The 72089-nt window shown below is 35.6% G+C and overlaps 1 protein-coding gene across 1 annotated transcript; it reads left to right on the top strand.

Moving 5' to 3' along the window:
• The first annotated feature begins 24888 nt into the window (after positions 1–24888).
• On the top strand, positions 24889–48635 carry RGS21 (regulator of G protein signaling 21). The gene is made up of 4 exons (XM_032872876.1): positions 24889–24899; positions 29925–30001; positions 34813–34979; positions 48432–48635. Exons 1-4 carry the CDS (start codon positions 24889–24891, stop codon positions 48633–48635), a joined length of 459 nt encoding a protein of 152 aa, XP_032728767.1.
• Positions 48636–72089: the final 23454 nt, after the last annotated feature.

Below are 72089 nucleotides of genomic sequence, written 5' to 3'. Positions count from 1 at the left end.
TCTTCTACTTAAATGTTGAAAGGTAAGTTATATTGAATCTCACCAAAAGTAACCCTACAAAGTTTATCCTATACCAACAAATGTCTTAGTCACAATATAATTTCAATTCGGAAGCTGAATTTAAATAATAAAAAATTGATATTTCTAAAAGTAGACAGGAAAAGTGAGACTCCTTAAGCTATGAAAAACCATTTCCCAAGAGAATAAAGAAACAAGCTGCAAAGTCGGGGAAAACATTTGCAAAAGACACACCTGAAAAAGGATTGTTGCCTAAAATACACAAAGAACTCTTAAAAGTCAATAATAAGACTGACTAATAAATAGGCCAAAGGTCTTAATAGATACCTTACCAAAGAAGATATAAAGATGGCAAATACGCATATAAAAAGATGTTCCACATCATACATCACCAGGGAAATGCAAAGTCAAACAACAATGAGATGCCACTACACACTTCTTAGAAGGGCCAAAATCCAGATCACTGACAATATCAAAGCTGAGAAGGACATGGAGCAACAGGAATTCTCATTCATTGGTGGTAGGAATGCAAAATGGTACAGCTACTTTGGAAGACATTTTGGTGGTTTCTTACAAAACTAAACATGTTCTTACCATATAACCCAAAAATGGGACTCTTTGATATTTACCCAAAGGAGGTGAAAACTTACATGCACACAAAAATCTGCATGGCTGTTTATATCAGCTTTCTTTATAATTGCCAAAATTTTGACACAACCAAGATATCCTTCTGCAAGTAAATGGATAAAATGTGGTACATTCACATCATGGAATACTTTTCAGCACCGTAAAAGAAACAAGCTATCAAGTCATACAAAGACATGTAGGAAACTTAAATACATTACTAAATGGAAGCAGCCAATTTGAAAATTCTACCTACTATATGATTCCCAATGCATGACATTCTGGAAAGACAAAATTATGAAGATACTGAAAAGATTAGTGGTTGGTGGGGGCAGGGCAGTGGTGAGGAATGAACAGAACACAGATTTTCGGGGCAGTGAAAATACTCTGTATGATACTATCATGGTGGATACTTTTCATTACACATTTGTGCAAACCCATGGAATGCATAACACCAGACTGAACCCTAAGATAAATTATGAACTTTGAGTGATTATGATGTGTCACTATAGATTCATCAGTTATCATGTGTAACATATATAGCACTATAGTGGGCATTGTTAATGAAGGGGGAGGCTATGCATGAGTGGGGACAGGAAATACACCAGAAATCTCTTCCTTCTTTTCAGTTTTGCTACAAACCTAAAATGCTCTAAAAAACTAAAGTTAAAAACAGTTTATGATGACAGGGATGAATTTTGACTCTTCTCTCTGTCTTTAACTTGCTCTGTCCCTGAGACTGTAGGTATTCTGGCTTGACTCTCTTCCTATTTTAGTTTCAAATTACCTTATAATACCAAGAAGAATTTTGCTCTAATTAACTGAAGACAGATCCTGCAGGAAGAATATTGATCTTTTTAGGTTATTTTGTGAAAAAAATGTAATATGCTATGAGGAAGATTGTAATAAAATTATTGTATCATAGAGATAAAATATGACTATTATATAGCTAATAATTAATACTCAAGGGTATGTGCACTGTAATTAGTACAATTTAAGTACAATGAATACGGAATGGCTGTTGTCTATATGGACTGACAAATCTGGATAGGCTTTAAAGGACAGGATTTTGAAAAATGCTAAGCATGACTTTAAAATAATGATATTCTGGGACTCCTGGGTGGTTCAGTCAGTAAACATCTACCCTTGGCTCAGGTCATGTCTCAGAGTCCTGGGATCGAATCCCATATCAGGCTGCTTGCTCAGTGGGGAACCTGCTTCTTCCTCTGTTTGCCATTCCCCTTGCTTGTGTGCGCTTTCTCTCATGAGACAAATAAATAAATAAAATCTTTAAAAGAAAGGATAAAATAATGATAGTCCTCCTTATTTTATATCACCTTATGGTATAAAAGTGACTTTAAAATCCATTAACAAGGGGCGCCTGGGTGGCTCAGTGGGTTAAAGCCTCTGCCTTTGGCTCCGGTCATGATCTCAGGGTCTTGGGATTGAGCCCCGCATTGGGCTCTCTGCTTAGCAGGGAACCTTCTTCCCTTCCTCTCTCTCTGCCTGCCTCTCTGCCTACTTGTGATCTCTGTCAAATAAATAACATCTTTAAAAAAAAATCCATTAACAAGGTTATGAGATAAGCAATGGCATTGTAACTGGAGTTACTAAACTGGATATGGAAAGGAAGAGACCACATTAGACTCCCCAAAAATGTTTAAGGGAAACTGGTTTTCAATTTTAACTCTATACCTTACTAGTTTTATGAACTAAGTGAATCATTTTCCAGACCTAAAAAATTATGAATAATAATATTTACCTCAAAGTTGTTGAGGTAACTTTTGAAATTATATAAGAGAAATAATTCTTTAAATACTAAATATGTGTGAATGCTTATTATTTTTAGTTGTATTTCCTAATCAAACGGAATCAACCAAAAATGTCATCTCTACTTTGATGAGTAAAATTCAATAATTGGCAATGTGAACTATATCCCACATGCAAAATGAAATACAAACTTCCAAATTTTAGAAAATGAAGGCAAACACAGTGATGTAGTCCTGTTGAAATTAACACTAACACCATAGACAGTTTATATGTATAATATACATAACAACTACTTTTTCAAATACAGTATTTCTCCTAAGGCTCAGAAATGACACCTGGACATGTCTATATATCATTCAACATTTAAGTCAAGAAGAACATCAAGTGTGCCAGCCACTGGCTCAGAACAAGTGAATGAGGCCAATATATAGAAACACTTCCTTGCATAATGACAGACAGTAATAGGAAAGACAGGAAAGTCAAAAGAGCTCTCCACAGAGTTCATTTTTTTTTAAGATTTTATTCATTTATTTGACAGACAGAGATCACAAGTAGGCAGAGAAGCAGGCAGAGAGGGAGGGGAAAGCAGGCTCCCTGCCGAGCAGAGAGCCCAATGCAGGGCTCAATCCCAGGACCCTGAGATCATGACAGGAGCCAAAGGCAGAGGTCTAACCCACTGAGCCACCCAGGCACCCCATCTCCACAGAGTTCTTGCAGACACAAGGCTCTAGTAACCCTTGGTTCTGTTTCAGAGTATTTTCAAGGATGGTAGGAGAATCAAAACTTGTTTTGTCTTCTGAGGAAATGGTTTTTACAATAACTCTTTCCAGAAAAGTTTTCCAATGACTCTTTTTAACAATGATTCTTTCAAGCATTTCCTTCAAAAAATAGTAAGAGAAACTCTGGCAATGCATAAACTCCCTTTTCAATTCGCATCAAATCATAGAGATGTTGTTAAACATTGTAAAAGAACTGGCTTAAGAAGTTGTTAAGAGTCAGCCAAAAAGCCTGCAGCCTCAATAAGGAGGCGGATGGGCATTACTAACTGGTAAAGGGCAAGGTGTACAAAGAAACTAAATGCAATATAAAATAAGCAGAGCCCGGGAAAATGATGCAACCTTACAGAGAAGGTTAGAAGACTGACTCTCTCAGCAACAAGCAGATCATATAAATTCTAGGACGCAGGAAACTGAAAAATAAATAAATATCCTGAGTTTTATTTAATTTAAATAATTAACTGTTCATTTGGGGAATATAGAAAATCAGTTATATCCTTAAATGATGAAATGAAAAATAAATATCTTGACAGAAAATTGAGATTGACCTCAGCATCTGTAGCAATAGAGTATTTATAATTTCTTATGAAATACTTATTATTTTTAAGTTGTATTGCCTAATCAAATGAAAACCATGAATATCGTCTTTAATTAGCAAAGTTTAAGTAGTTGGCAATGTGACTATATCTTATATGCAAAGTAAAAATGTAATATTCTCAATTTTTAAAATAAAGGCATACACAATGATGCAGATCTATTAAAATTAACACTGATTCCATATGATGTATACATATTATGTAATATACTATTTATTAATTTATTAGATTGGAGGTATAGAAATTAAAGATAAATGTTAAACAGGATTGTTATCACTTACCTGAAATTAGTTGGTTTTATTATTGGTAATGTGCTTAATAAATTCCACTAATAATTTGTCTCTATAGTTTTTTTTTTTAATCAAATATATTTACAAGTTCCAGATAAGAATTTCAACAAAACAGAACAGTTTCACTACTTATGCTATGGCGTTTTATCACTTGATTCAATCAGAAATGGCAAATGCTTCAACTCACTTCAACAGTGAGTTGAAAAATGTGTGTAAATGCAAATTAGTAAAAAGTTTCTAACAGGTACTTTGACAATAAGAATAAAAATATACATTGTGCACAAAATTTGACCTAACAATCTTATTTCTAAGATTTTACACTGACATAACTACATAATAAAACATGTGACCACAGAAATGTCCATCATAGTATTATTTACAATAGTGAAAAAAGGGAAACAACCCAAACTTTAGTAGAGGATTGACGAAATACATCATGACGTCATTTGAAGACACGAGTCACTGTGGTCAAGAAATATATTAACTGACACAGAAAAATTAAAGGTTAGTATTGACAGGATCTCATACTTACACATTATAAGTGTGATTAAATTTAATTAATTTAAAAATTACTATATAGTTTAAAATAATTTCAAATAGATCAATTCCTGAAACAATTCTAAGTCATTGTTTTTCCTTTTGAATGACAAAAAGAGGTTTAGAGACATTAATCTCAGAGTAACACATAAGTGTTACTTAGTTACTTACAGAGTAACACATAAATAACACATAATAAGCTACTTGATCCAATAAATCACAAATTTAACATTTTTCAAGTTTTGTTTGCACATCTAGTGGCTTGGTACTGTCAGGTTTAACTGGAAACAAATTGACAACACTGCACTAAATTCAGTGAAAAAAGTAGATAGTGGTTGTCTAAATACATTCAGAACTGATCTCACTAGTGTGTGTACAAAATCCAATTTTCTATTTTTTTCCTTTGAATATATGTTAGCATCATGATGAGCATAAATCATGTATCCCATCATTAATTTTGTTTCTTAAAGCCATTACCCTAAGACTAACCAGGTCTCCTGCTTATCAAAGTAATGTTTTGAATATTTCTGACTCTGTGCACCTATTTTTGAAAAAAGTGAAATGTGGAAAGGTGTTTTAATTTATCTGCTTGTTCTTATTAAAGAAAAAAGGTACCTATGCAAAACTGCAGCTGACATAAGAAAAATAAAATTTATGACCACCCATTACTCTGACTTAAATATTTGTAACTGAGGAATTAAAGTATTAGGATAATTTCATAGACTATAAAGGAGAGAAATGTTTCTAAAATGAGGTGTGTCATGCAATTAATGTAAAACTATAGTTAAATCTTTGCACCATAGTCTTGCTGCCTGAGACAATAATACAAATGAGCATTGGAGGTCAGCAAAGACAAGAAAGAGTAAAAAAATGGTATCATGCTCCAACCCCCCCAAAAAATCTACATATACAGATTTCAACATTTGAATGGGATTAGGTGCTGGAACTTATTTATTTAAACAGCAGTATTCTAACCCAAAGACAAATTCCATCTTGCAGGTATGTTCATGGCAAAGTAAAGCAACGTTGCCTTGAAAAGCTATTAAAGGATGACATAGAGTATTAAAGTTATTTTTAATTCCATCTTAATTATATTTATACCTAATGTTATTAACATTCTATGTCCATCAATTTTGTTGTTATATATAAAGTAATGTGCTAAGTATTGAGAAGGAAGTCAAAGCTGAGTAAAAACGTATCTTCACAGATAAGAAATCTGTAAGGGAGAGAAGACATGTTCCTACACTAACAGTATGCAAGTTAAAAAGTGATTAAGCATCCTATAGATGTGATGGAAGTTCAGAGCAGCAAGAGACTGCTAGCTCTGTGGTTGAGAAATGGGAAAGCATGTGAGCCAAATTTTAATTTATGGGAGGAATTTAGAAAATTAAACATGATGAGGTTAAAGCAAATCTGGAGGGAGTTTAGAGTATGGACAAAGATACAGGATAGATTAATGAGAGTTACGTGGGAACAAAAATAGTTTTCCTAAAGTACAACCCACTTTGAGACAATAAACTTTGGAAGAAAAAAATCTAGAAAATGGGGTCAGAAGCAGATTATGGAAGATGAAAGTTGTCTTAAGAGGTTCACACATAATTTAGTAAGTAACAGAGGGATAGAAACTAGGACAGAAAACAGTGAGATCATATATGTTTTCAGTAAGCTCTTCTATGATATATGGGATGATTTGGAGAGAGAACAATCTGGAGAGAGAACAATCAGTTGAGACAGAGTGTTAGTCTTACTAAAAAGTGAGGGCGTGGGATTGGCAGACCTGGGGAGCTATATATAAATGTGACAGATATCTACATGACATCTGACAACATATTATCTTTGTGTGAGATAATATTAACGATAACTGTGAAGCTTACTTCAGAGTGACTGAGAGTATAGTTTAGTAATGAGCAACATACACGGAATGAATGCTAGAGGATGGAAAATGAGGAAATCAGTTTTGACACACTGAATTTGATGACCTGAGAGATAACCAGGTTGAGGTGTTTAATAACTGGTAATGTGGCACTGAGGCTTATTTTGATAATTAAAAGGGTAATTGCAATATAGCAGATTATTGTATTGATCCCTATGTATATGTTGTAATAGCCTGTACTTAGGGTTGATGAATACTGTTTGGTCGTGACAATCTCTTTAATAAAGATTGAGTGGTAGAGTACGTGTAGCCTGGGTATACAGGAGCTCTGCATTCTTGTTTCAATCTAGCTGCACATGGCTGTACAAATCACGCACAACTCACTTTCTTCCCCTTTACTGGATCAAGAAGCTATAGGTGACCTGATTTAAAAAAAAAAAATGTATTGTTTTAAATAATCTGATTTTTCAAGTTTACTGAGTTGCACATGATGAATAGGAATTATAAACATTTAAGGTATATACTTGGTGTTTTGATATATGTATATATTGTGAAATAATTACCACAATCAAGCTCATTAACATAACCATGGCCTGACATAATTACCATTTTCTTTCTTAGTGATTGTGTGTAGTAGGAATCTGTAAGTTCTACCCTTTTAGCAAATTTCAAGTACAAAATACAGACCATAGTAACCATGCTGTATATTAGATCTCCAGAACTAATTCATCTTGCATACCTGAAACTTTATACCTTTTACCTAACATGTCTCCATTTTCACCTAAAGTCCATCCCTGGTAACTGCCATTCTATTCTGCTTCCATACATTTGACTATTTTAGATTCCATGTATAAAATAGATCATGCAGTATGTGTCTTCCCATGTCTGCCTTATTTCACTTAGCATAATGTCTGAAGGTTCACCCGTGTTGTCATAAATGGTAGAATTTCCTTCCTTTTTAAGACTGAATCAAAATCCTGGTGTATATGTGTGGATATAGATATAGATAGAGATAGATATCACATTTTTTTTTCATTCATCCACCAATGGGCACTAAGTGGTTTCCACATCTTAACTAATGTGAATAATGCTACAATGACCTGAGAGTGCAGATATCTCTTCAAGACCAAAATTTTATGCCCTCTGGATATATATCCAGTTATATCAGAGTTTATTTTTGAAAAACCTTCATACTGTTTTCCATAATGGCTTTACCAGTGTACATTCCTGTCAACAGTGTACAAGGGCTCCCTTTTCTCCGCATTTTCATCAACACATGTTATCTTTCTTTCTTTTTTATTTTCCTAACAGCCATCCTAACAGGTATGAGTTGATAGCTCACTGTGGTTTTAATTTGCACTTTTGGATGAGTTAGTAATGCTGAGCACCTTTCCATGTACCTGTTGGCCCAAATATATAAAATAGTAAAGAACATAAAGGAATTTATTGATATTAATACAATCATAGTAGGGGACGTTAATATGCCACTTATATCAATGGGCAGATCTTCTCAACAGAAAATAAACAAGGAAATACTGGCTTTGAATGACACACTGGACCAGATGGACTTAACAGATGTATTCAGAATGCTCCATCCTGAAAGAGCAGAATACACATTCTTTTCAAGTGCACATGGAATATTCTCCAGAATAGATCACATATTAGGTTACAAAACAGGCCTCGACAAGTACAAAAAAGATTGAAATCATACTATGCACCATTTCTGACCACAATGCTATGAAACTAGAAGTCAACAATAGGAAGAAATTGGGAAAGACCTGGAGGTAAAACAACATGCTACTAAACAATGAATGGGTCAACAAGGAAATCAAAAAGGAAATGAAAAAATACATGGCCATTTTAGTGTCTTCTTTGGAGAAATCAGGTCCTTTGACTATTTTTTTTTTTAATTATTTATTTTTTTTTTATTTATAATTTTATTTTTTATAAACATATATATATATATTTTTTTCCCCCAGGGGTACAGGTCTGTGAATCTCCACGTTTACAAACTTCACAGCACTCACCATAGCACATACCCTACCCAATGTCCATAACCCCCCCCCAACCCCCCTCTGCCCAGCAACCCTCAGTTTGTTTTGTGAGATTAAGAGTCACTTATGGTTTGTCTCCCTCCCAATCCCAACTTGTTTCATTTACTCTTCTCCTACCACATTAACCCCCCATGTTGCATCTCCTCTCCCTCATATCAGGGAGATCATATGATAGTTGTCTTTCTCCGATTGACTTATTTCGCTAAGCATGATACCCTCTAGTTCCATCCATGTTGTCGCAAATGGCAAGATTTCATTTCTTTTGATGGCTGCATAGTATTCCATTGTATATATATACCACATCTTCTTTATCCATTCGTCTGTTGATGGACATCTAGGTTCTTTCCATAGTTTGGCTATTGTAGACATTGCTGCTATAAACATTCGGGTGCACGTGCCCCTTCGGATCACTACGTTTGTATCTTTAGGGTAAATACCCAGCAGTGCAATTGCTGGGTCATAGGGTAGTTCTATTTTCAACATTTTGAGGAACCTCCATGCTGTTTTCCAGAGTGGTTGCACCAGCTTGCATTCCCACCAACAATGTAGGAGGGTTCCCCTCTCTCCGCATCCTCGCCAGCATCTGTCATTTCTGGACTTGTTAATTTTAGCCATTCTGACTGGTGTGAGGTGATATCTCATTGTGGTTTTGATTTGTATTTCCCTGATGCCGAGTGATATGGAGCACTTTTTCATGTGTCTGTTGGCCATCTGGATGTCTTCTTTGCAGAAATGTCTGTTCATGTCTTCTGCCCATTTCTTGATGGGATTATTTGTTCTTTGGGTGTTGAGTTTGCTAAGTTCTTTATAGATTCTGGACACTAGCCCTTTATCTGATATGTCGTTTGCAAATATCTTCTCCCATTCTGTCGTTGTCTTTTGGTTTTGTTAACTGTTTCCTTTGCTGTGCAAAAGCTTTTGATCTTGATAAAATCCCAATAGTTCATTTTTGCCCTTGCTTCCCTTGCCTTTGGCGATGTTCCTAGGAAGATGTTGCTGCGGCTGAGGTCGAAGAGGTTGCTGCCTGTGTTCTCCTCAAGGATGTTGATGGATTCCTTTCTCACATTGAGGTCCTTCATCCATTTTGAGTCTATTTTCGTGTGTGGTGTAAGGAAATGATCCAATTTCATTTTTCTGCATGTGGCTGTCCAATTTTCCCAACACCATTTATTGAAGAGGCTGTCTTTTTTCCATTGGACATTCTTTCCTGCTTTGTCGAAGATTAGTTGACCATAGAGTTGAGGGTCTATTTCTGGGCTCTCTATTCTGTTCCATTGATCTATGTGTCTGTTTTTGTGCCAGTACCATGCTGTCTTGATGATGACAGCTTTGTAATAGAGCTTGAAGTCCGGAATTGTGATGCCACCAACTCTGGCTTTCTTTTTCAATATTCCTTTGGCTATTCGCGGTCTTTTCTGGTTCCATATAAATTTTAGGATTATTTGTTCCATTTCTTTGAAAAAAATGGATGGTACTTTGATAGGAATTGCATTAAATGTGTAGATTGCTTTAGGTAGCATAGACATTTTCACAATATTTATTCTTCCAATCCAGGAGCATGGAACATTTTTCCATTTCTTTGTGTCTTCCTCAATTTCTTTCATGAGTACTTTATAGTTTTCTGTGTATAGATTCTTAGTCTCTTTGGTTAGGTTTATTCCTAGGTATCTTATAGTTTTGGGTGCAATTGTAAATGGGATGGACTCCTTAATTTCTCTTTCTTCTGTCTTATTGTTGGTGTAGAGAAATGCGACTGATTTCTATGCATTGATTTTATATCCTGACACATTACTGAATTCCTGTACAAGTTCTAGCAGTTTTGGAGTGGAGTCTTTTGGGTTTTCCACATATAGTATCATATCATCTGCGAAGAGTGATAGTTTGACTTCTTCTTTGCCGATTTGGATGCCTTTAATTTCTTTTTGTTGTCTGATTGCTGAGGCTAGGACTTCTAGTACTATGTTGAATAGCAGTGGTGATAACGGACATCCCTGCCGTGTTCCTGACCTTAGCGGAAAAGCTTTCAGTTTTTCTCCATTGAGAATGATATTTGCGATGGGTTTTTCATAGATGGCTTTGATAATATTGAGGTATGTGCCCTCTATCCCTACACTTTGAAGAGTTTTGATCAGGAAGGGATGCTGTACTTTGTCAAATGCTTTTTCAGCATCTATGGAGAGTATCATATGGTTCCTGTTTTTTCTTTTATTAATGTGTTGTATCACATTGATTGATTTGCGGATGTTGAACCAACCTTGCAGCCCTGGAATAAATCCCACTTGGTCGTGGTGAATAATCCTTTTAATGTACTGTTGAATCCTATTGGCTAGTATTTTGGTGAGAATTTTTGCATCTGTGTTCATCAAGGATATTGGTCTGTAGTTCTCTTTTTTGATGGGATCCTTGTCTGGTTTGGGGATCAAGGTGAGGCTGGCCTCATAAAATGAGTTTGGAAGTTTTCCTTCCATTTCTATTTTTTGGAACAGTCTCAGGAGAATAGGAATTAGTTCTTCTTTAAATGTTTGGTAGAATTCCCCCGGGAAGCCGTCTGGCCCTGGGCTTTTGTTTGTTTGGAGATTTTTGATGACTGTTTCAATCTCCTTACTGGTTATGGGTCTGTTCAGGCTTTCTATTTCTTCCAGGTTCAGTTGTGGTAGTTTATATGTTTCTAGGAATGCATCCATTTCTTCCAGATTGTCAAATTTGTTGGCATAGAGTTGCTCATAATATGTTCTTATAATTGTCTGTATTTCTTTGGTGTTAGTTGTGATCTCTCCTCTTTCATTCATGATTTTATTTATTTGGGTCCTTTCTCTTCTCTTTTTGATAAGTCTGGCCAGGGGCTTATCAATCTTATTAATTCTTTCAAAGAACCAGCTCCTAGTTTCGTTGATTTGTTCTATTGTTTTTTTGGTTTCTATTTCATTGATTTCTGCTCTGATCTTTATGATTTCTCTTCTCCTGCTTGGTTTAGGGTTTCTTTCTTGTTCTTTCTCCAGCTCCTTTAGGTGTAGGGTTAGGTTGTGTACCTGAGACCTTTCTTGTTTCTTGAGAAAGGCTTGTACCGCTATATATTTTCCTCTCAGGACTGCCTTTGTTGTGTCCCACAGATTTTGAACTGTTGTATTTTCATTATCATTTGTTTCCATGAATTTTTTCAATTCTTCTTTAATTTCCTGGTTGACCCATTCATTCTTTAGAAGGATGCTGTTTAGTCGCCATATATTTGGGTTCTTTCCAAATTTCCTCTTGCGATTGAGTTGTAGCTTCAGAGCATTGTGGTCTGAAAATATGCAGGGAATGATCCCAATTTTTTGATAACAGCTAAGACCTGATTTAGAACCAAGGATGTGATCTATTCTGGAGAATGTTCCATGTGCACTAGAGAAGAATGTGTATTCTGTTGCTTTGGGATGAAATGTTCTGAATATATCTGTGATGTCCATCTGGTCCAGTGTGTCATTTAAGGCCTTTATTTCCTTGTTGATCTTTTGCTTGGATGATCTGTCCATTTCAGTGAGGGGAGTGTTAAAGTCCCCTACTATTATTGTATGATTGTCGATGTGTTTCTTTGATTTTGTTATTAATTGGTTTATATAGTTGGCTGCTCCCACGTTAGGGGCATAGATATTTACAATTGTTAGATCTTCTTGTTGGACAGATCCTTTGAGTATGATATAGTGTCCATCTTCATCTCTTATTATAGTCTTTGGTTTAAAATCTAAGTGATCTGATATAAGGATTGCCACTCCTGCTTTCTTCTGATGTCCATTAGCATGGTAAATTCTTTTCCACCCCCTCACTTTAAATCTGAAAGTGTCTTCGGGTTTAAAATGAGTTTCTTGTAGGCAACATATAGATGGGTTTTGTTTTTTTATCCATTCTGATACCCTGTGTCTTTTGATTGGGGCATTTAGCCCATTAACATTCAGGGTAACTATTGAGAGATATGAATTTAGTGCCATTGTATTGCCTGTAAGGTGACTGCTATTGTATATTGTTTCTGTTCCTTTCTGATCTACGACTTTTAGGTTCTCTCTTTGCTTAGAGGACCCCTTTCAATATTTCCTGTAGAGCTGGCTTGGTGTTTGCAAATTCTTTCAGTTTTTGTTTGTCCTGGAAGCTTTTAATCTCTCCTTCTATTTTCAATGATAGCCTAGCTGGATATAGTATTCTTGGCTGCATGTTTTTCTCGTTTAGTACTCTGAATATATCATGCCAGCTCTTTCTGGCCTGCCAGGTCTCTGTGGATAAGTCTGCTGCCAATCTAATATTTTTACCATTGTATGTTACAGACTTCTTCTCCCGGGCTGCTTTCAGGATTTTCTCTTTGTCACTAAGACTTGTAAATTTGACTATTAGGTGACGGGGTGTGGACCTATTCTTATTGATTTTGAGTGGGGTTCTCTGAACCTCCTGGATTTTGATGCTTGTTCCCTTTGCCATATTGGGGAAATTCTCTCCAATAATTCTCTCCAATATACCTTCTGCTCCCCTCTCTCTTTCTTCTTCTTCTGGAATCCCAATTATTCTAATGTTGTTTCGTCTTATGGTGTCACTTCTCTCTCGAATTCTGCCCTCGTGGTCCAGTAGTTGTTTGTCCCTCTTTTGTTCAGCTTCCTTATTCTCTGTCATTTGGTCTTCTATATCGCTAATTCTTTCTTCTGCCTCATTTATCCTAGCAGTGAGAGCCTCCATTTTTGATTGCACCTCATTAATAGCTTTTTTGATTTCAACTTGATTAGATTTTAGTTCTTTTATTTCTCCAGAAAGGGCTTTTATATCTCCCGAGAGGGTTTCTCTAATATCTTCCATGCCTTTTTCGAGCCCAGCTAGAACCTTGAGAATCGTCATTCTGAACTCTAAATCTGACATATTACCAATGTCTGTATTGATTAGGTCCTTAGCCTTTGGTACTGCCTCTTGTTCTTTTTTTTGTGGTGAATTTTTCCGCCTTGTCATTTTGTCCAGATAAGAGTATATGAAGGAGTAAGTAAAATACTAAAAGGGTGGCAACAACCCCAGGAAAATATGCTTTAGCCAAATCAGAAGAGATCCCAAATCGTGAGGGGGGGGGGAGGGGATAAAAAGAGGTTCAGAAAGAAAAAAATAAAATAAAAGAAAAAAGAAAAAAGAAACAAATAAAAAAAAGAAAACCAATAATGAAAAAAATATAAAAAGGAAAAAATATATATATATTGGATAAACTAGTTAAAAAACGTTAAAAAAGAAAAGGGTAAAAGTTTAAAAAAGTTTAGCAGAAGAAGAGAAAAAAATTGAAAAAGAAAAAAAAAATTAAATTAACTGCAAGGCTAAAGAATCATGGGGAGAAACCATGAGTTCCGTGCTTTGCTTTCTCCTCCTCTGGAATTCCGCTGCTCTCCTTGGTATTGAAACCGCACTCCTCGTAAGTGAACTTGGTCCTGGCTGGGTTTCTTGTTGATCTTCTGGGGGAGGGGCCTGTTGTAGTGATTTTCAAGTGTCTTTGCCCCAGGCGGAGTCGCACCGCCCTTACCAGGGGCCGGGCTGAGTAATCTGATCGGGTTTGCTTTCGGGAGCTTTTGTTCCCTGAGCGCTTTCCGTAGAGTCCGGAGGACGGGAAGGAAGATGGCGGCCGCCCAGTCTCCGGCCCGGAGGAGCCGAGAGCCCGGGGCCCCACTCCTCAGTGCGTCCTCAGGGAACAGCGTCCAATTACTCCCGTCTGCCTGGCCTCCGGCCGCGCTCCGAGCTCACCGAGCCTGCGACCGGTTCAAGGTAAGCCCGAGCTGTGAGCTCACCCCTCGGCTCCGTCTCTGTAGCCGGCTTCCCCGTTCTAATACCTGCGAGCTCTGCGACACTCAGACACCCCGATCCTTCTGTGACCCTGCGGGACCTGAGGCCACACTGGCCCCGCGTGGGCTTCACCCCAGTTAAGCCTCTGGAGCGATGTCCCTCAGCGGAACAGACTTTTAAAAGTCCCGATTTTGTGCTCCGTTGCTCCGCCGCTTGCCGGGAGCCGGCCCCTCCCCCCGGGGTCTGTCTTCCCGTCCCTTTGGATTCACTTCTCCGCCAGTCCTACCTTTCAGCAAGTGGTTGATTTTCTGTTTCTAGAATTGCTGTTCTTCTTCTCTTCGATCTCCCGTTGGATTTGTAGGTGTTTGCAATCTTTAGATAAGCTATCTAGCTGATCTCCCGCAACCTGAAGTAGTCTCAGCTGCTACTTCTCCGCCATCTTGACTCCTCCCCCCCTTTGACTATTTTTTAAAATGGATTACTTGTTTTTTGCTGTTGAGTTGTATGAGTTCCTTATATATTTTGGATCTTAACCTCTTACCATATGTATGATTCGTAAATATTTTCTCCCATTCTGTGAGTTACCTTTAAATCTGTTAATTATTTTCTTTGCTGTCCAGGAGGTTTTGGTGTAATCCCAATTGTCTGTTTTTGCTTTTGTTGCCTAGGCTTTTGGTATGATAACCAAAAAATAATTGTCCAGACCAATGACAAGAAATTTTTCTCTATTTTTTTCCTAGTAGCTTTTTTTTTTTTTAAGATTTTATTTTAAGTAATCTCTACACCCTATATGGGGCTCAAACTTACAATCCCAGGATCAAGAGTCACACATTCTACTCAGTGAACCAGATAGGTGCCTCTTCTACTAGTTTTAGTGTTCCAGATTTTATGTTTAGGTTTATAATTCATTTTGAGTTGATTTTCATATACGGTATGAGAAAGGGTCCAATTTCATCCTTCTGCATGTTGGTATACATTGTTCAGAAAATTAGACTAATTTAAATACCTAATTGGTAGCCAGTTCCTAAATACCTAATTGGTAGGATAAAAATTAAGTCATAGTTATTTGGCAAATACCTGAAATCATCAAATTCCATGACAGGGTAGAAAAATTATAATTATATAGAAATTTAAAAATAATAATAAAAATATTTAATATTTTAAGTAATTATTTAAATTAGGTGCAAAAGAATCTATAATTTTTGTTGAAAAATAAGAGATCAAAAATACATTTATCCTTCTCCTCAATAGACCATTTTGAAATAACATTAAAAGAATAAATATTATATATACCCACAGTAACAAAGATATCTGGAGAAGGGTTTTGAGTAAAAAAGAATTTTTTAATTTGGAAAAGTTCTTTGATGCAAAAAAAATTATTGATGTAGCAGACTTAGACTAATGTTTCACAATGGAGAAAAAAGACCAAATGTAGAAGTGAAATTCAATATGTTGTAGTCTAATTAATAAACTGAAGTACATAAAAAAGAAAGCAGAATTAAAAAGAATATATTGAGGGGCACCTGGGTGGCACAGTCAGGTAAACACCCAACTCTTGATATAGCTCAGCTCATGATTGCAGGGTTGTGAGATTGAGCCCCATGTCAGGCTCCACGCAGGAGTCATGGAGCCTGCTTAAGATTCTCTCCTTCCTTCTCCCACTGCACCTCACCATCCCCTCTCTAAAAAAAAAATTGAGAGAGAGAGAGAGAGAGAGAAAGAAAGAAAGATTTATTCTCAGATCTGAAAAACATCAAGCTCCATATTGAAAGGATCAGTCATGTGTACAGTTCAGAGAATTTAACACACACACACCCCTCAAGGAAAAGCATCAAAATATTAAATAATGTCAGCAACAAAAAAATATAAATAAATGCGAATTACATGGGATTAGTCACAGCATCACTGGATGAAGGCAGACATTGGAACAATACCATCAAAATGATAGGGGAAAATGGGTTTCAATTTTAAATTCTATCTCAGACAAACTAGCAATTGTATACCCATTAGCAAAAATAAATAAATAAACCTAGACCTAAACGTCACACCTTATGTAGATATTAACTATAAATTGATCATATTCTTAAATGTAAAATGTAAAACTCTCAATTCTTAGAATATAAAAGGGGACAATGTTTAAGACCTAGGATTTGAGAAAGAGTTCTTAGAAATAACATGAAAAGCACATCCACAGAACAGTAACAACAACAAAATGATACATTAAACTTAACCAAAATTAAAAACATTTGCTCTTTGAAAGACACTCGTAAGAGGACAAAAGAGTATTATAAAACAATATTTGTAAGCTCTGTATTGGACAAAGAACTTATATGATATACTATATACATATATATAAAGACTTCTAAAAAACTCAATAGTTTAAAAAAATAACTAGTGTTCTAATTAGTAAATGAGCAAAACTCATGAAGAGATACTTCACCAAGTGGATATCTACAGGGAAAATAAATTCATGAAAAGATGTTTCCCCTCACTAGCCATAAGGGAACTAAAATAAAACCATGATGAGTTATCATTACATACCTATTAGAACATATAAAATACGAAACAGTGACAAAACTAAAGCTGGTGAGAATGTAGAAATACTAGATCTCTCATAAATTGCAAGAGAGAATATAAAATGGTAGTCTCTGGAAATATTTCATCAGTTTCTTTAAAAATATGTATGTGTGTGTATACATATACATATATACATACATGTACATATATACACACTTACCAGATGACCCAGCAATTGCAATCCTCACTATACCTTCCAGATAAATGAAAACATGCCTACATAAATACCCTACACACAACTGTTCATGACAACTCTATTTGTAGTAGACCAACAACTCTAAACAACCAAAATGTTCCTCAGTAGGTGAACAGTTAAACAAACAGTGGTACATGCATACTATGGAATACTAGACTATCAGAAACAAGGAAGAACAGGCTATTCATGTACAGCTTGGATAGATCTCAAGGACATTATGCTAAGTGAAAATAGTCCATTTCTAAGGGTCACATACTTCATGACTTCATTTACATAGAACTATCAAAAGACAAAAATGGAGAGAAGAGAATAGAGTAGTGGTTCCCGGGAGTTAGAGATGATGCAGAGGGGGAGACTATAAAGGAGAGGGATGACTGACGATATGGAAGTGGTGGTTACGTGAATCTACACATGTGATAAAAGGACAGAACTATGTACTGTGTATACAAGTGCCAGTTTTCTCACTTTTAAATATTTGTGTTTATTTATTTATTTTTAGGGTAGGGAGGGGCAGAGAGAGAGGCAGAAACTGAAGCAGGCTTAACACCCAGCATGGAGCTCAATACGGGGCTCCATCACACCCCACCCGAGATCATGACCTAAGCCGAAATGGAGAGTCAGATGCTTAACTGACTGAGCCACCCAGGTGCCCTCAATTTTCTCATTTTGATATCATGCTATAATTTTGTAAGATGCAACCACTGAGAAAGACTTGGGAATATATGAGACCTCTGTCCTATTTTTAGGATTTCCTATGAATCTATAATTATGTCAAAATAAAAAAAAGCTTTAAAAAGGTAAATAAAACATATTGTATGGCTTAAAATATAAGTCAAAATTTTATCATTAATTCTGTGATAAAAATGAACTACTTTGACATATGGCTCTTTAAACACATTGTGGTTATAAAAAGATGGACTTCCTGTATATATAACACTGTCTTTGGGTCTGCATGTCCTTTACTAAGCTAGGCGATATTTTAAGACTCATCAAAGTGTAGTAGAAAGCATGTTTGGATTTAAAGAGATCTGAGCTTCTATCCAACGTCCAGAAGTTGTTAATTTAAGAAGTTTACTAACTATGTAATCATAAGTAAAAAATCTCAGTTCATTTTCTGAACTTCGGTTTATCATCTTTAAAGTGAAGATAATAAATAGCGATTGTATAGTTTTGTGGTCAAGAGAAAATACAATTTATAAAGTGATTTCTACCAACATTATTCCATTTTAGTTTTAAAGTTGAATTTGTCTATGTTGGAAGGAACTTACATCCCTTCACAGAACAATGAGTATAACCTACTTTTATAATTGTATCATGACAGGCTACTTAACATATGTTTGTTTCCAATTTAGAAACTTCATGAAATAAAAAGAACAAGCAATGTCTAAATTCTGCTGCAATATTTGTAGGAAACTGAGGATCCCCCCCAAAAAAAATTCAGGGAAAGACAAATGCTGAAGAGGAGGAGATGGAACAAAAACTGAGCTGCAAACAGATACTAGGGAATAATAATGTACTGCTTATGTGTGTGTATTTAGCTTGCTAAGAGAGCCCATGTAATAAAGGGCATAAAGTATGTGAAATAACTGTAAAATTTGCAAAAGAAAAAAAATTTGCAAAAGAATATGTGCTCTCTATCCACCCACCTTCACTTCCTTTCCCTTCTCCCACCAAGATGGGGTTGATGCTAAGGTAGCACTTCTTTTAAAATAAATCAGAATGCATATTCTACTTACATCATTACAACTCTTGAACCTGCCTAATGAGTTTGCACAACCTTACTTTTAAGTTTTATTTCATATACTTTTCCAAATAAATATTTAAGACCATAGTAGGGCCTATACCTAACAGAATTAAGGTAGGATCCTGAACCAATCTGTTCATGTTATTCTCAAAGATGTGTCTCCTACTTTAAAAAAAAAAAATAATTTTGTAGGTCATCAGAACAATGCTTGATGCATTTGTTCTTTTAAACTTAAACCAAATATTTTCACATTGAAGGATGTACATAACTCAAAATTTTTAATTATATGCAAGTAAAGAGCATAGGTTTTGGAATCAGTTAAACCCATTTTGAGTCCTTACATGAATCCATACATTTGATAAAAGGACAGAACAATGTACCCTGTGTAAAAATGTTGATTTTCGAATTTTAAAATTATTTATTTATTTATTTATTTATAGAGTGGGGAGGGGCAGAGGGAGAGAATCCTAAGCAGGTTCAGTGCCCAGCATGGAGTTTAATTCAGGGTTCAATCTCACCACCATGAGATCGTGACCTGAGCCTAAATGAAGAGTCACTTAAACCGAGTGACTTTTCGGAAAAAGAACTGACTTTTTCAACTTGTTTCCTCACATATATAATGAGAATCTTAGAATTTGTAGAAGAATGAAATTAAAAATTCTATATAAAGCTATCTGCAGTATATGGCATATAATAGAGGCTTACTACTGGGGATCACTCTCATTCACTAGATCACCTATTAACCTCCTTCTCACTCTTGTTTGATTTTGTTTTTGTTTTTTAATACTTCCGGTATGTCCCTTAGTTTTACATGTACTTTCCTACCATATCCATCTCATTTAATTTCTTCTGCAAATACTCACCAGACATTCTCCAGCACAAGGTACTATGCCATGTGCTTTGAGATGTTACAAGATTCTCTCTCCTATCCAGACAAGAAAATAAAACTAGGATGCAGTATTACAGTAGCAAACAGGTGATTAGTAACTCTGCAGTGCTACTTTCTGAAGGTTATTGGTAGGATGGTCTTTGGAGAACACCAGAGATTCCTAAGAAGAAGGAAATTTTAAGCTATGCTTTCGAGGTATTTCAGAAGACAAAAAATGGGTAAAGAATTCCAAGGGGGGGAAAAAAAACAAACAAACAAACAAAAACATGAACAAGATAGTTCAAATAGTTTCCATAATGTTACGTTAAGGATTTCGGACAGACCGAGGAAACAATGGGAAACCAGTAAAAAATTTTGTTGCTCAGCAAAGTACACATTGTACGAGTATCTAGGTTAACAACTGTGTATAATATACTTCTGTGAAAAGCATATTGTCTAAAAGTCAACTGATTGAAAATTAATGTATATAAGACATTTCTGAATTTCCTGTAGCCAGTCTATAAGTCAAACCTAAGCACCGCTGATCAGAAGATTAAAAGGCTTAAGTAGTCAAGAAATGATAAATGTTAAGTTCAATGGAAGACAGTACCTCTGTCTGATTCCCGGCAGTGCATATATTTGATGACTTCCTGCCTTCTTTATAATGTTGAAAGGAGAATTCTTAAAGCAATAATCTACAAATTAAGAGTAACTCATTCAGCCTGTCAAAAAATTAAATGGTTGAATGTCCCTAAGTATCTAGCCAATATTTTACTCACACCTGCTATAAAGAGTGAAGAAGCTTTTCATTGCCTCTTTCCTCCTCCATTCTAAAAAAATAATTTCACAAGTTTAAAAGTTATATATATATATATGAATGTATTTTTTATTTATAATACATATTTTCATATCTATGAAAACAATTATTGTAGATGGGTAAATGCCATGTTATGAAGAAAAGAAATGAAAATAATCTTGTCACGTGTTAAGGAAGAAAGGTGACTGACTTGGTGAGAATTTTATTTGCCTCTTTCCTTTTCCATTCTGGATAACTAAAAAGTAAAGAGAGCCAAGTTGTCCTTAGTTGGAGTTTGGATTTGGTTGAAATAATATAATTAATATTTTTCATTTTTATCTTGGCTTGGGTAATTGATTCTAATAATAGATAATAAAATAAATAGAGCTATTGTTTTATAAAATAGTAAAGAATATTGTACGCTGTGTTTGAAATATATTTGGATGTAACAGAGAACTTAAGACACACATCGTGTGAATTGTGTTTCATCCTTTTTTTTTAGGGATTACTGCTCTCAAATACATGGAGCACCTTAACATCTTCTCTCTGTTGTACATTTTAAAAAGCTACAATGTACAGAGAACTAGTCACCTCAATATGTCAAAATTCCACTACTCAGACTGTGGCATTTTATTCCCTATCAAAATGTCTTGAATATTTTCCTGGGCCACAAAAACCGAACAAAGTATTTTTGACCAAAGATGTATATAGATTCCAGTGCCAATTGTGTTTTAGAAATCATATTACTAATTTTATTAATATCTCTAATGACAGCCACCTTGGCCTTGCATGTTTTTGCATTGAGTAGGGAGTGTTACCAGATAGTAAAGCAAATAAGTTCAGCTTCGTAGAAAAGTCAAATAGTTGCTGTGCATACAAGATGGAAATACAGAAATTTGAACGTGAAGGAGAAAAGTCGATTAAATGGTTATTAACCCCTGTGTTGTTAAAAATCTCAGTTAGAGTAAAGAAAAAGTGCAAGGAATCATTAAACAGATATTATGAAAACTATGAGATTATAATGCAGATTTAAACATTCTTTACTAAAAAAAAGAAAAGCTGATCTTTTGATTAAATAATACTTTTAGCTCTAGTCATTTCAAACTATCCAAATTTAATTTTAATTAATTAATTTAGGTATATGAATCCATTAAAATGTAAAATGGTATTTAACTTTTAAAACTTCAGAGAGACATTTTTGCTTGCGTCGGAAAGCTTGTTAAACTTCTAAACTACTTCACTTTACTGAAGCAGATGTTTCTTTGACTATCAGTGACTTGGTATTCTAAGATAACACAAAGAAAGTGCATTCAGGACATATAACATGAGATGTGACTAGCAAGTAATGTGACTGATTTGTCAACAAGCATACTAAGGACTAAACATCCAAATGAACATCGTATTTCTAAGCAGCCACTTTGGGAGATCAGACACATTTCAGTGATGTTGCCACCGCTCAAAACATTTCAAACTTCTTTAGAATGCTCTCAGAAATAATTTATGAGCCATACAAAACTCGGGCTCATTGCTTTATAAATTGCACTCATATAGCAGTAACTTGAAGCAAAGCAGAATTGAAAAATAAAATTTTCTCTTTTGTTTACAAAAAGAAACTTACATTTCTTTTTGCTTTTCCCTCAGACCTTCCCCCTCTCATGCTCACTCTCTCTCACTCTCTCTTTCTCTCTCTCTCACAGATAAATTAATAAAAAGTCTTAAAAAATAAATAAAAGCTTGTATTGCCTTTGAGTTGGCTGTCAAAATGCTATGAGCTCTGTCTGACAGGAAAGTTAATCAAACATGACTAATAAACATTCTCATACCTCTAAACTTTCTTTTACTTATTGACTTCCCCAAACCTGCTTTTCTTTTGTTATTACTGTGATCACTAATGGGAAGTCCATCTTTTCAGAGTATGAGGTTTGAAAGCTATTCCTTTGACACTCCCTATCCTATCCCTTCTACACAGGCATCACTTTCCTGATGTTCATTCTTCCAGCCCTCTCCAAATGCTCTTGACTTAACCTTTTCATCTCACACGCGGAACACCACACTATACTTCGAATACGCCCACCTTCCTTTATTTGCACATTCTGCTAATTCATTGCACACACAACCTCATCATCTAATATTCCAAAATTACCTACTTTATACTGTCTGGTGAACTTTTGTAACCCTATACCACCTATCACAATTTTTTACACAATATAAAAAAAAATTTATATCCTTATACAGAAACCCCCATTAATTGTATGATAGTAGTATTGTCTGTAAGAGTCCCGTATTACATCTTAACTATGGTCTGTGAATACTAAATGAGGCAAAAAGAAATTTTTTTTCTTTAAAGATTTTATTTATTTGACAGAGAGAGAGAGATCACGAATAGGCAGAGAGGCAGGCAGAGAGATGAGGGGAAGCAGGCTCCCCGCTAAGCAGAGATCCCAGTGCAGGGCTCAATCCCAGGACCCTGAGATCATGACCTGGGCCGAAGACAGAGGCTTAACCCATGAGCCACCCACATGCTCCAAAAAGAAATTTTTAAAACATATATAAACAGCACTCTGTAAGACTCTTTGGCTTAGTACATTTCCATTTAGTCTCACACTATAACCTGTGAGAAAACTACTATCTCAATTTCAGTAGCAAAAAGGTTCAGAGAAGTCAAGACTACTATTCAGCGGGAAGAATTCATACTACATAGGAACTCATTGCTCTACTCTCAAAATTTGTGTCCATTTTAATCCATCCTGTCTTCAAAGGGACTAAGAGGTGATGATATTTAGCTGTCTTGACTATACCTATGCATTACAATCTTTTGTCAAGATGTATTGAACACAATAGGGAAACATTCAGCCCAGTTTATTTACTCACCTGTTCCTTTACTATGAATCTTCATGTTGATAAATAAAATCCAATTCTTAGTTTTTCCTGAAAAATTAAAAGAAATTTGTAAGAAACAAGCAGTGTATATTACACAAATAATAAGTGCATGTTGTGTGGAAGGATGTGGGAGAAAGAGCATGCTTGCTACTGCATTGAAGTCAAAATAGAAATTTAAAGTTCTAGTTTTAAAGTTTTAATATAAAATAAGCTGACTCCTGGCTTGTATTTCTTACAAAGTTAGCATGGTTTTACCAAGAGGGTCTTTAAATTTTGACAGTTTATTTTTCCAAAACAGATTTGTTCAAATATATATTATAAAGTTCGTACTTCATTATACACCCTCAGCAAAACAAAAAGTCTAAATATGCTTAATGATTCCGTTTTTGCATAATATAAGAACATTACTTAATGGTGCTTGAATTAACAAAATGAATTGAGCTAATTGATGTCACCCCTTCTTAATGATACACTGACTTTCTGAGTCATCTCTTCTACTTCTGTCAGTCTCATTAGCCCAGGGCCACTTGCCTACTAGGTGCCCTCTGGCATTTCTATAGATCAACTAAATGGGCCTGCTTCAATGCTAAGTCAAGGAGAAGCAGATTTTTTGCTGTCTTCTGACTCCTTTCTTTCGTCCACCCTGAAAATCATCAATCTTTACTCAAATTTACTTTCCGGGTCATAAATATATACTGGTGGAATTTTACTACTGAAGGACTCTGTTATATTGTGATAAAAGCTAGATGAAGCACAGGGTTACATGTTCAATACTTCGACTACAAATAAAAATACCAATATATGGACTCTATTTTAAAAATATATTCAAGCATTATTACCTTCAACATTAGCACTGCATAAAGAAATACTGGCAGAACATACCATGAGATTCGTGGTTCGAGAAATAATTGTGTGTTATTAAGCTATAAAAAATACATACATTTTGAAAAAATATAATGTCTTGTACTAGAACGTTTTAGTCCATGAGTAAAATTGTAAAAATACTTAGACACACATAATTGTTGAAGATAAGTGTATTAAAAGTAGAGTTTTCCTTGGGCTTTCTGAAAAATCAAAGAACAAAGGGGAAAAAATGATCTTTTAGATAGAAGAAAGACCTAAAGGTGAATATTAAATTTTATATACGTCTCTTTCTGAGTTGATTTCACCTCATGGGAACAGTAGTTGTCTGGCGAATGGATGTATATGAACTTTGGAAACCAAACTTTCAAATGTAATTTATTTCAGTTATGCCACAGACTCCTAGAAATGTCACATTTATTCAAAGAGTTATTTGTTACTTTGAAGTTTAAGTGTTTTGACCAGTGAAAAGTTAACAACAAAACGAAAAAAGCTGAGCATAGCATGATTTTAAAGAATGCCAATTTGTAACCCAGGGGAGAGGTATTTGCATACTAATTGTAATGTTCCTGCTGTCACATTACCTTCAGCTTGAAGATCAGTCAGAAAAAGAAATTCTCGGCATCACCTGTAACAGTCAGACAGTGGAACGAAAAATGCCAGTGAAGTGAGTTGCTGTTTAAAGCTATTTTTATCTCGGAAGATGTACAAATGAAACATTTGAGCCTTCATTAGTCTTGATGTTTTGTTTCCTTCATTTATGATAAATATGCTAATTGTTGTCTTTCTTGCTGATTTATTTTTCCCCTTTCTCTATTGATTTCTTCTTCTTTTCTAAAATATGTCAACAATTCATGAATTGCTTTTGCAGTTAATTCTTTCATATTTGCTAAGATAAAGGAAGGTTATGTAGGGGAGAAAAAATAGTAAGATTTTTTTTGTGTGTGAAACTTTTCAAAATTATTAAATGTTAGAGTTTGTGACAAAAGATATGTATGATCCTTGCAAAAATTATTCATTATTGCAATATTTATTAAGAAATTTGAAAACAGATATTAAATGCTGGGTAAGTTAGCAGCTGTCACTTCCTGGAGCACATGGGCTCCTTGCTTGAATTTCCCATTCTCCAGCACACTGCTAATTGAGTGTGAAGAGCTAAATTGTTGGATTCCACATTTTTTGATGCAATACAACTGGTTCTAGCTGGCACAATTAGCAAGATAACTGGTAGCTTTCACGCAGTTCCCATCTGGTCTGGCTCTTCTCCGGACACATAATATGGGGACTGCTGGCCTTGATGGCACTCGCTTAATGAAGGAAACAGAAAGGAAATCAGCCAAAACCCCATGAAACCCTAAGTGCAGTTTTGGCTCCAGATACATGGTGAATTTTCATGGCAAATCATACACATATGAAGTTACTCTGATTATGCATCACAGTTATACAGGAAATGCACACACACAAATGAGAAGAGTCAGACAAAAGCTCTGTTAGAGTTACAACCAAAATAAAAGTAAAAAAGAGAGAAAAAGAAATGATAGAGTGGTGTATTATCCACTTACTTAAGGTAGCATGTATCAAATTTAGCCAAGTCAGCCACCTTCTTTTTTTCCCCCAATTTGAATTCAATAGTTTCTTTCTTAACGTGTATACAGTTGCATTTTTTAAAACATAAAACATATTTCTCACTCACATCTAACATGAGAATAGTCCTATTTTCATTTGATATTTCATTTTCACTTGACAATGAGATTTCAGAATCTATCTTCTGAAAACTTTCTACTGAGTACTCGATTACTGCAATTTAGCTATTATTTACAGGAAATATTATTTGTGTGAAATTCAGTAAACTCTATTACAGAAAAAGCACTTTTGAAGTATTTATTATCAATATTCCAAAACATGAGCAAAGTATGAGCATATACGTATTGACTCATTCATTCTAGGAAGAATTGTAAGAAGAGTTTAGGTTATAAGGAGACACACCTGTGTCTGAATTCTAACTGCCCATTAGTACATGCAAGATACTGCACCATTCATTAGCATCTCTGAGACTCCTTATTCACTGGTGATGTAGGATTAAAACAGACTGTCATTTGCAAGATTAAATAAGGTAAAGTATATGACCTGCCTAACACAGTGTGGTATAGACTATGAACATTTAATGCATTGATGAACATTTTGATGCTAGGAAAAACATTATTTCACTTATTCATATATAACAATAATTTACTCTCCCACAGAATTATAAATATACAATCAACCCAGAATTTAAAAATTTGAACAGTTAATTAAGAACTTGTTCCTTTAAATAGTTGCATCTTGACTAGCTCCAGAAAAGTGAATACTGCATTCCCACCGACCCTCCCATCATATCAGGTCATCAAAATTGAACCTTTCAAGTCAAACTTGAAATTGGTTAGAAAATAGTGAATTGAGAGCACCCCAGGATTTATCACACACCAGCAGGGGTATTCCTTAAGAGAGCTGAGGGGCAAATTTTCTTTTCATAATAATGGAACATCTGGGGGGCCTTAAGTAATACTAGAACATCCAAGTATCTCTAATTCTATTCTAATAATCTCTAGCTATAGAAAATAATATTCTAGTATATCTCTCTAATTCAAAACATTGACATTTTTCTTTTGTTCTGGGTTTTACATCATTTCCCACATTTTGTTTTCTTCTTTTGTTTTTAAGGTTTTCCTACATTAATGAAACTAACAAAAATAGCTACAATTCATTTAAATATCTCCATTCCTAAAAGACTCCTTTACATCTGATAAGGACTTCCCTGAATATTCCTTTTGCTTTTGGTGTAAGCAAATTCTGGCTCTCCCTAAATGACATGACTTGCCTTGATACCTTCCAGAATGGATGTTGTCCATTTCCCCCAATTTCACCTCCCCCAGGGGTGAGAGAGAGGTTCATGGCCTGCTGCTCCCCCATGACAATTTCACATCCTGCCTCCTCTTCCCTCCACCATTAATTACACCCTTTGAAGCTAATGCAATTCAGTTCTCACGTTCAATAGCCTTAGCATGGTCACCTACCACCATCTTGAAAGCCATTGTTCTGCTTCCATTGAAGGTTTTAATACTTCAGTCATTCATTCATTATTTGATTATATATGTTCCACAACGTTTTTGGACCAGACATACTGTTCTTGGTAGTGGAAAATTGTTATGCCTGAGTTTGCACGTCCAAGAGACCACCAAGGAGCCAAGCACTGATGCAATCACATGAGGGTTTATTTGACATGCTTAAGCTTGGCACCAAGTATACCCAACACATCAGAGTAGGGACTTGGACCCTGAACCAGATTACAGTCAGAGTTTTTGAAGGCAGAGTAGGGGTGGACTCGGCGGTGGGTGAGGACAAGGGGATTATAGATGATGTAAGTCTCCAAGGATTTTTGGAAGCAAGGTCTCCAGGACCTTGAGGGGCTAGCTATTGTTGGGAGAAAGGTTATTTATTACCAATAATAAAAATCTTCTCATGAGACCCTTTAGATGTATATCAGTGGGCCATATACTTGGGAATGATTCTCGACACTATCTTGGAGGTTTAGAGATAAAGGAATTATTAAAGTAGACTTACAGGATCCTGGTCAGACCTGTTGGGGTAGGGGGTCGGTCAGGCTAGGATTGTCCTTAGCAAAACCTCAAGGTGAGGGCAGTTGAGTCCCCAGGGGAGAGCCACTCTGTCTATTTCAAGGGCTTGTCAGTAGGTAAGGAATTTTAATGATTTTCTTCTGTCTCAGTTTCCCACATCAGCTAAACTTGAGGTGGGATGGCCTTAATTTTCTCAGCCTCCACAAAATAACAATATTTATTCCTATCATCAGAGCTCTTACACAACAAGGAAGTGTATGTTCATCTCTGAATCCTTTCTGTCTACATTGTTTCTCAGGGTTTTTTATTTTTGTTTGGTTTTCTATATGCTTTTTCTGGTGGCTGTTCCTCACTCAGAATTGTTGTACGGTGTGGCCAGGCTTGGGCTCAACCCTCCTCAGTGCCCTGTTCATTAACATATATTTCACTCATACTAAGTAGTTCGCAATCTGAGTACTCTGTTAACCACTAAATATCAATCTTCAAATAGAGACATTTTTAAACATGTGTATTTTAAGTGACCATATGATAATTTTAGCAGTATTCAATAGGACTCCTTACAAGACCTAGTATTTGAATCATGAAATATAGCACAAGCTTATTAGCATAACAGGTTTTATAGTGCCCAAAAGCTCTTCAGTGTACATTTAAATCTAGGTTTGGGTCCCCTTCTCCATTAATGAAAATAGAAATCGAACCTAAATTATTTAAATGTCCATTAGAATGAAAAAACCACTATTTAAAAATGGTTTCACAGAAAATCTTGTGTGCCTAAGATTTAGTAAATCAAGGGAGAAAGGAGTATCAGCTGCCCACCATCAGGGAAGAAAGTTTCAACAGGAAATGTAAATAAGGGAAGGTAGTAAAATCAATCTCCAGTCACAGATCTTCCTCTATGTGCTCTCTATAAGGACAACCATTATTATCTGAAAACACAATCACATCTGCAACAGCAGAAGGCAGCACAACAAACCCCCACACAAATAATAAAAAAAGGCAGCAAATTACAAGAAGTAACACAATATAAAAGTATGGATATTGCTTCACATAGCATATTTAAGATCAGTCACCTTGATATGCAAAGATAGAGTTTTATAAGAATGACTCCATATGACACTGTCTCTATTTTATCATCAATCATTTTAATAAAAACTTCCAATTAGCTCATCCCTTTCCATAATAAGTAAGTCATTTGCACATCACAGCTATGTAATCTTAGTGTTTTTTCTTTTTCTTCTGGGTAGCAGATGCTTTCTATGGATGGGAGCTTATCTCATCAGGATCTTAGTTTATTAAGGCAAATAATGCATGATATACTCGTATCTCAGAAAGTTTATATCTTAAACCTGATTTACCATTTCTACATCACATCCCCAAAAGTATACCTTCTTCAGAAGACTTAAGTCTATAAATTTTTTGACTGCTTTGGAAAAGATATTACTCTGTCCTGACAGATTGCTAGATTTAAATAAATCATCCCGGAACTGGAGGCATACCAGTCTAAGGAAAAATAAAGCCTGTCTCGAAGTGGGGCAAAGGTTTCTCAGAACACTATAAATAAACACTTTTAAGATCATCACATATTAGAAATCCTTAATTGAAACACTTCAAAAACTTTTTTGAAGTACCTAATTATAACATGGATAATTTTATGTACTGTGAAAACTTAGAAAATAATTCATTTATCACTACTGCTATCATGATAAGTTTTCGGGAATAGACCAGAGTAATGCCACATAAATTAACAATCAATATATTTACAGTTGAGAAGAAATTCACTATACTTCATAGAACCATGATCAATCTCTCTCCTATGCCTTTATTAAGATGTAAGAATTTGCAAATATTAATAACATTGTAAGCTAGATTAATAAATAATTGCTGATGCTGAATTATATCCCACTCTATGTTGCTATTGCTGTCCACTGTGGAAAACATTATACAATTTTTGTTGACCTTTTGCAGTTTGATTAATGGCACAAAGCTCTTTTAAATTATGTAATTCAACAAATACATATAACTCAAATATTACTATAGGTTACGGAAGAAAAAGATCACAATGCTATTGTCAAGGGTAGATGTTGTTTCTACAGGTCACAAACAACAGAAACAATGGCGTGGTCTGAAAATATGGACACACTTTTAACCAACCAAGGTAAGATCTGACTAAGTTTAAAAATATAATGATTAAAAGTAAGTCTTTAAATTCTGAAAGTTGTAGTCATTATAAAATATGAATTTCATCAATATTTGAAGCATAAGAGTCCCAACAGTCACACAAATCTAGGTGGAATATAGGTCCTAAACCTAAGTGGCATTAGGTAGAACCTAAAATAAGACATGATTATAGAAACTCCAAACATTGACACAAAATGAAAATCCCAAATAGGAAGTAAGAAATCTGTCATTTTCTTAGACTCATTATCATTATATATATACATATGTACATATATATGTACATATATATATCATTATATATATATTATCATTATATATAATGAAAATCAAATTACCTTCTGAGCCAATATTAAATAATATAAATACATATCCACACATGTACATATTAATACATTTAAATATTTTTTTCACTAAAAATTAGAATTGTAGTTGAGATAAATATTTAAAAACTGTTTTTAGCCTGAGACATGAATATATATATATATATATATATATATATATATATAAACATACAAACTATTAAAAAAGTTGAAAATTTAGGGGTACCTGCATGGCTCAGTGGGTTAAAGCCTCTGCCTTCAGCTTGGGTCATGATCCTAGGGTCCTGGGATCCAGCCCTGCACTGGGCTCTCTGCTCAGCGGGGAGCCTGCTTCCTCCTCTCTCTCTGCCTGCCTCTCTGCCTACTTGTGATCTCTGTCTGTCAAATAAATAAATAAGATCTTTAAAAAAAAAGTTGAAAATTTAAATAAATCACTTGTTTTTTTCATGTCTTGAGGCTAAAAACAGTTTTTAAGTATTTATTTCAACTGAAATTATAATTTTTAGTGAAAACAAAAACATATGTAAATGTATTAATATGTACATGTGTGGATATGTATTTATATTATTTCATATTGACTCAATATAAGGTAAGCTGATTTTCAATAAATAATAACCCCAAAATTTAATTCAAGGTAGTCATTTGGAACTTCTGTTTCTGTTATAGACAATTCTGTTTTGCAGCAGTTTTATCTCAGTTGTATCTCATACAAGAAAAAAATGGCTCTGCAAAGACATGTATTAAAGAATGTTTAATAATTAATATTGTTGATACTAATCAAATGGAATTTCTACTTCAAATTTACAAAGTAAATATCAGAATATTAGAAAACTTTAAAACGTAATAAAGTTGGGTGAATTCTTCATAGTTGTTTATTCACATGCAAAATTAAATTGAATTAGACAAAACTATTTTGTTTTTATAATTCTTAAATGATTAATTCCTAAAGCACAGACATAAAATAATCCACATCACTCTTAGAATTCAACTAAGGACATATACTAAGGAATTGCATTTTTGTAAATTTTGAAAGGCATGTTTCTTTTTTACTTAAGTGTATAACCAGTGGGACAGATCAGGTTTACTAGAAGCCTGCAGGTGGTAGGGGAGTAGGATAACTCTAGGGGACAGCGCCACAGAACAGAGGCATGGAAGATGTTGAGCTGAAGACAAATGGTCTCATCTGCATACCTCCTGAGCTTTTCTATTTCATGTCCACGTAAAGTAGAAGAGTCATAGTTTCATTTGAGTAGATGTTTGTTTTTTTGCTTTTTACAATACCAGAAAAATAGCTTGGAAATTTTTTGAACAGCTAAATAACTCACCAAATTATGTTTCTCGTCAACTTGGAGATATGTCCTATAGGTACTGTGCATCAGCTCTCATGTAAGTTTTAACACCTAGGGCTTAATCCATTTGTCAGCCCTTGTTAAGCCTAACCAGTAGCCATTCCATTCTGCAGAGAGTGCCCTCAGACACTATCATTTTAATTGCATGTAACATTCCAAAGTCCCATGACATCTTTTGATCATTCATATTGTATATAGAGAATAGAAGTGTAGTTCAATAAAATAGTATGTTCAAGACCGAGATAACTAGCTCATTTTAGCTGTTGATTCTATTTCATTGTGTCCCAAACTGAGTGATGGGAGAGGGAAAGAAGACAATAGTTATTATCTCCAAGTAGTCTTTCATTAAAATTGCTGAATGTGAGAAAATAATAAGTTTCTTGATTTCTAATTTCCCATCTCTCGGGGATACATTTAGATAATCCTCATTGGGAGGAGGCCTCATATGCCTTAATGAAACACATATAAAATACTGTCAGACAGGAATCTACAACATTCTTTCAATACCATTAAAGTGTACTTTGTCCTATCTATAAAATAGATTTCAGCGTAAATTCTGTTTTGAACCCTCAAATTCATCATCGTTCAGACAAAACTCATGGAAATTTTAACTGAATGTTATTAAGAGGATTTTTATAACCTAAATTTGTGTCACAGAAGCTTCTTGGATGTATTTTTAAATGCAATAAATGTGTAGTTAATTGAATTTTTTATAGTGCTCACATATTAATGACATCCTCACTCTCCAATATTTCTACTGAGAATTTTAATTGGTACCTGATAACCTTTGGTAATGACTTGTTATTTCAACTCTATTTCAAATAATAAAAAAATTATCAAATCTATTTTTAATTTCCCAGTGTTTTTTAGATGCTTTTATCTGGCTCCCTGAAGCCTTTTCTATTTTCTCTTACTAAAATCCCTTTGCTTCCCACCTGCAACAACCTGCAAATAGCTGACTTTGGCCGCTTTTCCATAAACTTTCTCTTAACATTTTCTTTTTCACTAGTTTATTTTCCCTTTCCTCTGATTCTCCACAAGCTTATTTACCCCTACTTTGGAACAAGAAGGATCAGAACTCTGGGTATGCAGTCAGGGAAGAGCTGCTTTGAGCAGATGCAAAGGGGCCCTCATGGCAGATGGAAGAGAGTCACCAATGTTTTGGAAGGCAAATCCTTCCCAAGGCAAAAGCGCTGATGTATATTTTCCTCCTCAGAGAGATCCACAGTCTCATTTACAAACAGATACTCAGCTCAAATAGGTGCAATCTGTGAAACCAAAAGATATGAACTCAAGGTACTACCTTAGTCCATGTGGAAATGTAATATTGACCTTTCTAACCTACTATCTAAGTAGAGGCACAATCCTTTTTAAAAAATATATATATTTATTGCATGCGACAGTCAATATTTATGCTACCAACCCCCTCAAAATTAAACTATTTTAAAAATTCCTGATGTTAAGCTTAAATTTTCATTAGTCAAGCGAAGACTCATATATTTTTCTCACTCTCAATTCTCCCCAATACTTTTTGTGTTATAAAAATAATTAGATAACCAAATTTTTTGTTCCATTTTTGTAGGTTTGATTTTCTTTTCTTATTTAAATTCAATTAGCCAACCTACTCATCCCTAACTGATTTAGCAAGAATTACCTTCTTCAGTGAGCTCTAGATATTTTTTTAAGATTTTATTTATTTATTTGACAGACAGAGGTCACAAGGAGGCAGAGAGGCAGGCAGAGAGAGAGGAAAAGCAAGCTCCCCGCTGAGCAGAGAGACCGATGTGGGGCTCGATCCCATGACCCTGGGATCATGACCTGAGCTGAAGGCAGAGGCTTTAACCCACTAAGCCACCCAGGCGCCCCAGCTCTAGATATTCTAAAGAAGAATATTTCAGGGCACATTTTGATGAGGAAGGTAAAGAAAGGAACAATCTTAATCTCAGATAGGAATAATACCCATGTAAATTTGGCTGAAAGTCAAATATTGGGGAGAAGTGGGACCTAAGGGAATCAGAGGCTACAAGCGCTACCTGTTGTTATTAAATTTAAAGGAAATTACATATACTAATTAAGGCAAAGTAAACAAGCCTGCAAATAAGTGATCTAAAGCTTCTGGAGAAATGCATGCTCAGAATACCTGGGAGCAGGAGAAAAATACAATGCACAGGCTAAGTTAGAGCAGGTACTATGAGGGAGAATGGGAGACAACAGTGTTTTACTTAAGACAACATTGGAGAAAAGCTCATTCACTTGCTTTATTGACTTAAAATTGCGTATCACCACATAGAGGGGAGAAATAGTCACGCCAAGTATTTTGCTGGTTACTTTCTTGGTCTAGAGATTTGAATTTGCCAATGTATTCACTCAAGATTAACAAATGTCAGTCCTTTCATCTTTGCTTTGAGCCTAAATGCACATAATCTAACTCTTGAGCATCAAATTGTTTCCTCACCAACTCATAGCAGCAAAGATATTCTTACTCTGAAGTTAATATAGCATCATTGCTTGGTTTGGGCTTAGTTCATTGGGTGTAGAAAGCTAAGTCCATGGATTTCCCATGAAGTTACCACCATCAAGACTTTCCTCTAGACACAACTCCTTGATGTTTAAGATCTAGAAAGAAAAAGTACAGGTTTTCTTTGTTAATGGAGTTAACTGGAGAAATAGAGACAAGAATATTTTATATTTATGGGGCGCCCGGGTGGCTCAGTGGGTTAAGCTCAGATCATGATATAGGGGTCCTGGGATCCCAGTGGGTTAAGCTCAGATCATGATATAGGGGTCCTGGGATCCAGCCCAGCCTCTGGCTCTCTGTTCAGTGGGGAGCCTGCTTCCCCACCCCCGCCACCTGCCTCTCTGCCTACTTGTGATCTCTCTGTCAAATAAATAAATAAATAAAATCTTTTAAAATATATTTTAAAAAAGAATATATTTATGATTACTGATTCAAGATAAGGTTTCTAAACTTAAAAACAAAAACACACAACTACATAGAGAGGGATGATAAATATTTGTCACTGAACACTCAGTAAATGCTCATATTATACAATGTATTCCTGTTGGTTATGTATACTGCACTGCCTGATATACAAAAGTTTTTCTTTTATATTTTATAGCTGGTTTGGATGCTTTTCGAACATTTCTAAAATCAGAGTTTAGTGAAGAAAATGTTGAGTTCTGGCTTGCCTGTGAAGACTTCAAAAAAACAGAAAGTGCAGAAAAAATTGCTTCTAAAGCCAAAATGATCTATTCTGAATTCATTGAAGCTGATGCCCCTAAAGAGGTGAGGAAAATACTCCAGGATAGTGACTATTCACCTGCTACCAAATCTGCTCCCAATTATAGGACTTAATCCATCTAAAGGGAAATAAATTGTCCCTATGTATTCAAGTAGAAATGTCTGTAAACTCCAATAGAAGTGCCTTTAAGATGATCCTATCTTTTACTGATTCAGCAAGTATTTTTCAACACCTACTATGTGCCAGATATGACCAATATTTTTGTTTCCTTAGCACAACATGCAGACTCCTGAAAAATTGTGTCCATTATCTCAGGTTAAATCACTCTAAAGTTTACCCTATAGAAATGTTACTTCAATGTGTTCTTGCATTTCAAGTTCACTTTCGTTTTCCCTTTTATAAATCATGGTGGTCAAGATGGAATAGAATTCTAGAATAGAATAATTTATATAAAAATTTAGAATAATATGTAAGGGGAAATAGGACTGTTAACAAACAGCAAGAATTCTTCATTTTTAGTATTTTGGATGTCCACATTATGGCAGTTAATATCTTACTTTCCAAAAGAGGCATTTGCTTACCTTTATTTCTTTGATAGTAAAAATTAGCCAAAGGTATGAAGCAATGTTTCAGGATCCACCTGTGCTGCTTTAAGATAAGAAAAGTAGAAAGGGTCTTAGAAACCTGGAATGACTAGTAATAACTCCCCACCCCCCAAAAAAGTGTTCAATGTATGTAACACCTCATTTATATTTTATTTCATTTCCAGAACCAAAACCATGATCATCCCCATATACCCTTTAATATTTAAAGTTTAAGCGATGTATAATTTAAATGATTTCAGTTCCTCACTGAATATATCATATAAGCAAAGAATTTTAATGCATAAGTACTAAACAGAAAGCTACATGAATTACTAGTACCGATCATAAACTACTAGTACAAGTCATCTTTCCTACAGAGGCAAAAACACCAATTTCCTCCTAGGGGATAGTTATCATATATTCTGACCCAAAATTAGGATTCATGATGTGAGAAGGGTTATTACACTTATGGGGACAAAGAAAAGAATAGGTGAAATGAAAACACTTTCAGAAAATCTAGGACATAAAGTGGCTGTATCAGTAGTTCAAGTTTTAATTGGACATTAATTACTATGGCATACATTGGCTAGTATAACTTTACAGACATATGAGCTACTAAAGCATAGCTTTAAATTCACGAGGCGGGGGTGGGTTAAGAGTGAAGAATTTTAACTGCTGTGAAACTATTTCAACATTCATTTCCCCATCACCATCTAAGAATCAATAAATAATTCTGGAAAATTGAAAATATGGTATATGAGATTTGTCAAGTTGATTAATGTGTCATTTCCTAAAAGGGTTTGAAATCAGCTCTAAAGATATCCTATTTATTGTGATATTGATTTGAAAGCCAGATTTTTTTCCTTCTCTATGAATTCAGCTAATTAACAGTGATTGTTTTAGAATAATATTCTCAAACATTTTGCATGAAAAGTCTTCTAATAAGAAATGTCGTCTTTTAATTATAGCTCAATTAATCTTACAATATATAATAATTTATCAATTTTGACAAAATAGTTTTGTTTATCTTCCTAATCTTTTCTTCTAAAATAATTTATGTGGTAATAATTTAAATAAATAGCACAGTTATTATCTTAGCATATAAAAGTTTTATGGCTTTACATACTTTGTCCATCTAATTAATTTGACTAAATAAAATATAATTAAATTTATGGCTGCTTTTCAAGTAATAATTATATTTTCTTCTTGAAGTATCTAAAAAAGTTATTATCAAATATGACAAAATTCACTGAAAACAAAGAACTATGTAGATGTACATTTGAAATAGTCATTATCTTTCCTATTATTTGCCATTAGTTGTTTCCAGTTCAGCAGATTACTAAATTTCACCTTCCCAAATTACTAACAGGCATTTGCCTCTTATATTATATGTCAGTTACAGTCTTCAAGGTATTTCTCTGTCCATCAGCTGTATGTTAAATATAATACAACTGTGGGTATGTTAACTCATTAAACTGATTTTTTGAGTGCTCGTCCCCACAATGAAGTCACAAAGCAGGAGAGACTGACATGTAATAAAACCAGTCAAATACACAATAAACAATATAATAATAAAGCCACATTTGAAGTTCATTATTAGCACACTGGAAAAGTGATTAAATCTGGAGAGTTAAGGGATGCATTTTCTGGGTGACTCACACATGAAAAATGTATGTCATGAAAAGAGTAATATCAAGATGTAAATGAAGAAAGAATATTTCGGACTGAGGGCACAGTGAAATCACATGGAAGTACAAAGCTCCCTAGTGTTTCCTGAAAGTTACAAACATTTTGATATGGCTAATGGAAAGTGGGGGAATGAGGTTGGATGGGCAGTAGTAAAGATAAAGAAAGTGTGGGAAGCATTTTAGATTTATCTAGTAGGCAAACTTATGAAGACAAGTTCATATATTTGATATGGAAGCTGGAAAACATGATTTTCACAAGTAAAAAAATTAATTCAAGAGTGACGTTTATATGAGAATAGTCTCCATTTTTCCATATTTGATTATAGTTGTATAAGTGACTCTTATAAAGAATCAAAACTGGGGTTCCTGGGTGGCTCAGTCATTAAGTGTCTGCCTTCAGCTCAGGTCATGATCCCAGGGTCCGGGGATCAAGCCGTGCATGGAACTCTTTGCTCAGTGGGAAGCCTGCTTCTCCTTCTCCCACTCCCCCTTCTTGTGTTCCCTCTTCCACTCCCCTTGTTTGTGTTACCTCTCCTGCTGTCTCTCTCTCTGTCAAATAAATAAATAAAATCTTTAAAAAAAATTAAAACTCCTTTAAAAAAATCAAAATTACAACTGATCTTCTTGGTAGAAAATCCTACAGTAAAGAAGAATGGCAAAATCATTCTATGTAGATGTCTATTAACTCTTATTTATTTTCTCTTTAATTTTTTGCATCTCTACTTCCTCATCTATGAAATTGCTAGCATAACTTAATTTTCAATTGATGCAATTAAACAATTTATAATTAGATTATAATAAATTTACTAAACAACCCCTGTCTATAAATTGACATTACTAATGGTTCTCCCTTTCCTGTTCTAACAGGCAAAGACAGCACACTGAACAAAACAACAAAAATTGAAATTTTAGGTCTTGATGAGAAATGATAATAATCATAACTAGACTTTATGCTCTCTCCCTTATAGCATTACCTTTTCTCTAGTTTCTACACTAATAGTGTGATATAGTGGAAGACTGGAAGTTGAGAGATACCTAGACCTAAATTAAAATCCTGTAATCTTGTGGTGAGCTGTTCTACCTCTCTAAGCCTCAGTTTCCCATCTACTCATTCACCTATAAATCAAGCACATAACAACCACACAGGACACATGAGAATGATGAGTAAGATCACATGTCTATGGTTTATATCATGCAAAACAGCTCTTAGGCAATTGTAATCTCTTTCTTTTTTTTAAACAAGTCACTATTAGGGCTATATAGTTTCAACCTGAAAACAACCATTATAAAAACATGTTAGCAAATCACTAGTTTGAGATAAAAAGAGCTACTCATTGAATGGACAATACCTAGACAATTTCAGAAGAAAATACTGAGGAAAAAAAAGTATAAATATAGCCAGACATTTTAACTAAGTGATTTAAAATGAGAAAATTATTAGGCAAGCAATAATTTTAATTTTTTTAATTTTAAAAAAGATTTTACTTACTTACCAGAGGAAGAGAGACAGAGCATAGGTAGGGGGTGTGGGAGGCAAAGGGAGAAGCAGGTTCTCTGCTGAGCAAGGAGCCCAATGCAGATCCTGGGATCATGACCTGAGTGAGCCCAAGGCAGACCCTTAACTGACTGAGCCACCCAGGCATCCCGACAAGTAATTATTTTTTAAGGTGCCTCTACTTTGTACATAATAAGAACCTGTAAGTGTAAAATAAAATCTTAAACTTTCATGTATTCATCCTTCAATTTGGACCACTCATTTCATAATATTTGGAAATTTCAAGAAAATAATTTTACTTGGTTTCAAGAGAATGGAACTCTTAAAAATATTTCAAATAATATTTTCATATTACTAAAAACACTGACAGATTTTAAATATCCATGTTATATTTATCTCATTTATGTATATTATATTTGTGTCATTCTTTTTATTGAAAAGGAAATTACTCAGGATGGAAAATATGTGATTAGAGAGAAGAATGTTTATGCTTATGTTGATTTTCATTTTGAGATAGTAGAAAATGTTCCAAATCAGACAACAGTGTAATATTTAAAATTATATAAATTCAACTGCATATTATCACCAATCCAGGAAAAAATATATTGGCAGCTTTTTAAGTCAAAGAATATTAGTATGAAATATTTAATTCTTAAATGTATTTATTAAATGGGACGCCTGAGTGGCTGAGTCAATTAAGCACCTGTCTTCCTCTCAGGTCATGATCCCAGGGTCCTGGGATAGAGCCCCTCATTGTTGCTATTGGGCTCCTGCTCAGCAGGAAGTCTGCTTCTCCCTCTCCTTTTACCTCTCCCTACAGTCTGTGTGCGCGCTCTCTCTCTATCTCAAATAAATAAACAAAATCTTCTAAAAAAAAATAAATAAAAATGTATTTATTAAATGTGAAGACACCACAACTCATAAAACAAAGAAGAAACTATAGTTACGGGGTGAAGGTATCTTCACGGGTGCAGGAGCCTTCTTAAAATATCTATGTCTGGTGTTTTGCTTTTATTTTTTAAGTCAGTATAATGTTATTTATTGACATTTTTTTTCACATCAGCAAATACTTATTCTGGGTCTACTGTTCGTCCCTTTATAAGACGAAGTATCTCCGTGGAAGGGCAGCTCAGTTTAGGCAGGAGAACAGATTAAAAAAACACTGAAGTATAATGCAATATGTTGTGTGAACTAGGCAGCTTGATAAGGAAATGCAAGAAAATAAAATAGGTTGAAATTACGGTTTGGCTCAAAAGAAATTTTGAAGCGAGTTGGGTTTAAAAAATGAAATTTATGGAACTAGGGAAAAATAGCAAAGCAACAAATGATTAAGTGAAAAAAAAAGTTACAGAGGGAACTCTTTGCATTATACGTAGAAGGATATAATGATTGAATAGTAGTGAGACAAGATACTGAGATAAGGTCCTCATTATAAATAAGGTTAGATTTAAACAGAATCTCAAAGAAAGGAAATAGATATATGAATTATTGGTGGAGAGAGGCCCATGAAAATAGGCATTTGGAAGCATGTCTTGATACTACTGTCATGCCAACCTTGTATTCTCCATCTTAGATTTAAATGTTTTCTTTGCATTTTTAATGCCACTTCCACCAACATGTTGATGTTTTTGTCCGGCCCCACAAGTTGCTGCTTATCAACAGTGTCCCCCAACTCTAGGATCATCTCCAGATATAATGAGTTTGCCTCTTTATTAATTTCCTAATTTTTTGTACACTGATCATGAAATGTCTAATATATGCCAGGAACCATACTGGAGCAGATAAGAAAAAAGACAAGAGTCCCTGATTAGGTAAAGCTAACCATTTTGTGGGGAGGACTCCAGTTAAAAAACAATTACAATAATCTTTCATGAGAGTTGTGGTAGGGAACACAGGTGATATGTAGAAGGAACAGGAAAATCAATTTCTAGGGGGATGAGAAAATGTATCTCAAAAAAATTAATACATGAGCTTTGACCAGAAATGGGAGTATAGAGGGAATTAGACATAATGGGAGAGAAGGATAGGAAAGAAAGACGAAGAGGAAGTCAAAGCACCAGCCAGTGCCTGGAAGGCTAGAACAGTTGTGAAGGAAGCCAGCACAGTCTGTATCAGAGGGCAGACTGAAGGAATGTCACCTCCTGGATCCCAATAATTTCTTCTTCCTTATTTATTTCATCTTAAAAAGCCTCTGAAAATGTAAGAGAGGGAAAGAGGAGAAAAAGGAGGCGTTCAAGAAGGACGAGAAGGAGAAGGGGTAGGAGGAAAGGAGGAAGGGAGGTAAAGGAAGGAAACAGAGCTAAAGAAACTATAAGTGACATCTCTGCATGATGTTTTCATGTGGACTATCATATCTGATCATCGTGGGCACTATCTTAGGGAGGTATTACAATCACCCACATTGCACAGGTGCAAATGATCTGAACCCTAGAGAGAAAATAATGAGTACCGCAGTCATAAAGATACAACAGATCCTGAGAGGAGAGGTCTACAGCCCATGCTCTTACGTTTCAAATTCCTTTCTCTAGATCTACTATTTATTTTAAATGTTTGTAATAAAGCTGGGAACCTTGATGTTTATGCTAAAGGCAAAACATAAAATTATCTTGGCACATAGAGTCTATCTTCTTTTCTATCAAAAGCTTTACTTCTCCTCTCATATTCTCTTTAATTTGTATAAAACTTCTTAAACCACCAAGCTTAGATTCATTATGGCATTAAGAGGCAAAAGAGTTGCAGGAGTACTTCTAAATAATTTGCAGTGTCATTTTGGCCCTCTGAAAAACTGGCTGCTACGTTTTAACTTGAAAAGAAAACACTCAGATGTTTTTCCAATTTCCATGTGTCTCTGTGCTACTGAAATTAATCTTGGATTAGCATGTTTGGGTTGGTAAATGAAATGAGTCAATTGGACTCCCTCTCAGCTAGTCCAGATAACTTTGCTTACGTACATCTATTTTTAGCAATCGTATGCATTATCCATATACATTATGTACATCTATTTTTATCAATTTATGTGATTGCATGTGTTATATAATTTCTTCTGCTTCCTTTGCCCTATTTGAGACATTAATACTACCTCCCAACATGTGTCACTGATTTCTGTCTCTAAAACCAATAAGAACAAAAGGATAAAGTCCTGTGCAGGGATGGATTCCTTCCAGGTGTTACAAACTCTGCCATTCTCAACTTTAATAGCCACCCTTGAGAATATATTTCAGGATATTCATTTTCCTTTAATAATGTCAAAAATGAAGTAATACAAGTGGTGTTTGTGGTGATTAAATAGAACTATGTAACCAAAAACATGACTATAGGCGGCTTTAATTTGAACAGTAATTTTCAAGCTCTGTTGTGAATGAGTTCTAAGACGCTGCCTGCTCTGTTTTAGTAAGGTGCTTTCCATATGCAGGAACACACTCTGTGCTTAACGACAGTCTCCTGCTCCACTGGACTTTCTAGATGAGGAAAAGACTATCTAATTTGAATGTGAGAACACAATCGAAAATTTTCATTCAAATTATGTAAAAATAGAGAAAGCGGAGTGGAGGGTCACGGGAAAGCCAGCTGGTACCCTTTAAAATGTATTCTTCCTGATAAAATAATTTGTTGAAAACCAAAAGGATTTAAAACTGCTGGTGTAGTAAGGAGGAATTTGGCTGCCATATCTTAGAGTTAACAAAATCCCATGAGTATTAAAATATTCTGAATCTTTAGAATAAAACTGTTTTTAAACAACTGCCCCAAACATCATTCGCAAGGTAGTCATTTTAATGCAGTGGATTGCTTTCATTGTCACCTATGTCATGGCCTTTTCAAAATTGACAGAATTTAAAAGCCTCTAATGGTTGTGATGACATCTCTGCTGTCAGAGATTCAGTAAGAATCACAATTCTTTTCTGAGACTGACAGTGCAGTGGGCTCAGATATCTAAGATAATTCATAATCTTTTGAAAAAATAAGCAAAAGAAATATTATATTTCTCACAGTCCTTGAAACTGAACTCTGTATCCATACAAACAAAATGCGAGTAGCTATCATATTAGTAAGTAATGTAACTCTGTTTATTTCATTAACTGATATACTGTTTAGCCGGGGCTCTTTTTTTTTTTAAGATTTTATTTATTTATTTGACAGACAGAGATCACAAGTAGGCAGAGAGACAGGCAGAGAGAGGGAGAGGAAGCAGGCTCCCCGCTGAGGGACTCGATCCCAGGACCCCGGAATCATGACCTGAGCTGAAGGCAGAGGCTTAACCCACAAAGCCACCTAGGCTCTTGACCTAATTATTTGACCCTCTCAGCATAGTCGGAGCTTCCCCCTAGCTCCCAAGCAGTTCAGGAATGCCTCAATATCCTACAGCTGGAGAGGCTCCATCTTTAGAAGGTCACTCCCTGATGGGACCTTGCCTTTGGTCTACTCCAAGCTCAGTATCTCCTGCCTTACTTTTTGAGATAGAAATTTATCCATATATCTTCTGGTAGAACCCAACCAAAAATCATAGCTGATATTTAAACAAAGTAGAAGATGCAGCTCACAGACATACCCCCAGAAGTGATTTTTTTTTTAAGGAGTTTATTTATTTATTTGACAGATGGAGATCACAAGTAGGCAGAGAGGCAGGCAGAGAGAGAGGAGGAAGCAGGTTCCCTGTTGAGCAGAGAGCTGATGCAGGGCTGGATCCCAGGACCCCAGGATCATGACCTGACCCAAAGGCAGAGGCTGAGCCACCCAGGCACCCCCAGAAGTGATTCTTTTAAATCTATCTATCTTTGTATTTGAGACCTAATATTTTCACTATTTTCCCAGTTTACTGAAATTTCAAGGGATTTGAGAAGAAAAGACAAGACACTTTCTATAACTTAATTCTCATACTTATATTGACTTCTCAGGGGGGGGCATTTAACAAAATCGATCACTCTCTCTTAATTGAAATACTATCTTCAGTTGATTTCTAGTACTCGATTTCCTCTTACCAACTGTATTTAGCAATTTCTTTCACTGTTCTGACTCATAACCCAAAAGACACTATAATGAGGGAAGGCAAATCCCCTTCATTTTCTGCTCACATTCATTCTCCCAATAATTTGTCTGGTCCCATATTTTTAAATATATTTTTATTTTATTTATATATTTGCGAAAGAAAGCACACATGAGTGGAGCAGGGTAGGGGGAGAAGCAAGTTCCCTACAGAGCAGGGGATCATGACCTGACCCAAGGCAGACACATAACCAACTGAGCCACCCAAGTGCCCATATTTTTAAAAGGGCAGCTCAAACTTAACAAATTCAAATCTAAGTCCTGATCTTCTGGTCAAAACTTTCTTCTACCTGAGTCTCCCCATCTCAGTTAATGGCAACTCTGTTCTATTTGCTCTGGATAAATAATTGGTAGTCATCCTTAATTTTCTTCCACCTATGCCCCATGTACAAAGCCATCAGGACTTTCTGTCATCTCATTCTTCAGAACACTGCTAAAATTCAGCCATTCCTCAATATTTTGTCACTCATCCTAGTACACTATGCAATCACAAGTTTCACCCATTCTACTTTCTAGGTATTTTTAAAATCGATGTACTTCCCACCATTCCCTGTGATGTTTCACTGCCAAATTCACCATCACTGCCCACCTGAACTTTTTGTAAGGTTTTCTCATTTTTCTACCTTTTATCCACACCCAGCCATTATACCGCAGGGCAACCAGTTATGCGGTTTTTTCCAAACATGTTCCTTTACTAAAATTTCTTCCCATTGGTCTCAGGTTAAGTAAAAATTCCTTAACAGAACTACAAGGTCCCACATAATTTGGTACCTTCATTCCTTTCCAGGTTCTTGCTTTTCCTTTTCTCAAAATCCACTGGGTTCCTTTTGGTTTACGTGCCCATGTGCAAGTTTCTTCCTTAATCTATCTCTTCGTGATAATAATTCAAAGATCTGCTTACTATCTCATTTCCTTCTGAAAGCATATTTTTTCCTTTGGATTATGGGCAGAAGGGAAAGACATGGTAAGACTAGAAATTACAGAATTTGGGAAAGAGATTCCATTATAAAAGGCTAAAGAAGAGAAATAAGAGTGAGAATGAAAAGAGCCATTGTGAAATTACAAAATAAAAGGGAAATGAGGGGAAAAAATAGAGAGATCAGAGAAATAAGAGGTGTCAGAGTTGATTCCTACATTTCAAGCTTGAAGAACTTTGGAGAAAAATAATGACATTTATACAAACATGTGGGTGTGATGTTTTGTCACTGACATTAAGCTGAATTGCCAAGACACAGCCTCATAAGACTACTAATTATCTCCTGGGATTAGTGTATCTGCTCATCAGTCAGCTATCATAGCTGATGTTGGCAGTTCCTTGGTAGGAGAACAGACAAGTCAGAGAAATGAGAGAGATAAGTGAGAAGTACAAGCTTCATCTATTTTAATAAACAATATTAATTACATGTTGGAATAGTTCCCTTTAAAATTTAAACGTGATTTTTTAACAAATCAAGAAACATTTTTTCACTTTATTTATGCAGTCTGTATTTATGGAGTCCTTACATGGCACAAGGCATAGAGAAGGATGCACAAAATGTAAATACGATCTAAGTAACACAAAATCCTTTGACGGGTCCAAAGGAAACAATCCACAAGTAAACTTCACAGGGTAGATATTACTTGAATGTAGGCTCATGGGCATAAAAGACTGTGAAAGACTTGGTGAAGAGGAGTGACTCTCAGGTGAGTAGGATGGTATGAAAAAATGTTCATAGGCCGGAAAATACAAGGAATTTGAGGGGGAGTGTCTAGCTTGGTAAAAATACAGGGCACACATAAAGGAGAAAAAAAAGTGAAGTTAGGACTGCATTGTAAAAGCCATGAATGCCAAAATCAAGGCTTTGAACATTTTAAATAGGAAATATGGAGTTATTGGAGGTGTTCAGTTCTAATTAAAATAATAAGAAGAAGCCAACCCAGGCACCAGGCACACACCAACCCTGTTGTCAGTGAAAACTCCCCCCAATGAGTGAATACTTCAGTGAGATAAATTGCTATATTTACTATTACGGGGGGTACCAAGTTAAGCAAATTGCAGATGATGACTTTTAGTAATTAATGGTATAGCTAAAGGAGGAAACAGGCAACATTTATTCTCATATCTCCACAACATAAGATAGGATTTATGAAAGACTACCCCAGATGTTTAAAAAATTCTGCAAGGGCTTGACAACCACCACCATTCACTGATCCCCACCAAGAGGCAGGTAGTATACTAGGTTAATAACAAGTCATCATGCCACTTCCCTCCTCAAAACTGTTCAGTTGTCTTCTTATTATTTCTAGTAGAAAAATAAGAGCTCCTTATACTGCACTTAAGTGCTACAAGACTTGTAGGCGAATCTCATTACAGGAACTTTCTTTCTCACACCCTCTACCCCAGCCATCCAGGCATGTGGCTTTTCAGAACATAACAAATTGTTTCTCGCATCAGAGACTTTGCATTTGTTGTTTTTTTTCTGCTAGAAATGGTTTTTTTTCCCCCCACACTTAGAGGACTGGCTTCTTCTCATCCTTCAAGTTTATTTCTAAAATAATGCTATTTATTTAGTTGTTGGTTATCATTTCCCAAGTATAGAAAGCATTTGGTACATAATAACCAAAAATAACAATAAATATTTGTGGAATCAAAGATTGTAAGGATCATTTTATTTTAATTCTCATAAAAAACTCAGTCAGGAACTACCTAGCTTAATGATGAGGAAGCATTGCTCAGAGATATTAAAAACTCAACCTGGGTCACCAGGGTACTAAGTGTTAGAGCACAGATTAGAAAATTATCCCAAAGTCTTTCCACTGCCCTCCACCATCTTCCTATATAAAGAAGGAGATATTGATTCCAGATTTGAGGACTTCAGAGAGTTGTAGCGTTTGGCTTGGAATTTTCATGGAGGACGTAAGAGGATGATCAGAGAAATAAAGGTGCAAGTGTGGGATCGCTGAACAGCTGAAATTCCTCAAGAAGGAAGACATCTGTGCACAAATAGTGACCTCTTTCTGGTTCTTTCCAAATTAAAAGTTTTTTCTTCTTCTCTTCTTTCTGGAATAATAATATTAAAATATTTTGATATCACTTATCTCATTTAGTCTTAGAAACACTTTAAGATAAATGCTATTACTCTTCCCTATTATACCATGGAAATGAAAGATTAAAAGAAATTATAGAATGTCCTTCACTCATATGAATAGCAAGTAAGTAACTGAGGAAAGGTTTGATTATAGGTCTGTCTGCCTCTTTTAACCTCAATTCAATAAGCACAAATTGTCATTTGTAGTCTTTCTTTCACCGGATGCCTAAATTATGGAATTTTTACAATCTCCCCATTTTGCCAAGAGACATTTTAATTCTAGTCAACAAATATTTATTGATTGCCTATTATGTGGCAGATACTCTGCTAAGTGCCGGAAAATAGAAGGATGAATGAGATAGAGGGAGCACCTGCCTTTCTTGAGTTTTTAATTCTAAGATTCAAATCTCTTTTGCACTTCATGAATATTTTTTATTTAAATTAGACACCCTGGATGTGAAATTTTCTGCTTCGCAGAGTATATCCTGGAATATGTGTAGAGTTGAACAAGCATCTTCCAAGGGTTTGGGGCATTTTACAGATTTGCAGATGAATGGTGTGTTCCAATGCAATAGATCTCTCTTAGACCTTGCGGAAGATACTCATGTATGATAGTTGTTTGGGGACAAGGATACACACACACACACACACACACACACACACATGCACACACATATACAAGTATACTTTGTGGAAGACATGGGAGTCATTAAAGAGGGGGATGTTATTTGGTTTATTCTGGCAAACAAAAAGAAATACAAATTAGAAATACAAAAAAAGAGTGTTGTGAGGAAAATAGAAATAAAAATATAGAAATACAAAAAAGAATGTTGTGTGAAAAACAAGGGTAAGTATAGAGAATGGGAACGTGTTGGTAGTAGCCAACCTGCTAAATCCTAGTTATTGTTCTGCCTATGGAAAGTATATTATTGGTATTAGGGTTAAAGTACTAGAAAAAAAGGATTTATGGGAAAATATATTTAAAATCATGAAATATCTCATTTGAATTTTCACCTTTGTTATTGTTTTATAATCTCAAAATAAGGCTTCACCTCTGTTCTCTGTCAATGCCAACCCTCTCAAACAAGGAAAAATAATTATTTTTTAAAGACATTATTTATTTATTTGAGAGAGAAAGGTTGCACAAGAGAGAGAAATAGAGAAAGTGAGAACTAGCAAGGGGAGAGGCAGAGGGAGAGGAAGAAGCAATCTCCCTTCTGAGCAAGGAGTTTGATGCGGGACTTGATCTGAGGACTTGATCATGATCTGAGTTGAAGGCAGACACTTAACCAACTGAGCCACCCAGGTTAGTTTTTAGCCTCTGATTGGTCTCTTTGCAATCAATATGCCTTAGTTTGCTATTGGCTCCTTCCCCAAATGACCACCTTTTTACTGTCCTCCCATTAAAAATAAGAAAAGATCACCCAAAGAAAGAGAAATAATTATACCAAACATGCTTTCTGCATTCCAGGAAAAAAAAGTATGACTTTTTCTGCTGTTTTGCATCAGATTAACTTTGTGTTTAGAAAAACAACTCAAATAATATGTGCATCTACCAACTGTATAAACCATGTATTCCTTGACTAAACTAATATAATAATATGCAAACTTATTTCCACAGATCAACATTGACTTCAGTACCAGGGACCTCATCTCAAAGAATATTGCAGAACCAACTCTCAAATGTTTTGATGAGGCTCAGAAGTTAATCTATAGTCTTATGGCCAAGGATTCTTTTCCTCGATTTCTAAAGTCAGAGATTTATAAGAAACTGGTAAATAGCAAACAGGTTGGAAATCATAAGAAATGGTTCCCTTTTTTGTAGAGAAGGTAAATGATAAACTAATAATCAGGTTACAATTTGGAGAAAAACAAGTGACAGGAGAAATCAACTTTTAATCACCATACTCAAGGCTAAAATTGTTTAAATATACAAAAACAAGTTTTTTTAAGGTTTAGAAAACATTTTTTTACTCCAGCAAAATACCATATATATCTATCTATATATATATAGATAGATATATAGATATATCTTTGGGTTTTAAGTCATTTGTTTAGAATTTTTTTATTTTATCAGGTACTTAGAAATCTCCTACTGGGAGAGTACAAGGGAGTTAATAGAGATGTAATACACCCTTAAATCGTAAGTGGATATTCTCATGACATTATGAATTCAAGAACTATATATCTTCATGTTGCTGAGTGGGAGCCTGTTTAGCACCATATACACGATTTTAAATACCATTTACATTTTTCAAAACCTTACTTCTGTAAAACAATAAATTCTGCACCAAAACACAATCCTCCCTTTAGTGATTCAGCTATGTCCTTTTAATCAGGATCTGCTACATAATAATATGGTGATTATCTAAATAACCATGACCCTCAGATTAATTAAAAAGAAAATTATAAGAATGTGTGTGTGTGTGTGTGTGTGTGTGTGTGTGTGTGTGTGTATGGAACACTGTGGATCAAAGTTTGTCAAAATACATCGCCTGGTTCAATTCAATGACATTCAATTCTAGGTATATGCATAGAAAGAACTCTGAGGGTGCAGAGGACTGATTTTCTTGGATTTATAAGAATATAAGGAAAGAGAAGGAATGAAATGGATAAATGGATGGATAAGTCCTTATATAATGAACTGCGTAATTGTAATTGTCCCACAAAATAAATAATTATTGCATTATCTACTTGAATTGGGGGCTTAAGTATCTGTTCACTCATTCAGTACTGGAACTTATTTATGAAACTCAAAGAAATTTTGAAATGCATTTTTTTAAAGATTTTATTTATTTATTTGACAGATAGAGATCACAAGTAGGCAGAGAGGCAGGCAGAGAGAGAAGGGGAAGCAGGCTCCCTGCTGAGCAGAGAGCCTGATGCGGGGCTCCATCCAGGACCCTGGGATCATGACCTGAGCCGGAAGGCAGAGGTTTTAACCCACTGAGCCACCCAGGCACCCCTCAAAATGCATTTTTGAGATGTTCTTGAAATTGTTTCTTTCTATGTATAAGTATGAATAGTTCAATGTCAATATGAGAAGCTATAAAGATTCACAGATCATCTATGTTTCCATTTTATTTGTAAACATTTATTTATTTTTGTTAGTATCTCTGATTTGGGGATTATTTCAATATTTAAAAATAGAGGACAAATACCACGGTTTACTTTGTGTTTCCACAAACTGTTCATTTGATAGACAAAATTTTGTCTCCCCTTCGTCATGAAAAATAAACACTTAAGCACATGCAAATGGAATATTTCCTGTATATTTGCAAATTCTTTAAAGGAAAGCTTCACACAAACTGATTGTGAAGTATTCAGTGCCACATTAAAGGGACACTTAGTGAGAAATCGCTATGAACTTCTCACCATTTACTCTGAAGTTTCCAACCTTAAGCTAGTCTCTCTTTCAATATGAAATTTAAAAATTATTTCTTGGGGTGAGGGGGAGATGATTCCCAAAGATGAAAAAGAATAAAAAAGACTTTACAAGTTAGAAAGACACTTAGAAGTTAAAATCACATCCTTCCTTTTAGACACACAACATAGGAGCTCGTCCCTCCAGTCTCACAGCTGGTAAGCATCAGAGCACTTTCTCCCAAGGAGCCACACTGCCTCTTCCACAGCAGCCATGGAGACTCCTTTCCAGCTGGAACTGCGTTGACTCCTAGCAGAAATACCCAGGCACTGCTCCTTTCACTGAGTACTCAAATTGTTTTTTTATACTCCGTGTGCAACTTTCTTCTTGTTACCCCAGAGTAAGAAAAGGCTTAATGCCTGTCTCTCAGGTTTTCCCTAACAATGCAGAGGAAGCCACAAGTCAAACTTACCCTCCCTAGAAGTAGGAGATGGTTGATAATGAGTAAAAATATGGTAGGTGTAAAAACACCTTGTTGAAAAATTGGAAACGGAATGACCCCTAATTAAATAGCTGTGCTTTCCTCCCACTTCCCTGACTCCTTCCCCATCCCAAGCTATAATTGCAGGTTTTCTGATTTAATAGGACAGAAGAAGGAACAATGGCAAATTTTCAGAATTTTAAAAAATCAGGTTTTTGGAATACTTGGTAGTAAGGATTTTCAGTAAAATATCAGATATATAACTTCCACATGTGGCTCTGTTTATGTCTCTTTCACTCCATATGCTGTTTGATTTTGTCAATTATCACTGATGAGTGATCTTACCAATGGAATTTTTAAATAAAAGAGATTAGCTTGCAAAAAATGAATAACAACACTAACATCTCTTGTTAAATATTTAAATATTCAATGAGTATATAATGGCATTTTCTAAAACTATGTCATTGGCATTAAGAAATGAAGAGCTTATCTTAAAAGCTAAGCTAAGCAGTAGAATAATAACAGAATTACAGGATATTGATATAATCTTCAAATTATGAGTTTTCTCAAGCACGAGGTTTTCCATTTTCTAACAGTTCCTACAGAATATATTTTAAAACAATTCATGTTTGACTTCCATTAGGTCAGACTAAACTAAGTTATATATTCCTTAAAAATTCTTAGTTTTTTAAACAATCCAATGTGGAACTAGGATTCATGAATTTATTCAAAACCCTTTTGAATTTACTTGACTATCAAATAACAATAATTCATTAATAATGATTACTTATTCCTATAAGTCTATGTAAATGTGGTTTCTTAATATTTGGTAAGAAAGGCTCTAATTTGGCCTCAAAATCTACAGTCTTGTTTTTTGTTTGTTTGTTGGTTTTTGGTTTTTGGTTTTTTGGTTTTTTGTTTTTTTTTTTTTTTTTTTTTTTTTTTACTAATACTATATTGTAAGATTCTAAGACCTTTAGGGCATTGCAAACATGAGGTAGTGTCAAACTTTATCATTTCCAAACTTTTAAAAAATTGTCTGTATATAGAATTCACTGTACTCACCTTCAGTGTTTTACTGTTCTCTAGAGTTTTCCTAATTTTTTGTGGTGCAGTAACTATGTGTGTCTATGGTATTCCTGATGAAAGTACTATTGATATAGTAAAGGCAGAGAAAATTTTTTTCTGTTTCCTTTCTTAGAAACTTAGTATCATCTTGGCTTTTAAACAATAGTAGCACTCTGGCCCATAACTTTGGAGAACAAGTTAGATTTCTTTCCTGGCATTTCAAGAAAAGTTCAAATCCATTATTTTGCACTTGAAATTTAGCTTGAATTGAAATTCCTTTTCAGTGGATGCTGGTCAGCTCATCTTCCCAATCATATATTTCCTAACATAAACAATCAATACGAATCATTGTTGCAAAACCTACCAAAAAATGCATTCAGGAAAAAAAAAAAAAAAAAGAAGATTCTTTTCCTGTTGAAAGACAAAAACATACTATTTGGTCTCAATATCACTAGTACATTCAAGTGCTATGCATAAATTCTACATCTGGCCTTCACCCATACAATTTCTATATAACAGTTTCACCCCAATTATATCTAATGTGGGCCTGATTTGCTTCCCAACGATGCGGTCATGTAATTTATTTCATGGTGATGCCAATTAATTTAAAGTGAACTTCTTATAACTATGTGAAAAAGGGTGGATGTTGTCACAATAACAATCAATTATTATATGAATAAAGAGTTGCTTTTTCTATGTCCCTCTTACTGTTTTGTCAGATCTGCCATTTCATTTTAATGGGACATCATCAGGAAAGAATATCAAATGACAACCATTTACTTTAGCTATGTCATTTCAGAAGAATTTTTATAGTTATATACAATTACTGTTTATAGTGTACATCCAACTATAAAATGCATATATGTAATTAACTCTAACAATAAATGAACAGACTTTGATGTGTTTCCAAGTATAACAGAGGTGGGAAAATAACATTTTTTAAATGACCTCATTTCTGAGAAACCACATTATTTTTTTCTCCTTATTTTAAGATGCAAAAACAGGATTGGATGTCTGGTAGAAGAAGAAAGAAAAAAAAACAAAGTTTAACCAGGTTATTGTTTAGCCATTAAATATTTATGCATTGTATTATGTTATATCTAGATTAAAACCAGCTATGAATATTTCTGAGAAAACCATCTTGTTGAATTCATATTCTTTTCTTGAGTAATGAGCATGTAAGTAACTATTTCAGGATATCTCACATTAAAAAAACCTTATTGCATTGACATATTTTTATAAATAAGAATTTTGAATCAGTTCCTTACAAATATGATGTATTTTTTTGTTCTAATACTTTCAAGTTTTTGTGCATTTAGGAAAATAAACTGTAATATTTGGATCATTAATTTTGCAAAAAATGATGGGTCAGATACAAAATATAATAAATATCTGGCTCTGTTTAAAAACTGATGTAAACAGTTAAAGTTTTCATAATGTAGATATATTAAATATTCTTGTATTTTTTTCATATAGATTTTCATTACTATGTCTTAATTTTAACTTACTCTTTTAGGCCTTTAAAAAGTAAATATTTTTGTTCACGATGCTTCTGAATTACTGTTTTTGTTGTACTTTCCAAATATGTCATGTTTACCATGAAAATGTAATCATGAATGCAAAATCATAAAACTGGCTTTCCTTACTTCTTATAAACAGGAAACACAAGAGAAATTTTTATTATTTAGTAGGAAAAGTGGATTTTAAAATTAATCATTCAAAGCAGTGTTTGTTTCATATCTGAACATAAATCTTTCACAGGATCATGCCAAAATCCATTATTAAAAACAAAGAGCACTTCAAGGGAGATTTGAATGTGGAATTTATGATTGGTTGATTACAAATTTGTTTTAAAGTGTTGTTTATTGTCCAGCAATTCTATAGATTCTTTTAAAGGATTTTCTTTTTGCTAGAAGCAGTCTTTTAAAATGAGTAAATAAGCCCTAACACTGGATGGTTAAAGATTGATTGGAAACTTCAAACCGTGAGCCCTAACTGTGTGTTAAGCCAGATAAAAAGCCATTTTCCCAAATGTTGTTTATATATTAAGTGATAGAAGTCAATGGAGAGTAAAAAGTATCATTAGGTAGTGATTTTAAGTACACTTAGAACTTCATTGAGAATCTAAGGTTATATGAATATGTGAACATATGCATACATCCACTAAAGGAACTCTTTTTAAGTTTCTGTCCTTTGAAAACTTTAATTGATTATTACAATTGGTTATTTTTAAGTCCATATAAATTGTGTTCATAATACTCTATTTCAAATAGGAATAAAGACTTGAAAAAAGAAAACGAAAGCAAGTGTTAATTTAAAAGATTTATTTTCAAAATCAATAACTTTGAAAAAAAGGCTAAATATAGGCAAAATACATTTACATTCTCATTATGTAATCAATTAAAATGAAATCATTCTCCCTGGAACATGGATGAACGTTCCTTAAGTCAATGTTGAAAAACTATAATTGTATATTCATAACTGTTTAGTAACTATCATCTGATCAGTTGAGTTTTTAGAATTTCTCACCGTTAATAATTCTGAAGTGAGCATTATAGAAGACAAAAAATTTTTTTATAGAAGACAAAAAATTTTTCAAAAAAAATGCCATAAACTGGAAAGATAGCAGATTTGTACGGCAGCTTACAAAGTATTTTCACACAGAAAAGTAATTTTTTAACTTGTGTAAAATATACAATTAAAAGAACTACAGCATACATGATAATTACAGGATAATATGTGTCTATAAATATTGATAATTAATGCCATTACATACAACATACAAAAAGACAAGGCTAGTTAAAATGGGGTCAGCCAAGACTTAGAAATTGAGAATCAATGTGTGAGAAATGTAGCAACCATTCGTCAGAGGAGAGCCAGAGAAAACGTGAACAAAGCATGCAACAGCATATGAAAACCCTAGGTAGGGGGCCCTGTCTGACATGGAAAGAAACTGCAAAAGAACTCCTTGTAGTGGTTCTTTGGGCCTTGGAAGAATGGAAGAATAATGCTAAAACTAATAGAAATATCTTGTTAAAAAATCAGAATGACTGAAGTAAGATCCTGACTTAGGTTCACGTTAAAGGTATTCAATGTAACAATAAAGCTGTAGGGCTGCCTATGTATGTCCTGTGGTTTTGACTAATATAAAAGAAGTCCATGTTCCCCCTCAAGTAGCTAAAACCTCTACCTCCTAGCTTCCAGGAGCAGTTACAAATGCTCGGTCTTCCACTTTCAATACAAAAGCTGCCACCACAGTTAGTCCCTGCTCTGTTTCTCCCATGACGTATCCTCTTCACAACCAGGCATCAGGAAAATTTTGTCATCACTTTGTCTTCACCCTAAATTCATTATTTAACTTAGTACAAGTGAGGCTTTACTCTTCGGTTCTCACTTTTCACCAAAACTGATATGGCTATTTGAGACTAAATCTAGTGACCAATTTTCAGTACTCTCATTATGGTCATTCCAAGGTGTTGAACACTCTTGACCGCTTCCTTCTTAAAACTCAACTCATGTGTGCTGTGAAGTGTGTAAACGTGGAGATTCACAGACCTGTACCCCTGGGGGAAAAAAAAATATATATATATATATATGTTTATAAAAAATAAAATTATAAAAAAAAAAAAACTCAACTCATGTGATTTCTGTGATGCCCTTTTTCACTATTGTCTTCATTCCAAGCTGCCCTTTTTCCGTCAGCTTCATGGGCTCTTCTTTCTCTGGCTGCTCCTTTATTTCACAAACTTTGGTTTCTGTTCTTGTTCTTGTTGTCCTGCTCCTCAGTACACTCTCCCGGGGAATCCATCCTCCCTGGTCTCCACCACGATGAGTATGTTGACTCCTGGAATGATTCAAGACCTGTGGGGTCTGCAGCTTAGACAACCTGGAGATCCCTCTTTAAGAAAAGGAACATGGAATTCTGGATACAAAATTAGGTTTAAAGAGGTAAATACATACTTAAACAAAAAAAATCATAATCTTTAAAAAGCTGAAAAATACCACAGCATTATAGAATCCAAAAAACTAACACATTTTCATTAAATGTCTGGCATGAGTTTACAATTTACTCCATTTCCATTATTTTGTAACATTATAGAAAGAATGGAAAGATAAATCAGTCTTTCGTCTAGTATGGTTTACCAGACGTAATTTTTTATTACTGATATATGGAATGCAAAATACTTGAGACTAATCATACAGATAGAATTGCTGTATGTGGTGTTGATATAAATTTGTGTCAGACAAAGGAATTCAGACAGTTTTTGTTTTGTTTTGTTCCTAAAGATTTGACTTATTTATTTGAGAGAGAGAGAGTACAAGGAGGAGCAGAGGAGGAACAAAGGGGTGGGGGAGAGGGACAAGCAGACTCCATGTTGAGCACAGAGCCCAGCACAGGCCTCAATCCCAGGACCCCAAGACCATGACCTGAGCCAAACCTAAGAGCTGGATGCTTAACCAACTGAGCCACCCAGGCACCCCTCAGACAAATTCATCTCTTGCAATACCCTTCCAAAAAATGAGACATTTATAATTCTGTATTTCGTTATCAAATACAAGCATGAAAGAAAAGAACTTCTGTCTGACCAAGCATTAGTAAGAGCCAAATTCTCCACTAACATTTTACACATCTGGGTGATTAAAAGAATTTCCCACAGAATGACATGCGGTTCCATACATTCAGACTTTGTTTCTCCTCCATGACCCACATTATTCTGTGCCAGGCACCTTGGGACACTTGGCCCTGTCTCTTCACATTATTTAGGATGAGTCAGCACATGGGGAGTAGATGTGTTCCTACAAGACTTTCCTGCATCAAGGTGGCTAGCAATAGCATCCTAAGTCCTTCCTCCTCAACCTAAACTATTGTATCTTCATCACCTTTCAGCTGGACCCCCAAAACTCACCCAGCCATTGTAGAGAGGGAGAATGTGTGTATGTGTGGCCGGGGCGGGGCAGGGGGGTAGGGCAGTGAGTCAGAGTGGAAAGGGACATTAGTCTTAGGAAATTGTGGTTAAAATTCCTTATTTTTGCAAATTTTACAAAAGCATATGACCATATGAGCCCATTGTTAGGGTCCCTCCCAGAGCCATGCTAGTGAGGTGGCCTAGTGTTCATGGAATCCAGATGGACCTCTCCTCCTGACTGTTACACAAGCATCTCAAGTTGTACATGTTCAAGAAGGATTGGCAAGCTTACCTCTGGGCAACAGCACCTCTGATATCATGTGCTATTTTTTCAGTTATCAGTCACCCATCACCTAGGTGCCTTAGTTGAAATCAGGGAATCTTTCTAAAATTTCTCTTTCAATCTCATATCGCAAAAATTGTTAACTTGGCACCCAGCTGGCTCAGTTGGAGGAGTGTGCGACTCTTGATCTCAGGGTCATGAGTTCGAGCCCCATGTTGGGTGTAGAGGTTACTTAAATACATAAAATAAATAAGTAAATAACTGTTAACCGAGACTGATTCCACTTATTTCCATCAACACTGTCATAGTTGTGACTCTAGCCTACTTCAGAGGCTCACCACTGCTTCTGCTTTTCCAACAGCCACCTAATTGGCACCTTCTACGCTGGCCTTACTACCCTGCAATTCGCTTTTATGTTTTGCCAGGCTTTCTGAACTGAAAATCATGTGAAGTTGCCCTCTTGCCTAAACCCTTAACGGACACTCATTATGCTCAAGGCAATTTCCAACCTTCTCAGGGTGGCATATAAAACCCTTCACAGCATAGTTTCTGTTTTTCTTTTTTGAGCCACACCTCTTATTTATTCTCTACCCCCATCTCTGCACCATACTGTAGTTTCACAATATTAAAAGATTGTCGTTGACTACCCCAGTGTCAGGTATTTACATTTGTAGCTCTTTCTGCCTGAAATATCACCACCTAAAGAAACTGCTTAGATTCCTCTGGTCTTTTGGAACTCTTTCCAGGATGCCTTCTGTGACCACGGCTGCTCTCCCTCCAGCCTAGATCAAGGTTTCCCAGGTAAACCCATTCTGTGCCTTAATTAGGGTATGAGTCAGGTATTATAACTGATATCACGTTCATACTAAAGAAATGCATTAATTTAGGGCACGAGCCTGACTCAGTCTATAGAGCAAGCCACTTGTAATCTCGGGGTCCTGAGTTCAAGCCCCACACAGGGTGTGGAGCCTACTTAAAATAAATAAACAAACAGACAAATAAAAATATCAAAGGCTTCGTGATTACAAGGGAAGTGCTTAAGTAAAAAACACAGGACACAAACATTACATATAGAATTATCTCTGCTATTTAAAAACAATGCACTAATTTAGTGGATAAGACTCTGATACCTGGAGGGTACTGCAGTGGTTTCTAGGTTTGCCATATTTGTATATGACAACACGTTGATACCCTGTTAAATGTTTTATGAAAGTTGATAATAATGTAAATTTCCCATGAAGACAGACACTATTAACTGTCATAAAAGCGGAGATATTTTTTACTCTCAGGAATCATCAAAATATCTACTTTAATATCTTTATGGGTTTAAAGTAGTACGCTCCTTATTTGATCATAAATCATCTAGTTAAACATGATCAAGACCAATTAAAGTGAATAATCATAAAAATAAGTAAATATATAAGAAAATAAGGATTAACCTAAGATATTTTTTCTCTATGAATCTATTTTTTGGTTTCAGCTTTTTTACCTTTGTCTTATGACTCCATGCCCACAATCCAAATTCTTCAATTTATAGTTCAGTTTCTTTAAAGTGAATGCGAACTTCAAGAAATTATCTTATAAGTGCAGATACTTTTCCAGATTTTTATTTTCCAAATGTAGGAGCCCTGTCTACTTGTGGGGTCAGTAGTCAACCATTTATAGTAGATCCTTAACTTGGGCAAGGAAAAGAAAGCATTCAGCTGTTTAGAACGAAAGGTACACCTGCTCCTTCATGCCTGCCAAATGTCTCACCAAGTCCATGCTGGGTTATAAGAGAAGGGTCTCTCTGTGACTGGGCTCTTCACCTCAGCGCCCGCCCACACGTAAGGACACATGACTACCTTGTTATCATACCATACAAAAGATAATAAACTTTCTAGTTGTTACCGTGCCATGAGACATGAAGATATAAGAGAGGGGATTTACATAGAGCATAGAGATTTTCAAAACCAGGCACTTCCAAACAGAGGCCACATCATAGTCAAGCACACCAGACTTTTGTTGCTGCTTCACTTACACTTATTTGTTTGGCTATTATTTAGCAATTCACCTTTGTCTAGGCTTCTCAAAGCATTCAGTGTGGTCTTCGTTGAATCAAATCTCTCTCCCTGCACTGATTTTGTTTGTATATTGTTTAATTAAATCGCGTATTAATAACAAGGAGTAAAACTTACATAAAGAGAAAAGGAAAAAAAAAAAAACTTCCCTGTCTTTTGATAAACATACAGTTCTACTGGTAGGAGGAGAGGCGCACTGGCTATGGGGATTCAATATTGCAGAACTCAAACAGTATGTTAAAAAAAACATGGAAGGGGCACCTGTGTGGTTCAGTCAGTTAATGTTTACCCTCCGTTCAGGTCGTGATCCCAGGGTTCTGGGATCAAGTCCCACATTGGGGCAGGGGGGGGTCCTTGCTCAGAAGGGAGCCTGCTTTTTCCTCAGCCTGTGTGCTCTCTCTCTCTGACAAATAAATAAATATAATCTTAAAAAAAAAAAAAAGAAAGAAAGAAAAGAAACTGGTTAATGTTCTAGAGAGTAATACAACCATAATCTTGGGATATCTTTTCTGCCACACATAAATATATTGCTTCTGCAATGGACAAAAGTCATTTACAACTTATTAATTTATAAGTTATCAACTACCTTCATGGAGTCTGAATCCTGATCAATAGTAAATAGCAAATCAAACAATGGTTCATTCCCCTAGAGCAGAAGTTGGCAAATATTTTCTATAAAGTGCCAGATAGTAAATATTTTAATATTTATGGGCCACATAAAGTCTCTGTCACATACTAATCTTTGTTTCATTTTTTAATAACTCTTTAAAAATGTAAAATCTATACTTAGCTCAAGGACTGAACAAACACAGGCCTTGGGGCTGATGTTACCTTTGGGCCATAATTTTCCAAAACACTGCCCTGGACAATAAAATAATCCTTGGATAAGTCTGTTGCACAAGGTCCTAGCATGATACTGAAAAAAACTTGCAGTCTTCCTCTGCCTTTTTTCCAGGTTTGGGGTAACTTTTTAACCATACAAATAAGGAAGCAGAAACAAAGAGAGTAAATTGACTCAAAATTCTAAAGCAAGATGTGTAACTGGGACTGGAGTTTGATTTCAGTGCCTTTGTTCTCTCATCTCTTTTAATCACATATATGCATACAGACACAGACACACACAGACAGCTGTCACACAGTTTGCATGAACTACTTTAAAAAGAATTTATTGGGGCACCTGGGTGACTCATCCGGTGAAACATTGGATCCTTGATTTCGACTCGGGTCAGGATCTCTGTGTCAAGAGATCAAGGCCCCAGTCGGGTTCCATGGAATCTGTTTGGGATTTTCTTCCTGAACTCTCATGCATGTGCTCCCTCTCGCTCTCTCTCACTCTTTCTCTTATATAAATGAATAAAATCTTTTAAAAAAGAATTTATTGTACTTACTAATTCTTTTTATATTGTGAAACATAAGGTGTGTGATAAGAAATCCAGTCAATATTGTTTTTCCATATTGTTTTATTGGGTAGCTGCAATCATAGCATGTTCTAGCTGCAAAAAACTCAATGTCAGTTGAGGAGTAAAAATTTAAAAGAGAAGAGAGAAGAGCCAAGAAGGAAGGAATAAAAGAAAATGAAGAAACTCTGACTACCAAGGACAATAAAGATCTTTATCAATTCAAGAGAGTTGTCAGGGTCCAGTAGGGAAAAGAAAAACATTCTGGGTATGTTAAAGAGAAGACATTTAATACACGGAATTAGTTATAAAAGTGATGGATGAGCTGAGAAGCTAAGAAAAGGATGGCGATGACATGCAGAGATTAACATCAGCGGGAAGCCACTTCTGCTTTTCAGGCTAAAGAAACACCAAGAGGAGAGGGTGTTAGTGGAGCTCAAAAGCCAGAAGTGTCTGGGGCCAGAACACCCTGGTCGGGGTTGACTGGCAGAAGTTGGAACCACAGAAGGAGGGCTATGTTTAGAGCATTGGAGAAGACATAGTCCCTGTTGGAGACACCACCCAAGACAGAGAGGAGGGAAAACACTATAAACACTGTGGATTCTCCCTTCCCCATGCCATTCACCAATTCTTGTCTACGGTTCCCATGGACCAAGCCGCTTAGTTAAAAAAAAAGGGGGGGGGGGGGATGGAGAAAAAGAAGAAAGCAAAGTAAATATGGAAATAAGACTAGGGAAGAAACAAGAACCAAAGAGGAATCAAGAGAGAAGGAAGCACAGTGCACAATACAGCATATTGATTCTCAGGACTAAGCTTTCATTTCTGCACAATAAAAGTTGCCAGCCCCTGATAAAAGCACCCAAAATAATGGAAGCATTATTCCAAATATCCAAAATAATGGAACATGTTAAAAAAGGGAAAAAAACCCATGAAATATATATAATTCCCTAATCTCAAATATATTTATTACATTAACATTATAATTATCAGACATTGACTATTTTAAAAACCTCCTAAATTTGCAAATGAAAAAGAACATTATTATCTCACTCAATTTCCGTTTTTCAGATAATTTGAAATCCTAAATATAATAATATGGTTATTATGCTGAAACACTTTTATTAACTCTTCAGTATGAAATAAAAAGGTATTTAAATCTTTGTGTAAGTGCTTAATGAAAATTCCTATTTTATGAAATGCATATATTAAGAAGCTATACTTGAGTTATTTAAAACTGTTGTTTAAATTAGGCTTTTTAACATTTTTGAGAATGCTATCAAACTTACAATCATTTATAATGTTCCACGAAGTTAAAATAGTATAGTAGTAATTAAATATTTACAATTTTTAAAATACAGACATATTTAAATGTGAACAAACATAAACACTTTTATTAAGCTTGAATATTTCAGAAACATGCCTTGAGAAAAATGTGATTTCTTAGGGACATGAAATGTAAGAAAATAATTCAAGAACCTTATGGTGGAAAGTACCTGAAATTTTTTAAATGTAAAACTTTTAATTTAAGATTACTTTTCTCCCAAGAATAAAATGTTAAGCTTAGAAAAGTTGCAACTTTTCAACAAAACGTGCAGTGTACTGGTTGTCAAAAACAACACAATACATTATGCAAATGTAATTTTATCCTCACTGTAACACTGAATAAATGCACATATTGTATCATAATGAAACATGTCTTCTTAGTACTACTCTAAACTTAGACACAACAATTTAGCTATCAGTGAAGGGTTAGTTAGCATATGTTACAAGTATTTGTTAAAACCTAAGCTATAATTAATTCTATATCACAATGCTTAAAATAATATATCTTACCTTACTACTCTCACTTACTGTGAAGGGTATGGGATATTATCTCCTTTTTAAGCTAACAAGTTAGCCTGCTAAAATTCAATAGATGCTAGCAGAAGACACAAGACTCCAGAATCTGAGACCAAAAAATGTTATTACTCATAGCAATAGTAGTAGCAAGACTATCAGAATCCCTGAGTCTTACCTCCCACAGGGCGGTGTGCAAAGGGGTAGGTGACACCTGCTTGCTCAGTGGTTTGGTACAGAGAGAAAACCTGAGTTTAGGGATCATGCCTACTCTTTGTTCTGAAGAGAGACAATATTTCTCCAAGGCTGTTTGCTACAAAAACATCCTTGAAAAATTAGACCGCAACAAAATGGTCAGTGCCTCTGTATTGTATGGATGGAGGTTTCTGTGATTTTTCCTGTGCAACTGACCACCTTAACCAGCACAGATGCAGGCAGGCTAAAGAATGTTGTTGGCAGGGTACCTGGGTGGCTCAGTCATTTAAGTGTCAGGATTTGCGATCCAGCCCCAAGTTGGTCTTCCTGCTCATCGGGAAGTCTGCTTCTCCCTCTCCTTTTGCCCTTCCCCTCTGCTTGTGCACACTCTTTCTTTCTCAAATAAATAAATAAATAATAATTTTTTTTAAAAAAGAATATTTTTTTGTGAGACTTGTGTGCTTGAGTGATCTCAGGAGACTGATTAGTTGACATTAGCTGGCTTCCAGGTCAGAATTTGCCCCTTTGGTCTGGATTCTAAGAGATATAAATTTTGCCTTATATCCCATCTGGCTCCAGGCTATGGATTGGAAGGGAGGAGAGGCAAGCATACCTAGCCCAGGCTCCTTGAAGATGTAAAGACATGATAACATAGGAAGGCAACTTGCTCCAAACTACACTTAGGTTCAATATCAGACCCGCATCATTTGCCCTATAAATATGGCCTTTATGGGGATGGCCAGTTGGAAGTCTCAGCTGAGAGGAGGTCACTCTGCCCAGGCCTCTCAGCTGGGACTCCATCCTGGCCATCTCCACAGGGCTTCCCCAGCTAATGAGGTTGGATGTTACAAGTATCCAATTTGCTGTAACTCTGTCTTATTCTCCTTTACTACTTACTATTGCCTTCATCTATGCGTAGATTTTCCTTTTCTTCTTCTTGTTTCTATTAGATTTTTATAATATTAATAAAGTGTTTTTTTTTTCCCCTTCCAAACTAAGAGTACAACTGCCATCAATCTTTTCTTCAGAACAGTCTCCACTTTCAACATGGGCAGAAATGTGAGAGGTTCATGGGAAACTATCTCCCAACAACCAGTCAAAGACGAGAAAATAATTAGTCTTATTATAAGGAATATGGGGGAATGCTCAGACATCTTTGTTCCATTGGCTGTGACTATAGAGCTATGTTTGAACTTGCAGGAAGCCATTCCCTGAGAGAAGGAGGGAAAAGTCAAGAGAAGAGGTCAGAGTCATCCTTTGCTAGAGAAGCACAATATGTCAAAGTACATTACTTAGTATGAGATGGGATTTTTCTTTTTGGAAACTCTTCAATAAGCTGCCTACAAACGGATAAGAGAAAATGCCTGGAAAAAGAGGCCTATATTTTTTAAGGATGGTAATACTTTGAGCTAACAGATTGCATTTAAAATAAGTGTCATAAGTGAGATGACTCAACTGAAACTTCACTGCTCCCAGATCTGCTGTTTGCCGTCTTCTAAAAAGAAGTCATCACTTCAAATCCTAAATTAACCATATATAGATTCAGTTGTGTCACACCTTGTGGCTCCATATTGCGGTTATGCAATATTGCAGCTGAGCAATGTTGCCCACTTGAAAGTCAGCTTCATTTACTGTGTTGTTTTAGTTCTGAAAGCCCTACGCAGTAGACATCAGTCCCTTTCCATTTCTGCTTCAATCAATTTGTGTCTTTGGAGGAATACTAAATTCTGGTGTTGTAGAAATTTTTAAAATAATTAAATACAGTTCCCACTATGAGTGGCATAGGACAGCTCTTTATCAAGCCCCTATTCATCAAGTACAAAGATATAATTCATGCATGCACTAAATCAACTACAGTAAAAAAAATTCAAGGAAGGGGCGCCTGGGTGGCTCAGTTGTTAAGCGTCTGCCTTGGTTTTAGCTCATGATCACAGGGTCCTGGGATTGAGCCCTACATCTGGCTCCCTGCTCAGCAGGAAGCTTGCTTCTCCCTCTCCCTCTCCCCCTGCTCGTGTTCCCTCTCCAGCTGTGTTTCTCTCTGTCACCTAAATTAATATAATCTTAAAAGAAAAAAAAAAAGAAATCCTTAAAAAATTTTTTTCAAGGAAAAGCATAATCAAAACAATGGGTTAAAATCACTGTGTTTTCTTTTCTTTTTTGGGGGTGTGGTGGTCTATTTCATAAAACTTACTATCTCTCTATGCTAACCCCAACACAAATCTCCACAAAATAAGGAAATGTCTTAAGTAACTTGATGTAGTATTGTATAATATAAATGTCCAAGACTATGTATCAGGCTCCTTGTGATATGTTCTTTAATGTATTTTATTTTGTTTATTATTTTGTTATTAATTTCTTCCTCTCATCCACCTAATCTATTACTGGAACATAATAATTCAAGTTGACAAAATAATGGAAAAAAGCAGTTACTGCTCCAATTCTTCTTTCCATCATCCATCCATCCATCCATCCATTTGTTCAGTCATGTATGTAATTCTTTCAATCATTAATACAGCAAGTAACTGACTGTTGAGCTGCTTCATAATTGTGGCTGATAAAAAAGTGAATGAGAAGCAGGGACTTCTCTCAATGGGTTAAATAATATGTCATTTTCACTGATCAAGTTACAGGACAATTATAAGAATGCAATGATACAAGGCCCTGTATTAAGTCAAATGAGATGGAGTAAAGAGCTTAAAAACAAGTGTACTTATGTGAGTGTGTATCTGTTTGCCTGTTTGGAACAGAGGCTCAAGAGAAATCTGAGGAATAAGTGAGGTTTAAACCAATCCTCAAAACCTACCAGAATAGGGTGAGAGGATCAGGAAAAAAAGAGAGAGAGAACTATGAGTTAAGGAACCTCAGTGCCCAGCCTGCTTCATGCTTGTCCTATGTTAATTAGCATTTACTGATCTTCTCATTTTTGGAGCTGAATGTGAAAGTGGGGACATTCTAGCGGGCACCCCTAGAAATTCCACTCATCTCCTCAACCAACACCTAATAAACCAAGACTGAAGGTGTCCAGACAAAAGAGGAATGAACTTCCCTTGGTTTTGCTGCCTGCTGATACGCCACAAGTTAGAGGTGTCAGTTCACACATTCCAGAAATACTTGCTCTGAGGTATGCAATGTACTCTTTTCTACAGATACAAAAATGAATAGAATAGATAGGATAACTGCCTCTTTGGAAAGTGTAATTTAGCAGCAAAATTAAACAAATCCAATGATATTTTATACTCAAGAGAAAGGACAGGGATCATGGAAGAATATATCAAAGTCTGACAGGGACGGGAAGCTCAGATAACGTTCCTTTCCAAAGTTCCTTTGGATTCTGTGTGTTGGAGTGAGAAGCAAACTCTGGTACAAGTTTAACCAACAAAGTAACCAATCAAAATTTTGTTTTAGAATGATAAATGTCTGTAGTGCTGAAATGCCTTGGAAATGAACAGAATTTCTACTTCTAAGTTTTTTTTAAAGATTATTTATTTGTTTATTTATTTGACAGAGAGAGGGACAGTGAAAGAGGGAACACAAGCAGGGGGAGCAGGAGAGGGAGAAGCAGGCTTCTCCCTGAGCAGGGAGCCCAATGCAAGGCTCAATCCCAGGACCCTGGGATCATGACCTGAGCCGAAGGCAGATGCTTAACGGCTGAGCCACCCAGGGATCACTCTGCTTCTAAATGTTAAATGTTTATGTATAATCTTGTGAATGTAGGAATGTTTATCAAAATAGTCTATTTCTTCCACCTCCTTTGCACATATAAGTTATAGGCAACTTCAGGGCAAAAAGCCTCTTTTCACAAAGCAGTGAGACAGTGCTTCATATACAATAAACACATTTCAAATACTCTTATGATATCTAATCTAGTCCCAGAAAATACAAGGAACTGAAGCTGGCAGTGTTTGCTTTCTATAAGCTATAAATAAGTTATAACCTTAATACTGGTTACAAATATAGTAGACATGATTATAAACACCTTGATTTTGTAAACCTTTCATGTTCTGCATGCCATTGAATTAAAAAAAAAATTATGTCAAAGTTGACTAAAGTTCTCTAACTAGTTGTCTAAACATATCAACTAGCCCCTCTCTTGCCTGTTTCCTTGGTCTACATCCTAGAAGTGTGGTGTCCTGGGTGGGGAAACAAGGGACACTTTTCATGGACTAAACTCTTCCCTGAATTCTGCCAGCTAATCTTCAGAGGAAATTCCCAGTGGGACCCACATAGGTATTTTAAAATGAGATCACCTTTCTACCTGATCATTTCAATCAGAATTCCTACCATCAGGGTGAAAAATTCACCACTACACTTTCACCCAGTTCAAAGTCTATACATGGGAGGAAGTGAAAGACCACTCAGGTGGAAAATTCAACTGCTTGCCTCTGATTAGGTGCCTCCACCATCCCCCGAGGAAGGCCAACTAGCTAATTAAGCTTAATTGCTGAGCTCCAGGGCCTGGAGGTGTGGCCCCTACAGAACTCATGCTGGGGACTACAGGGACTTCATCACCCAGAGCAGGGTTTAAACCCCATGTTTCCCAAACTAATCTCAGTGACACTTTACCCTAATGTATTCAAGTCAAGAGAGAGGACATATCCCAAATTTACAATGTTGCCTTATTACTTGAAATTGACCTCCAGTTAGCTTTCTTCCTGTGAGCCTCGACATATTCCCAGTCTTGCCACTTGGTTTACCATATCCATAGAAGTGCAGGAGATAAATACACCTGTGGGGAAAGATTGCAAAATTATCATTATAAAACTCAAAATACACAATTTAATAAAATATCAGAATTCATTAGATATATATTTTTTTAATTTTACACACACAAACTTATTCCTTGCCTTTAATTTACGAAATATTCCAAAAATTGAAGTTGTAGGAATCTCAAATGACCTGCAGAATAGATTGCAAATATCCTCCTTTGTAAAGATATGGTTTTCTGTTATTATTCTTTCTCTAAAGTTTTTTTTCAGGATCTTGATAACTAAGATTTTTCAGGAGACATTCTCCATCTAACATTGACAGGAGTAAAGTCGAAAACCTGTGCCTGACTCAATTTCTTTTCAGATTTATTTTTATAAGTAAGTTGCTATGCCTCCTAGTCACCATGACAGCTTTCTATAATGCCTGGAAACACACCCTTTCCACACTGACACTCCTGTCCTACTCAGATTCCACTATTTGCATTTAAAATGAACGAATGCTGAATTATATACTTATTCAAGGCTTTCTGTAAATGGGTTTGCATGAGGTTGCTGCTGGAGTGTGAGTAATTTCCATACTGCATTCATTAGTCATAGAAACAAGCAAAGGTGATCTATAGGAAATGATTGAATCTGGAGGCTATTTTTTTCTTCCTTTCTGGTAGCATTATTGATTTCTTGACTTCCTTCCATTTTTCTTTAGTTCTAAGAACATAAATAACAGGCAAGAAATTTACTAAATTATACCATCTTCCAAGAAAAAATTTTCATATGAATTAAGACAAGAAGTGTATGTACATAAGAGAAATCTAGAAAGAAAGAAAAAAAAAAGCATCAATGCCTACATAGGAAGGAAGGATGAAAAAAAGAAGAGGCCAAAAAATAGAAAGTCACATTACATAAGTCCTATACCAATTATGGTTATAGAGAATGTGATGGATTTTATTGTGTGATTTTGATACAAGTGTCATTACAATCTAGTTACACACTATATTCATGCTTCTATACATTGATAGTTTTCTGTATGATGTCCAGTTGGTCCTAAGGTTTTTGATTCTCTAAAATTGCATGAATGTGTCAAAAGAGAAAAGTGGGCAAAAAAGGAAGTGACATCATGGAAATTATTTAAAATCAGATTTTTTCCAACCTCTAGTTTAGTTGAATAAATAAGAATATAAGTAAATTCAAGGGACAATTAGGAAAAGAGGTTTAAAAATAGATACATACGAAAAATTCTTTTCTACTAAGCCACTAATCATGTTAGAAAGTTTCAAGAACATTGAAAAAATGTACAGAGGAAAATAAAGCTACATACTTCCAAAACTTCAGTCAGATGTTGTATTAGTTGCCAGGGTTGCCATAACAAAGTACTACAGAGTAGGTTTAAGTGGATTAAGAAAGAAAGATTTATTTTCTTACAGTTCTGGAAGCTAGAAGTCTGAAATCAAGATATGGGCAGGATTAGTTCCTTCTGTGCCGTGAAAAGAGCATCTATTCCAAGCATCACTCCTTGGCTCGTTGATGGCCATCTTCAGGTTCATGTGGAGTTCTTTCTGGGTCTAAATTTCCCTCATTTTATAAGGACACCAGTTATATGGGATTAGAAACCTACCCTGCTCTATTATGACTTTATTTTAACTAAATACATTTGCAACAATCCTACTTCCACATAAGGTCACATTCTGAGGTGCTGAGCTTTAGCACTTCAACCTAGGAAATTTGGTGGGGATACACAATTCAACTTACAGCAGATCTGAACTCCTTCTAAAAGGAAAAAAATATGTTAGCAGATAACCAACACTGAAGAATGATTTTTATTTTAATGTTACCTGAAAAGTAAAAAAAAAAAAAATCTATTTTATAATTTGTGTAATGGTAAATAGCCAAAAACAAAATTTAAAATTGTACACAAATAGAATTAATTTAAATTAACAATACTAATTTATCAGAACAGAAATGCCTTTTTGCTGCAGCCAAACCATACTTCAGAAAATGAATGTGTTTTGGGCATCTACGATAGTAGTTCTTTTGATTTCAATATGTGACATGGGTAATTCCATTTTTCCACAAATTTTTCTATTTGAACCTCCAAAAGCAGAAGTGGTCTCAGTAATACACGGCTTCCCCCTTTTGGACATCCAGTATAACTGAATTGAGAGACAACATTTTCTCTTGCTCCGAATCTCTTTCAAAGTATCAGTATAATATTGTAGCAAATGTATCAAAATAATACTTTTCTGATTACATAACCCATTTATTCATTCCTTTATCCTCAATTACTATTCCTACTTTTCTTCATTTGCACCCCAACTTTTCCACAATTGGAAGGGACACAAGGTTCAGTCACTATGCTGGTCTGGATGGGTAGTAAATATTTCCACTCAGTCCCCTCCCATTCATGCTAGGGTAAGGTTACGTGGGTATAGAACTGGTGGGCTCTCTCTCTTTTTTTTTTTTTTTTTAAGATTTTATTTATTTATTTGACAGGCAGAGATCACAATTAGGCAGAGAGAGAGGGGAAAGCAGGCTCCCTGCTGAGCAGAGAGCCTGATGTGGGTCTCCATCACAGGACCCTGAGATCATGACCTGAGCTGAAAGCAGAGGCTTAACCCACTGAGCCACCCAGGCGCCCCCTATTGGGCTCTCTTGACCAGCAAGCAACACAGCTGCATTCACTGTTAGTCCCAACTTCACCAGATGTGTAAAGGCACAGCCCACCCGATCAGGCCCTTAGGAAGTCTGACATAGAGTTTAAAAATACCATTACAATTTCTTGCTTGGGAGACATCCCTGTTTCCAGCATTTATTTTTGCAGTCCTGGTCCTATGTATGTCCACTGCATCAGGTAGGAAAAAGAAAGTTGAGTGATGTGAGAAGAGAGAAAGAGAAAAAGAGGAAGGAAGAAAGAAAGAAGGAAGGAAGGAAGGGAGGAAAGTATAGTCATACCCGTGTCCTCTTCTATCCCCTCTGCTCCAGACCCACCAGAAAAGAGGAATCTATCCAGTGGGGACACTCCTTTGGCCAACGTCATGTCAAAGGCGAGCACACACCTGTGAGGATATATAAGCAAGCCCTTCGTGCCAATATCTCTTCCTGCTTTAGACAACCAATGTTCCAGTTGCCCATTCCAGTTTTCTACCAAACTATTATTCTGAGAATATCTGTCTGCCCATTGTTGGCTACTATGGGCTAGAAGTGATAGAACCTGCAGCTGCAGTGCATTTTATGAAAAAGACATAACTGTAGAACTGCACTTGTAGCACTTGCTAGAAATATATCCTTTAGAATGCCAAGAAAAGCTGTTCCTGAGGAGATGTCTCACCAGACCCACTCCGCTACAAAACCTCCCGCAATGTTACCAAGAGGAAGCTGCAGGCTGCCATGCACTACAGGAACCAGGCATGGAAGTCAGTGTGCCCCCTCTGCTGGCAGAGAGTCAGTGCCAGCCTGCAAAGGAAAGATATTTAAAGAGCCCCTGTCCATTTTCACAGATCAGACAAAAAGGATTAATTGAGAGCTTAGAGGCAGTACATCAAGCAACACACACAGTTTATCATTACCATCTTTGAGTGCCCAGATCATTTGTGTACTAAGATCACTCCATTTTTTTTCTTACTGGCTACCAATGACGGCAAAGTACCACTGGTTTATAATTGTTATCCTCACTTTCTACTCTTGAAATGATTTGAAAACCAAATGATTATCGTAATTCATGTGATGGCAAAATCTGACCTAACCTAACAGGAAGAGAATATTTATGGTCTTTATCTTCCCCTTAGTTGAATAGGCAAATCTGTCATTATTGAGATGTGATTGTGTTCATTTCAAGGTTCTGCTCCTCGCTCTCTGGGGAAATTACGAGGCACTGCAGTACCTTTCTCAGATCTAAAATTATGAAGAACAACGGCGGAAGAGTGATAGGTAAGGGATCGTATACCTTACTACTTAGAACCAATCTGCTCTTGATACAAAAGCAGGTATGGAGAGGTGACTTCAGTAAGATAGCAGAATAGGAAGCCGCTGAGCTCATTCTCCAGCAGAAACATCAACTCAAGAACATACAGTCCAAGAAGCCTTCAGGAGAACTCCAGAAACCAATCAGGAAGTTGCAGCCTCCTAGGCAAGCTCAAAGTCAAGGCCAGTCATACTGAAATGGTCAAGAAAAGCCATTTCCTGTTAACTGTGTAGGCATTGTCCCTAAGCTGGTGCAGCTTGAGATCAGGAGGAAAAGCCAACCTCTCCACTTCTCCCTTGGGAGGGAGAGAGAGAAGAGAGGACTGAGGGTCTAGCATTTCCGCTTTTGGTGGTGGGGTGTGAGGTGTGAAGGGCTACCCTAAGGATTGGTTTCTGTCTTTCCTGACCTAGAGCACTGATGAAATCAGCAAGGCTAGAAGTCTGGGCGTCCCAGATAACAAGAGAGCGGACCAGCTTGTTACACAAGAGAACTTGCAGTACCACAGAAAGACACCAGAGGGAGCAAGATGTCACAAACGCCAGAATCTCTGAGAGGAAAATCACGAAACAAATCCAGTGAGGACACATACCCATAAAAAGTTTGACAGGCACCCAGAATCTGTAGCCAGACTGATTGGTGAAGGTTTTCTCCTGTATGAGACCAGTCTATAAGGAATAGAAGTTTCTGTTTGTTTGTTTGTTTTTAATAAAAAACACAAACAACAATAACAAAAATAAGGCATGCAAAGAAACATGGAAACATGGTCCAAAGGAACAAACTAAATCTACTAAAGAAAATTGAGACCTATGAATTACCTGACAAAGAATTCAAAACAACCATTTTAAAGAAACTCAAGTACTACAACACAGGTGGACAACTAAATGAAATCAGTAAAACAATGCATGTACAAAAATTAGAATATCTTCAAAGAGAAACTATAAGAAAGAACAAAACAGAAGTTCTAGAGCCAAAGAATTCAGTAACTGAACTGAAAAAAATTCACTAAAAGGGGTTAACAACAGACTCG

Source organism: Lontra canadensis, unplaced genomic scaffold (assembly GCF_010015895.1).
Source record: "Lontra canadensis isolate GAN:19392208 unplaced genomic scaffold, GSC_riverotter_1.0 scaffold46, whole genome shotgun sequence".
Classification (NCBI taxonomy): Eukaryota; Metazoa; Chordata; class Mammalia; order Carnivora; family Mustelidae; genus Lontra; species Lontra canadensis.
This window is presented reverse-complemented; position numbering and strand designations above follow the sequence as displayed.

What these genes read in the sequence shown, in the direction of transcription:
- RGS21 (XM_032872876.1), top strand. An exon ending in CACACTTTTAACCAACCAAG is followed by an intron (nt 30,002 to 34,812) that starts GTAAGATCTGAC and finishes TATATTTTATAG; the next exon opens with CTGGTTTGGATGCTTTTCGA. An exon ending in AAGCTGATGCCCCTAAAGAG is followed by an intron (nt 34,980 to 48,431) that starts GTGAGGAAAATA and finishes TTATTTCCACAG; the next exon opens with ATCAACATTGACTTCAGTAC.